The sequence below is a fragment of the Physcomitrium patens genome, chromosome 14 (assembly GCF_059467195.1).
Source record: "Physcomitrium patens ecotype Gransden chromosome 14, ASM5946719v1, whole genome shotgun sequence".
Lineage (NCBI taxonomy): Eukaryota > Viridiplantae > Streptophyta > Bryopsida > Funariales > Funariaceae > Physcomitrium > Physcomitrium patens.
In genome coordinates, this window is record NC_143423.1 from 12,593,316 (window position 1) to 12,665,404 (window position 72,089).

The window sequence follows — 72,089 nt, forward strand, 5'->3', positions numbered from 1 at the left end:
ATGTAGCCATACTCCTCATTCAATATGTATGTTGGCATTTCTCTGAATAATTATCAACCTTATGGCTAAGTTTTCCATAATATAAGTATAGATCAAGTTCCCTTTGATGTTTATTTTCTAGCTCAGAAAGAAGTTTGAAGCAAGCCGCATCAATCTACATATCTTTTGTTTCGAAATGCTCATTAGAATTGGATGGTAAAGAAGTTGCAGAATAATTAGTATATACATGTGATGTAATTGAAGAACATTTATCTTGTCATTGTTGAAATAAATGGTTATTACACTTCATGGCTTGACTAATGGCTTCATTAAGTGTTTGAGAATCTAGCATAAACAACAATAAGTTCTTGACATTGTCTCTTAATTTCCAATGAAATTGGCTCATCAACACATCTTCTACCCAATTTATATCACATGTTAATTGTCAAAAATCTGAAGCATATGTTGATGCAGAACACATTCTTTGTTAAAGAATTCAAATTTAGTTATTGAAGAACAAACCTTATCATGTTCAAAAAATGCTTCCGTAAATGCTACCAAAAATGCTTCAAAATTGTGCAATATAAGGAAATTCTTTTCAAATAATGGAACAAACCAAGATAAAGCTTGACTTGAGAACAAGATTCCAACCAAATCAATACAAGATGCTTTAGTAGAATATCATTGAAGTAGAAGCAAGGTGATTAGTCGTACTTGATTTACAAAGCTACAAAATTTTGAGCAAGTGCCATCAAACTTTTTTGAAAGGCTGATCCTTGATTCTTTTGCTATTATTGTTATTAAATCATTACCTTGAGTGGATGTACCTTCTATGTTTGTTGAAGCAAATATAGTCATTTGAGAATTTGGAACTTCTATTATTATTTGATGTGGTAGTTGAGGCACTTCTGCTCCTTGACCATTATATATGGTCATATATAGTTATCTATTCTACTTTGATAAAGTCTTTGTCTTGATCCTCAATGCTTCAAGAACATTAATAACAGAATCTAATTTGATCTCTTTGGAGTTTGTCATATTGAATTTTCCACCTTCTACCATAAAAAATCAAAAAGATATATGCATTCAAAGAAAAAAAAAAAAAATGATCTATAATATAAAGAAAAAAAAACAAAAGAATATTAAGAAAAGAATAATATTAATCTAAGAGAGGATAATCTGTACTCTTTAGAATGCTATAGTATTTATAAAAAAAGAAGTGATCCATTCTCTGTGAAGAAAGATCAAGCTTTTAATATTATTTTATGGCAATTTTGACAAACTATGAAAGATTGTATATAAGACAAGGATTTAAGACCAAAAAAAAGAATAAGCTTGACAATAGAACAATAATTGCATATAAGGTAAGAAGGTCTTGGCTAGACCACAAAAAGTGAGTTGTCAAGATTGAAAATCTCCTCAGCCTCAACTCTAATATATACTAGGTCCAAAGAGCTTCTTAAGAAGTTTCTATGAGGCTTGAAAACAAAGCAAACCTAAGATCCTTCTTCGACAACTTCTTAAATCATCTAAAGCATCCTAAAACCTTCCAAGATCTCTTATGACCTTTTAGAACTTTTTTAGAATCTTTTAGAATCTTTTGGAATCTTCTTAGCACCTACTGGAACCATTTAGAATATTTTAGGATCTACAAGAACCTTCTTACAATCTTCAAGTATCTCATAGAACCTTCTCGAACCTTCTTCAGTTATATGTTTGTAACACTTCATAGTTAACTTCTTGTTTAGGTGTAGGAATAGTACCTCCATCATTGATGTTAATAATACATAAAATTTCTACCTTAAAAATATTGACAAGCTAATAAAAAATTATAATAGTTACAAATCCATATGTAATTCTACAAAATATATATATATATATATATATTTATATATATATATTTATATATATATATATATTTATATATATATATTTATATATATATATATATTTATATATATATATATATTTATATATATATATATATTTATATATATATATATATTTATATATATATAACAAATAATATTAATAAATCTATAAATTAAATTAAATGATGGAAATTTATGACTCTAATACCAAATAAAATTTTTTTACAAAGAGAGATAATCCAATTTCTTTAAGATAAGATATAATTTTAGAAGACAAACCAATAATAGTTTAAAGATGGATAGACTACAACCTTTAAAGCACAATAAAATTAATGGAATAATTTACTTATTTTTAAAATAAAATAAGAACAATGAATTGGTAATCTTATCAAATTGTCAAGGACATGAATCACAAACAATAAAATCCTCAATATATTCTTATGTCACTAAAAAAGAGTAGATATTTATTAAAAATTAGTATAATATTAGAATTAGAATAATTATTGCCAAAGATAAAAAGACTAAAGGCTTTTGAAATAAGATTAGGTACAAAAACGGTATTCATAAGAGTGAAGAAGGATTCACTTTTACCTCCATATATATTATCTAATTAAGAGCTACATGGCAATGTTTTATAGAACCACCAACATATGACAAACTTTTAAGACATGTATCAAACTCGTAAGATAAGTTTTCTACTTGCGTGCCATACATCCAACTTCTATCATAAGTTGCCAACATATATGATCCATAATCAATTTGTTGGCTAAGTTTTGAATCTATCAATTAATTACAAATACGTGTAAAAATAAATTTTGTGACAATTTAGCTTCTAAGAAGTTTTTCCACAAGATATTACTAAATTTATCTTCATTTATCTACTACCTGATACTTCATATTTAAATAATTATGTATGTCTATGACAAAAGATACAATTAAAAAAAAACTCAAGAACAACAAATGGTGTCACGACCATAATCATGTAAGCTAGTAATTACATATAGAAATAGGTAGAAGTAAGTAAAAGTAGATAAAAGTAAGTTAATTCTATAATATTTAATATGGAAGCTTCCTAGAAACTTCTTAGATGCTACTTTGACTTCATAGGTGTCTTTAATTGACTTTTTGGATTAGAAACGTGGTCAACAAGTTGGCCATGTGCCACACATGTTGTTAGCTTGAAGATCAACCTAACTATGTGGCCCACACGTAGAAAAACTTGCCTTGTAAGTCAAGGCATGTGTCCTACAAAATCAATACATATTAGAGGTCCTATAGAACGTCGCCACGTAGCCCCTAGTTAGATAGTATATATAGAGACAAGAGTGAAGGCTTCTTCACTCTTGTCAACTCCTTTCTTGCTTCTAGTCTAGTTTCAAGGGTCTCTAGCTTTTTTGTCTTTTGGCAATAGCCATTCCAGTTCCTCTTTTAATATATATACTTGTTTATATATATTTTGTTACCTCTCTTTGAGTGAAGGCTCACTTGTCTGAATTGTTTTTTCATCAAGTTCTTGTCCTTGACAGATTGACAAGAGTACACCTACAATATCAGAGCTTTGTCTAATCTTGATTAAGAGTAGATTACCCCTTATTCTTGATAAGATATAAGCGTATTAGAAGTTGCGGATTACCCTCTTTTAAACTGATATTGTCCTTAGTATTTTCTTTGTCCGCAAGTCCTCTCTTCTATTTGTCTTGAGCGATATTAGACATCTCCTCTCTTCTAAGTATTATCATGGCAGAACTTTTTGAATTGAAGAGTGCAATGGTACAAATGCAAGAGCAATTGAGGGAGTTAATGCTTGCGATGCATCAACTCAATTTACCACCACAAGGAGCAACAAGATTGGCAGGAAGTGAAGATATAGAAATGGTTGGAGCTGCTTCAACATCTGTACCAAACCATGTCCTTTCTCCTATGGTGGAACGCCCTTCAAATGTTAGAGAACCAAGAATTGTCCTACCCGAGAAGTTTGATGGCACCAGATCCAAGTTTTGAGGATTTATCAATCAAGTGCAACTTGTGGTTGAACTACAACCCCAAAGCTATCTAACTCCAGGATCACAAGTTAGATTCATTGGTACGCTTCTTTCAAGTTCGGCACTATCGTGGTTATCATCTTTTCTTGAACGACGAGATCCAATATTCGATAATCTAGAGGCTTTTTTGGCGGAGTTCCGATCCATGTATAGAGAACATGATGCAATTCGTGTTGCAACCAATAAGATCCGTATTTTACGACAAGGCAATCGATCAGTAACGTTATATGCTTCACATTTTGGACAACTTGCAACGGATATCAAGTAGGATGATGCTGCACTTATTAGCCAATTTCTCTACGGATTACAATATGAGGTAAAAAAATTAATGCTCAACTTACCTGATCCTCAAACATTGAGTCAAGCAATTGAATTTGTTGTGAAGTGCGACAATCATCTTTTTGAATTCTGATCTGAGAACCGTACAAGTGGACCTCAACGTTACTATAATTCAATGGCAACACCAACACCTCTTCAACACATACATTCGGAAGTAGAGGATATGCAAATTGATGCAGTACATTTCAAACCTCTTACTGAGCAAGAAAAGACTCGTCGTCGTCAAGAAAGATTATGTTTATTTTGTGGACCATCAAAGCACACTGCACAACATTGTCCATAGCATGTCATCGACACAAAATACAAACTTTAAATCTAACAAGAAGTTCAAGAAGAAGTGGCAGAACTAGATTAAACAGATGAGTACAAGAACAACACCAGAAAGGTGAGCTAGAACTCCAAGAGATGTGTTGTCGAGACTGAAGAACCCTTCAGCCTCGACTCCTATATATACTACTGGCCTATGGTTCTAAGGAAGCGCATCAAGAAGCTTCCCAAGAACTATGAAGCTTCTCGAGCAACTACCCAAGAGCTAGGAAGCTTCTCAAGTAACTTCCTAGAATCTACTAGAATATTCTAAGAATCTTCTAGAGCCTTCTAAAGGAATCTTTAGGGAATCTTCAGAGAATCTTTAGAGAATCTTTGAAGAATATTCTAAGAGAATATTCAAAGAATCTTCTGGAAGTTTCTAGAGACTTCTTTCTAGAAGGTTCTAGAAACTTGTCTCTAGAAAGGTCTAAGGACTATGTCCCTAACATCACCTCCTCCTTTAGCTTCGAGGTCTCCGAGAAGCAATGTTATCGTCAGTCAATACCAACGCAAGAAAATGAAGATCTGTCGCATAACCTCTGCTATGAACTCCAATTGTTGTTCACGAAGCAAGTGATTCAATGGTCCTTGAAGCTAACGGTCGTGGCCCACGCCTTCAACTTCTGACCAAGCATGAACCTCCGTGTCTTCATTGTGAAATTGTCCTGCAAACATTCCTTCTGGTTGACCATTGTAGGCAGGCTCGACCTCAAATACAATCACCAGCGATCTGTTGCTCGGAATCCTTCGACGTCGTCGTGGTGCAGGCGGTTCTTCATCTCGCGGTCGTCTTCGTGAGCTAGTTGCTTGAGATGACATGACAAGTGTAGTATCTTGGCTATCCATATTCAAAGGCTAAAACAATAAGAACAAATTTGGGCTACTAACAAAGTTCTACGCTATCTTGGAGAGAATGACTACATCAACTATGGATTTTGGTGGTGCTCTCTCCTCTTTTCTGTTTTCTGGATGAGCAAGCTTCAGTAAGAAGCTATCATTGAACCGGCTTGGGTTTCTCAGGATATCATCGATGAAACTCCTGTACTTTTTGCGGCGCATTCGTGAGATTTTCGGCCGGCTCTCATGTTCGTTCATTAATATCGTAACCGCTCCAATGCACAAAGTATTCTAATTTACCCCGTCTTTGCTGTGAATCCAGGACCTTTTCCACCTCGTATTCTTCATGGTTCTCTATTTCTATGCTAGGTGGTAGACATTGTACTCTTCTAGGAAAAGACGATTCTCGATAAGGCTCCAACAAAGAAACATGAAAGACAGGATGTACCTTCATAGTAGCTGGTAACTCCAGACGATACGCTACAGGATTGATCTGCTTCTGGATAACAAATGGTCCCAATCTCCGATAGTCCAATTTGTCACATGGCCGCTTGGTCTTAATATTTCGTCGAAGCAGCCAAACTTTGTCTCCAATCGTGAATTTAGGTGCCTGATTCCGAAATTTATCCGCGGACGCCTTGTAAGATTCTTGGGCAGTTTGCAATTGAAGCTTCAATGTAGTTTGAAGCTGCGAAAGCTCCTTCACCAATCCTTCAGCTGCCGGATTGTTAATCGTTGACGAACTCCATAAGTCAAGCTTCGGATGGTGTCCATAATTGGAAAAGAATGGCGTTTGTTGAGTTGACGCATGAAGGGTGTTGTTATATGCGAACTCGGCTAGCGGTAGATATGCGGCCCAATCATCTTGTTGATAGTTGATGGTGCAATGTAAATATTGCTCTAAAACTTGATTCACCCGTTCTGTTTGGCCGTCCGTTTGAGGATGAAATGCCGAAGAAAGCGTGATATCCACCTTCAATATTTCAAAAAGAGATTTCCAAAACTTTGACACAAACTGGGTTCCTCGATCCGATACGATATCATCTGGTAGACCATGATATCGATACACATTATCAAGAAAGAGTCTTGCTGTGTCTTCGCTTGACGATGTCTTCTTGCAAGGGACAAAATGTGCCATCTTTGTAAGTCGATCTATGACAACAAAAATGCTGTCAAATGGATTCGATGGTGGTAGATCCGTAATAAAGTCCATGGAAACCGAAGACCATGGTCGGCGCGGAATAGGCAATGGCTGTAGAAGTCCATAAGGCCGATGTCGAGGGTTTTTGGATCTTGAACAAATGTCACAAGATACAACAAAATCTTTCACATCCTTCCACATTTGAGGCCACCAGAAATCGCGAGAAATAAGTTCCAAGGTCTTATTGAATCCAAAATGTCCCGCAGCTGGAAAGTCATGACGAGATTGAAGAACTCGGAGTCGTGTTGGCCCTTTTGGGATATACAACCGCTCTTCGAAATATACTAGATCTCCTTCCATCTTGAATTTATCATCACTAGCATGTTGCTTGATATCAAGGGCTAGAGAATCTTTAATGGTTGCGGCTCGTACCTGGTCGAGGAAGTCAGCATCAATTGGTACAATAGCTGCGTTGAGCCGAAATTTCTCTGGCTTCAACAATGTCGTGCACTGTTGATCAAATGCTGCATCTCCAGCCTTTGGCACGAGATATGATCTCCTTGATAATGCATCGGACAACCCTTGTTGCTTCCCAAGCCGATAAGTAATAACAAAGTCGAACCTGGATAGCGACATACTCCACCAAGCTTGACGCCGATTCAAAACCCGAGCCGACATAAAATACTCCAAATTCTTGTGATCTGTATATACGGTCATTGGATGTGTAGTTCCTTCGAGAAAGTGGTGCCACTCTTGGAAAGAATCTACTATAGCAAGGAGTTCCTTATCGTGGATCTCATAATTGATCTCAGCAGCAGAGAATTTTCGAGAATAGAACGCAACTGGATGGAGCTTCTCATCTACGCCCATTTGTGAAAGTACAGCTCCCAAAGCAAAATCCGAAGCATCTGTCTTCAAATAAAAGGCCTTTGTAAAGTCCGGATGTACCAAGATTGGAGCTATAGTAAATACCATCTTCAAATCTTGGAATGCTTTTTCTGCGATAGGTCCCCATTCGAGCTTGTCCTTGCACGTTAACCAAGTAAGGGAGGCAGCAAGTTTAGAATAATTCTTGATGAAGATCCGATAGTAGTTAGCAAATCCAAGAAGACATTGTACGTCCCTAACCGTCTTCGGAACTTCCCAAGACATGATTGCTTCCACCTTCTTTGGATCCATCTTCAAGCCTTCCGTAGTCGCGATAAATCCCAAAAACTCCATCTCAGTTTAGTGAAATAAGCACTTCTCCAATTTGGCATAGAGTCCTCGCTCCCGTAGTTTTTTGAGTACTAGACGAACGTGCTTCTCATGTTCTTCCTCGTTCTTAGAAAATATCAAAATATCATCTAGATAGATGACAACAAAATCGTCTAGATGCTCTCGAAAGATGTCATTCATCATGTGTTGAAAGACCGCTGGAGCATTAGTAAGACCAAATGGCATGACATTGTATTCAAAATGGCCATACCTTGTTCGAAAAGCTATCTTCCATTCATCTCCTTCCTTGATTCGCACAAGGTTGTAAGCTCCCCTTAGGTCAATCTTTATAAAAATCCTTGCACGCCCAAGTTGTTCTAGAAGACCAGAGATCAAAGGCAGTGGGTAGCGATTCTTTTTTGTCACCTTGTTGAGACCTCGATAGTCCACGCACATCCGTAGTGAGCCATCTTTCTTCTTCACAAATAAGATTGGTGCCCCAGCTGGCGACTTTGAATGACGGATGAAGTTCTTGGCTAGATTCTCGTCAATATACTTCCGCAACTCAGTCAACTCCGTCTGCGACAAATTGTAGATTGGTCCAAAAGGTGGTATTGCTCCTTCTTGCAATTCAATGGCACAGTCATAGGGTCGATGCTCTGGCAGCATATCAGCATTCTTCTTTTCAAAGACATCTTTGAATTCTTCATACTGCTTTGGAATAACCAAAGTCGGAGTTGCATCTTCTTGAGTCGGAGTTGCGAAGATGACAAGAGGTATATTTTGCTTGGCTTCCTTCATGAAAGCCCTTGCACCTATAAACAAGGATTTGTTTCTAGACATTGTCTTGGCAGATTCCACCTTCAAGGAGTTTGTTGGAAATGTCACTTTTCGCAACTTCCAATCTATCAATGGATTATATCTATCAAGCCAAGATAGTCCCAAAATGATAAGACATGAAGGGGTCTTGATAACATTAAACACAATATTGCTCTCATGGTTTTCAAGATGTACCTTCAATGGTTTAGTTTCATGGATAACATTGCCCGAAGACAATGGTCGTCCGTCTATGACTTCTACATGGACAGGCTTAAGTTTCTTTACAAGAGAAATATTGTGAAGCTTGGCAAACTCTTCATCTATAAAGCAAGTGGATGCATCCGAGTCTAATAAAGCATCAACTTGTAGTTCTTGAATACCCAGATGTAAAGGTACCATAAAACAATCTGAAGGTTGAGCTGAGAGAAAGGGACCTTGATTAATTTTGGAAGTAGAGATGTCCAGCCGCACGGTCCCTATTGTGGCTGGACGTCCTTGTTTTCCTGCATGTTTGTACTCCTGAGTCTTGTTGTTTGAGGCTTCTGTTTCTTCCGACAATCTACACCTTTATGGCCCGCTTCTCCGCAATATAAACACAAATTTTGTTCAAACCGTCGCTTCCTTTCCTCAACTGTGAGGGGTTTGAAACGTACCGCATCAATTTGCATGGGTTCAAGATCTGTGGAGTGATTCTCTGGACCTTTTGAAAATGTAGAAAATGCTCCATCATTTCTCCAGCCTGATCGTCTTTCTTGTCGTAATTCAAAGAGGCGGTTGTCACAAATAATTGCCTGAGATATAAGTTCTTCTAAAGTATCCGCCTTAGGCATGGTGATCAATAAGTTCTTGACATCATCTCTCAGTCCATATCGAAATCGTGTCATGAATGCCTTATCATTCCAATCAAGATCACATGTAAGCTGTTGAAATTCTGCAGCATAGATTGCAGCAGAACGTGATCCTTGTCGCAGATTTTGTATCTTTCTTTTAGCCACTCTTTCTCGATCGCTATCTCCAAACGCAGCAGTAAGTCTTTCTATGAAAGCCTCTAGGTCGTACAATATTGGAGAATCCTTCTCCAATAGTGGAGCAAACCAAGAGCGAGCATTTCCTGATAGAAGAGTACCTATGAAAGCAACCTGGGTAAATCCATTCGGATAACGAGAAGGGTATAGGCGTAGGTAAAGCCGTACTTGTTGCACAAAACCTCAGAAGTTGGCTCTTGTTCCGTCAAACTTGTCTGGCATACTCGCTTTTGGTTCTTTCGTACTAATCCTTGAAGTATCTATAGGGGTCGTATGTGACACATGTCTTGCTTCTCTCAGTCGAATAATCTCTTGTTGTAGGCTATGAATTTCACGTCTAGCTTCTTCGGTCACTAGATCAATTTGAGGTTCTTTACTTGGATTGCAAAGAAATACAATCTCCTTTCGTACACTATTCATAAGAGCTTGAAGATCTGCAAGAGTTGCCACTCTATTGTCTACTTGTGGAGATGCACTGTCTATGACCTGGCCTACTTCCATATTTAGAGAATAGATGGATTAAAATTTTGAGAGAAGAAGAAATTGCTAAGTCTCTTGGAAAAAATTGTAGCACTACCTGTCACTAAAATCTACTCGGAGAAGAGAAAAGAAAAAAAAACACTAAACGATTTCAGTTTTAGAGGAGGGTAATCCGCAACCTCTAAAAATGCCTCAATGCTTTCGAGAAGAGGGGTAATCCGCACTCTATCAAAAAGGCAAAGCTCTGAAATCGATGTTAACAGTCTTTTCTACTAGCTATGCTAAACAAAAAGAAGGAATTAATATCAGTTCAAGAGAGGATAATCTGCAACCCTTAGAACGCTCAAGTATCTTCAATGAAAGGGGTTGTCTACTCTCTGCCTCAAAGAACTAAGCTCTGATATTGTGATTGAGAAAATATCAGTTTAGAGGAAGGTAATCCGCAACCCCGAAAGCGCTAGAATACCTTCAAGAAGAGGAGTAATCCGCTCTCAAACAAGAAGGATTCAGCTCTGATATTAAGATAAAGGTAGTCTTGACAAACTGTCACGGACCAAAAATACAAACAAGAAATCTAAACAAGAAGTTCAAGAAGAAATCACAAGAACTAGATTATCAGATGAGTACAAGAGTAATGCTAGGAGAATTGAGCTAGAGCTTCAAGAGATGCATTGTCGAGACTGAAGAACTCTTCAGCCTCGACTCCTATATATACTACTGGCCTATGGTTCTAAGGAAGCGCATCAAGAAGCTTCCCAAGAACTATGAAGCATCTCGAGCAACTACCCAAGAGCTAAGAAGCTTCTCAAGTAACTTCCTAGAATCAACTAGAATATTCTAAAAATCTTCTAGAGCCTTCTAAGCGAATCTTAAGGGAATCTTCAAAGAATCTTTAGGGAATCTTTGAAGAATATTCTAAGAAAATATTCAAGGAATCTTCTAGAAGTTTTTACAGACTTCTTTGTAGAAGGTTCTAGAAACTTGTCTCTAGAAAGGTCTAAGGACTATGTCCCTACCACAAAAATGACGCAATCACAAAATGAGGAGTATGGCTGTCAAAGAAGATAATATGTCAGAAAACGAGTTTGTCCAGCTACAATAGGGACCGTGCGGCTGGAACCTTGCACAACATCTAGTAAAGGTCCTATTCTCTCTTCAGAGCCCTCTCCTTGTTTTACATTAAATGTTATTTTAGGACCTAAACATTACAAAGTCTCTGCCTTGTTAGATTCAGGAGCCTCAGCGTATTTTTTAGATGAAGAATTCACTAAAAGACATAGCATATCTTTAGTAAAGAAAACTAAACCTTTTCATATAGAAGTCATAGATAGTCGTCCATTGTCTTCTGGAGATATTACTCACGAAACCCCTTCTATAGAAGTAATAATCAATGGTCATAATAGTTTTGTAGTATTTAATATCATTAGATCTCCCTCTAATCCAATCATTTTAGGTTTATCGTGGTTATAAAAATACAACCCTCAAATAGACTGGATTTCCCGAACTCTCACTTTGTCTGAAAGTATAACTAATAGTGTAGTTAAGCAAGTAGAGAGTCATAAGTCCAATTCAATTAAACCCGTATTTATAGGTGCAAAAGCTTTCTTGCATGCTGCTATGAAAGAATCACCATACATTATTTATACTACACCCGTTTCTACTGGTGAAAAGACTTCAAGTCGCATTCCAAGCCAATATCAAGAATTTCAAGATGTATTCGAAAAAAAGAATGCGGATACACTCCCAGAACATCGTCCCTATGATTGCTCAATTGACCTTCAAGAAGGAGCACAACCGCCATTCGGACCAATCTATAGTTTATCACAAAATGAGTTGGCTGAACTCAAGGAGTATATTGAAGAAAATCTAGCCAAGAATTTCATACGACATTCTAAATCTCCGGCAGGAGCTCCAATTCTATTTGTGAAGAATAAAGATAGATCATTGCGAATGTGTGTTGATTATCGAGGACTCAACAAGATTACCATCAAAAACAGGTATCCACTACCTTTAATATCCGAACTTCTTGATCAGCTGAATCAAGCTAAGATCTATACAAAAATAGATCTTCGGGGAGCATACAATCTAGTACGCATCAAAGAAGATGATGAATGGAAGACTGCGTTTCGAACTAGGTATGGACATTTTGAATACAATGTCATGTCTTTTGGACTTACAAATGCACCAGCAGCTTTTCAACATCTAATGAATGATGTTTTTTGAGAGTTTTTGGACGATTTTGTGGTATGTTATCTAGACGACATCTTGATCTATTCTAAGAATCCAAAAAAATATGAACTTCATGTTCGTCGTGTGTTACAAAAATTAAGAGATGCAGGACTCTATGCCAAGATAGAAAAGTGTGTATTCCACACTACTCAAGTTGATTTCTTAGGTTACATCATTTCGAATGATGGACTTATGATGGATCCTAAGAAAGTTCAAACTATTATAGACTGGAAGATCCCAAAAACGGTAAGAGATGTCCAATGTTTTTTGGGATTTGCCAACTACTATCGGATCTTCATCAAAGACTTCTCTCGAGTTGCAGCTCCACTTACACGTTTGACTTGTAAAGACAAACTCCAATGGAATCAAGAAGCGGAAGTTGCTTTTGAATCTTTAAAGACAACGTTTGTTTCTGCACCAATCTTGTATCATGTTGATTTTTCCAAAGCATTCTTTATGGAAACAGATGCATCAGACTTTGCTCTAGGTGCAGTTTTATCACAAATGGGAACAGATGACAAACTTCATCCAGTAGCCTTTCATTCAAGAAAATTCTTAGCAGCAGAAATCAATTATGAGATCCACGACAAAGAACTTCTTGCAATTATGGATTCTTTTCAAAAATGGCGTCATTATCTAGAAGGCGCTTCTAGTCCAATCACCGTGTATACGGATCATAAGAACCTCAAATATTTTATGTCAGCCCGCGTATTAAATCGTCGCCAAGCTCGTTGGAGCATGTCTTTATCAAAATTTGAGTTCATCATCACTTATCGGCTAGGAAAACAACAAGGTTTATCCGATGCCTTGTTTAGACGTTCTTATCTTGCACCAAAAGAAGGAGATGTAGCTTTTGAGCAACAAAGAACGGTTCTCTTGAAGCTGAAATAATTTTATCTTCAGGCAATAAAATCAACATTGACTGTTGATTTAACTTTCTTTAAGCAAGTCCAGTTAAGTATGTCTTCACACCCTCTTGTTCATGATATCAAGAACAATTCTTCTAAATCTCATGATCCATCTAAATTTGAATTCAAGAACAACCTACTCTATTTCGAAGGATGCCTATATGTTCTAGAAGGAGAAGCACGTTTACGTATTCTTCAAGCTCGTCACGACTTCCCAGCAGCAGGACATTTTGGATATAATAAGACTTTGGAGCTAATATCTAGGGATTTTTGGTGGCCTCAAATGTGGAAGGCAGTTAAAGATTTTGTACAATCATGTGAAGTTTGCTCAAGATCGAAAATTCCTCGTAATCGACCTTTTGGACTTCTTCAGCCATTACCCATTCCACAACAACCATAGTCTTCTATTTCTATGGACTTCATCACGGATCTTCCAATCTCAGGTTCTTATGACTCTATATTCGTGATAGTAGATCGTTTTACCAAGATGGCACATTTTGTACCATGTACAAAATCTATCACAGGTGAAGAAACAGCTAAGCTCTTTCTTAATAATATCTATCGCTATCATGGATTACCCAAGGATATTATATCAGATAGGGGAACTCAATTTGTATTAAGATTTTGGCGAACTCTTTTCAAGATTCTTAAAGTAGATATAAAACTATCTTCGGCATTCCATCCTCAAACTGATGGACAAACGGAGCGTGTTAATCAAGTTTTGGAGTAATATTTAAGATGTACCATTAATTACCAACAAGATGATTGGACAACTCTTTTGCCATTGGCAGAGTTTGCTTACAATAACACGGTACACTCTTCTACAAAACAAACATCTTTCTTTACTAATTATGATTATCATCCATGACTTGATACTTTTGACTTTTCAAAAGTTGATAATCCTACTGCGAAAGATTTGGCAATTCATTTATCAGAGCTACATGCAACGATGAAGGTGAAGTTAAAAGAGGCTCAAGAACAACAAAAGGCCAATGCGGATGTCTATCGAAAGGAACAACCATCATTCATCTTGGGTGATAAGGTACGGCTACTTCGTCACAATATCAAGACCACTCGTCCTTGTAACAAGTTGGACTATCGAAGGCTAGGACCATTTTCTATTCCTGTACAAATCAATCCAGTTGCATATCGTTTACATCTACCAGAGTCAATGAAAATCCATCAAGTATTCCACGTGTCTCTTCTTGAACCATACAAGACAGTGGACATACCAAGAAGACGACAAGCTCCACCTCATCCTATAGAAGTGGACAATAATGAAGAGTTTGAAGTAGAAGAAATCTTAGATTCAAGGCGGCGCCGAAATAAATTAGAATATCTTATCCATTGGCACAGATATGATATTAGTGAACGCACATGGGAGCCAATAAAGAATCTTACAAATGCAGCAAAGGCGGTGGAGGCTTTTCATCGATGACATCCATCAAAATCAAGATGAAAACCTTCTTTATAAAAAGAAACAACATCTAGGCAAGATAACATTCTACTTTCAATTCTTGTTCGTAGCTTCGTTGTAGTAGTGGCGCTTAGGAGATGGAGAACCAACAACCAGCGGATTCAACTCAAGAGCCTTCATTTGCTGACCTACCGGACGAGACATTACGATTGTCACAACCTTCAAGACGACACAATCGAGATGAAGATCTTCAAGAATGACATGTTCTTCCTCGAATAGATGGTGAGATACAACGCGTTTGGTATCATGATTTGGAAAGGGACTCCCGATGTTTGGTGATTTTGCTAGAGGTAGGAACAACTCCTGATGGTGTTCCAAATATTCTATTCGAAGGAAGTTACGAAGGCCTCAACAATGATCAAAGAACTGGGTGGTCTTCCCGCCCTGGTATGGGACACTACCGATGATTGAGAGGCCCTATCAATCATCTTCGAAGAGAACAGAGATCAGAGTATGTGGCGAATACAATTCGTCGCATCATAGATTTCCTCAACATATGATGACCGCTCCTTGTGGAACTCGTCCCTAGAAGGGGGGGTAATGTCATGGCCATAATCATGTAAGCTAGTAATTACAGATAGAAATAGGTAGAAGTAAGTAAAAGTAGATAAAAGTAAGTTAATTCTATAATATTTAATATGGAAGCTTCCTAAAAACTTCCTAGACGCTGCTTTGATTTCATAGATGTCTTTAATTGAATTTTTGGATTAGGAACGTGGTCAACAAGTTGGCCATGTGCCACACATGTTGTTAGCTTGAAGATCAAGCTAACTATGTGGCCTACACGTAGAAAAACTTGCCTTGTAAGTCAAGGCATGTGTCCTACAAAGTCAACACATATTAGAGGTCCTATAGAACGTCGCCACGTAGCCCCTAGTTAGATAGTATATATAGAGACAAGAGTGAAGGCTTCTTCACTCTTGTCAACTCCTTTCTTGCTTCTAGTCTAGTTTCAAGGGTCTCTAGCTTTTTTGTCTTTTGGCAATAGCCATTCCAGTTCCTCTTTTAATATATATACTTGTTTATATATATTTTGTTACCTCTCTTTGAGTGAAGGCTCACTTGTCTGAATTGTTTTTTCATCGAGTTCTTGTCCTTGACAAATGGTCAATGTAGATGCCTATTGCAAAAATCAACATTAATTCATTTTGATAACAAGGTTTTGTTATTGTATTGTTTTCAAGACTAATAGCTCTTATGAAAAGTTAATTTATTATATATATAGACCATTTTTTTATGAATAAATTAATTTAGAGTTTTTTTTAATTATACATATTGGATTCTATGAATACAAAGGATATACCACAAAAAAAATAAAAGATGGATGTTTATAGAATCCAATATCTCAAAACCAAGGTATTTTGTACATTATTGAAGTTTTAAGACTATCATTATAAAGTTGAACTATATTTTTGTCATGAAACTAAAACCCTATTATTTTATTTTTAAATTTTAAATTTATTTATATTAAAATAATATATGTTATATAGTTCTAAAAATTATCTAAATAACCATGTTTAAGGTTTTTTCTATTTTTTTTGGATCATTATGTTTTATGCTAATGTGATGTAAAAAATTTAAATACATTTTCAAAAAATTCTAATTTTTTTACACTATATGTATATAAATATATATTATAATATATTTAATAAAAAATTCTAATACTACCTTAAACATTTATGAGCTGCAAGAGTTCTTCCTGGAAACAAAAGTATCATGTACATTGAGTGCTGTTGTGTATGACAGGAGAGAGAGAAAAAAAAAAGAAAAAAAAGAAAAAAAGAAAAGAAAAAAGGTTTAAAGCAAGAGTGATGGTTGCAAAGTGGGATTGTGAGGTAGCCCCTGAACAAAATTCAACACCCATGCCAACGGGAGGAATGGGTTCTGAGTTCCCACCCTACCGCCCTCCAACTGCCCGGCCTCCAACCTGCCCGCCCCCCTGGTTCCCCTACGTTCTCCCCTCCGTTCCCAAAAATCCGATCGGCGGTTGAGATTGCATCTGAGCAGCAGCTGCGATCCGACGGCCAACGACGGCGGAGCCAGTCGATTGAATAGAGAGTTACTGCGACACGAAGTGACGAGGGGATGCAACCAGGGTTTCTAATACAAGGAGTGACGTGACTTGCCGAATGCGCCGGGTTGGCTGGAAATCAGCCTGCTTCTCCGAGCTCAATATGCACTGTTCAGACGAAGCCTGACAGCCTTGGCAACTGGGGGAAGACAATTTGCTTTTACCAGTATGCGCCCGCCAAATGCTTCGGAACCTGCACTTGTTATAGTTAGATGGATGAACTATTCTACGAATACTGGCCAGAAATCGTAGGAGAAATCGCATCGTCCAGGAGAAATGCGGTGGTGGTATAAGTGCAGCGCCGAAGACGATAGTCCTTACATTCCCGCTGCATCTGATGTATTAGGCCGTGAGCTCCCTTCGATCCCTCCACTTGCAGGACCAAGTTCATGTACCATCTCATCCTGATGAGCGCACCACAGAAACCGAGTCTGTAGACTTCGTCCCCACTCAGACACAGCTTCGCATCTCGGCTAAGACCAGCTCTAACACGTCGTCATGAGGACCCCGGGCGCTGCATCCACCATGAAGGTCGCAGCTTGCATTGGCATGGCCGCCTTGATGGCGCTGAGCGTCCTGCCTTGCGTGGTGGGAGCGCCGTACGGGTGGAACGAGGCGCACATCACGTACTATGGAACAGCTAATGGCGGGGGCACGCAGGGAGGCGCCTGCGGGTATCCGAACACCTTTGCGATGGGATACGGGGCGATGACCGCAGCGTTGAGTTATCCTCTGTTCCAGGGGGGAAAGGCATGCGGCGGGTGCTATCAGTTGCGGTGCAAGTGGGTGACGCCAACCCGAACCGTGCACAACTGGTGCTGGAGCTACTCTCGCACCATCACCGTGACCGCAACAAACTCGTGCCCTCCAGGGTCGCACGGAGGTTGGTGCAACTGGAGACCTCACTTCGACTTGCCAATGCCTGCTTTCCTGACGCTGGCACGGCGTGAGGGAGGAGTGGCTCCGGTGTATTACAGGAAGGTCCGGTGTGCGAAGCGCGGCGGAATTCGGTTCACCATCGGAGGCAACCCGTACTTCTTGATGATCCTGATTCACAACGTGGGAGGGGCGGGCGATTTGAAGGCAGTGAAGGTCAGGGGAGGAAACGGATATTGGGTGCCCATGTGGCGCAACTGGGGCGCGCTGTGGACATGCAAAACGAGGATGAGCGGAGCACTGTCTTTCCAGATTACGACGGGCGACGGGCGCACTTTGACGACTTACAAAGCCGTGGGCGGGTACTGGAGGTTCGGACAGACCTGGGAAGGATCCCAGTTCAGGTAGGTAGATTGTAGCGGACCTCGAAGCCGAGCGCAGCGTCGGTAGCAACAGTCGCTGTGATTGGTGGGAACATGGCGGCGCTCCGCGGTCCGAGATGGGCGTGCGAAAACTGGCCGGCCATCCGTCCGTGTGAAGCGGATCTTGCAGTCCCCATCGACGAGACGACAACGTGTGGAGATGTAGAATTTAAGTGTATCGTGAGTGTTCATTCTTGGAAGCTCGAGCAGGTAGAACGTTTGAGGGGAATCCTTGGAAGTAGGGAGTTCTGCAGAGCGATTGTAAAAGGATTAAATGATTGGGTACTTGATCTCGTATTCAGGGACATGTATCTGGAATAAAACAGTCAAGCACCTTTATTTGAATACAGAAGTTTGGAAGAGTCGATTGAAGCTTTGTATTGTCGCGTATGGACGTGGATGCCGCAGCTAAGTTTGCCTTGCCGCGTGCTGAGGGGTAGTATGGTGATTAGCACACGGAGATGGCACTGGTCGATGCAAAGTTTTATACGCTGAGTGCCGTTGATGGCAGGCAAGTTGTGTGAGAGTCCTCCACATTGGAGCTCGTTTGATATGTGATCGCATTGGAATCGTGCGCTTGTCAAGTCCCATTTGCCGGTCATGCCACAGTGATTGAATTTCTGGACCGGAAGCTTTGCAGTGTCAGGAACTTCTGAGGAGGTATATTTTTGTCCAAACACACAGGTGTTGCATCATCCCACAAATCGTCTCTATTGAGGGAACCGAGAACTGGATCGCAGACGTCGGCAACGATCTGCACAGAGATTGCATGGGTATCGTGGTTGGGGAAATATGATAGGAAATTGAAGCCGCTATCCTCAGCGTCATGCACAACACGAGTACCATTGCATTGCAGATCCCACTTTTCTAGCCCCACAGGTGTCAAATCTCACAAACTGTGAAAGCCAGGGCTGTCAGTGGGACATGAGCATCAGATAGCAAAGGCTGCGGTGGCTTTATCCGTCGTGGCAAGATGGAAGACGCAATGCACGAGAGGACCCTGGTTAGCACCGGGAATGCAGTATTTCGTGCTTCAGACACGCCTTCGTAACGTGTGCAAACCTCTGTGCATCCGGCAAGGTGGGACAATCGGAGCAATTCAGATTGGCATGTGGCCAGCGTTGATTGAGCGGGAACTGGTCCAGCTTCGTTTCCACTCGCAAACCTTGTGTTTCTGCGCTGCCGTAGTCTTCCCAAAACGATGGAAGTGGGAAAGATCCCGGCAGCATGAGACTGAATTCTCGCTTGAATCCCTGGCATTGCAGGCAGTTCGGGGACGGAGGCCAACTGTCTCCAAAACCCAGAATCCTTCCTCCGACTGCAGAAGTAACATGGGTCTTCAAGGAAGCAAAGGGTGCCGAGCAATGTGTGAACTTGTTTTTTTGGGGGGATCAGAAAGGAGTATACCCCTGTGCTATTATTTGGTAAATCGAGGGGAAGCAACTGCAGGATTGCTTTGTGCTGCAGGGAGAAGAATTAGGGGTCTACAGCGAGGCGGATTACACGGCAGGCGGGTGAAAGTTCCAGTGAACCCTGGTATCGATTCTGGCAAGACAATTTGAGTGGTTGATATGCCATCAAATTGTAGAACTGATTGATCCGGTATGTTGGGATTTTATCAGTCGATTTTTATTTCAGATCTTGAACTAATGGCGTTTTGCCATGTTCTAGGAGACTATGCTTATATGTGTAGGGATTGTTTATAGTTGTTGTGAGTATGTTGTCGTAACTAAAGTGTCTATTTATTCTCGTAGTGTTCTCAGACCAGCTTTGATGATGAGAGATTTTGAAGAGATATTTATTTTATTTCTTTATTTTATTTAATTTTTGGAAATTTTGCTATGTGATACTAAGAATTCTAATTTTACTTACATATCTAAGGTAGTGGTCATGTAATTATTCTCCAAACCTGGAGATAATACGTGAAGGTGCATATGAGGTATTGTTTTTGGTAACAACCAGGCAAGATTAGCATGCTAAACATAAAAGTTTCAATATTTATGGGTACCAGAAAGTTTTTCACATTAACCTTTCTGGATGTTGCATATTTACATACTTAATTTGAATGCTTTGAATTGTGTGTATAATATTCACAAAGTAAATTCACACAAGTTTAATTCCTCTATATAGTTATGTATTATTGATAGTTTTGTTTCTTATGTGAAAAGATTTTATTTCTAAGGCTAATAGATGAAAATCAGATAGTTATGTTTTCTACAGTAACAAATTTTCTATTAACTATGTATGTTTCCTTTGATTTCATGATCTATATGTGATTAATGTTTTTAAATTTTTTTTTTAATTTTGTATTATAACAATAATTCTAACCATCTGTTTAATACTACATGATTTTACAAAGTTGAGCAAATCACGACAAAAAAAATCTACGTCAAGAAATTGTCATACCTTAAATTTTAGCTAATATAAATTTAATCATAATTTTTTTTTATAATGTTTCAGTTAATAAAGTAACATTACAACAACCATTTATTAAAAAGAAGCTAATTTATTTATGTTTATTAAATTCATGTGATGATATTTTATTTAGTTCTATTTGGCAATATCTTAGAAGCTATATTCCAACTCATTTATTTGGATTACAATATATTTTGGTAGATATCAAAAATAGCAACTAGCATTAAGTAAAGTATTAAACTGCATTATTAGATTTATTTCAGTCAATTAGTAAAATATAAATATAAATTTTATGAGAAAATTTACATGCATGATTTAATAAAAACATTAAGTATCTTTAATAAATTAACAATGGAACATATACCTTTCTAATGCTTCGTGAAAGTGCACATAATGCTTTTTGATCTGAGTAGTAGGATTAATTAACATTCTGATTATGATATAATGTCATTGGTAGAATCTACTTTGGTGGCGGCATAGTTGTGTCCATTTTTTTAAAAAATATTTAATATAGATGAACATTCATACATAAACAAAATTGCACAAAACTTAAATTAGAAATTGAAGTGACAAAGAATTAGCATGTTTTTTTTTTATCAACTATTTCATTCAAAAGAATAATCTACAATAAGAGAATACTACAAAGAATACAAAATTTGGATATAATTTAATTATTTGGATATTATAAATTTATTTTTTTTATTTTTTATCAATAGATTTTGAAATTATATTTTTAATAAAATATACTTAAAATATGGTATAATATAAGTTCATCTAAAACTTAATTATTATAATACTTTGTTTTGTAATATACTTTTGTAAATATTGGTACTTCTTAGATATTAAAAGTCATAATCTTTTTGATTTTGTGAAAGAGTTTTAATGTTTTATTACATGATAAACTAAAGAAAAAAAACACCTTGTTGGTAGTATAAAAGTTTTTATGTAATAAGTTTCTTTTGAAAGACCAAATATAATGAATTGTCTAGCAACAAAATGCATTGTTGAATTTTTACTATAGAAGAATTGATTGTCATGCAACCATATTTTTGGCATAAAGCCTTCTTAGATAAAAATTTAAAAATAAATAAATATAAGATAAGTAAATTTTTGTGAGATGCTTTTTACAAAAAGTCAATAATGGTATATTGTTTTAAAATTTAAGAATAATTTCCTTCTTACCTTGTTTTATATTTATAAAAAGTTGCTCATTACTCAAATTATATTATGAAAGATAAAACTGAACTTAGTTTTGAGAATAACTCAACAATGACTTGAGAATTATATTAAATCATGCTTGACTATATTCTTGGGTTGTGATAAAATATTATATATATATATATATATATAAAGAATATTTAGTTTTGAGAATAACTCAAAACTGAACTTAGTTTTGAGAATAACTCAACAATGACTTGAGAATTATATTAAATCATGCTTGACTATATTCTTGGGTTGTGAAAAAATATTATCTATATATATATATATATATATATACATATATATAATGAAATTCGTTGTGAAAGATGTTGAAGTCTTCTTTTCTTTATTTTATTTTATTTTATTTTTTTTCCTCTTAAAGTGGACTGTTTAGAATTCTATAACAATGATGGTAGAAGTTATTTAAAAATTATTAAAATTTTACCTATTTACAGAATTAGTATATGCTTGAATAAAACTTTGAAATTTTTAACTTGATCTTTGAGCTATTTATACATTAAATAAATAGTATCATGTGTGAATCAACAATAACAGTTAAAATTTATAACTCAATAACATTAAATTAAGTAAATTTAATCCAATGTACTCTTTAAAAAGTTGAATTAAGCATATAATAATATAAAATATTAATAGAAAATTTATAAAAAAAAGTAGTTTTAAAATAAAAACACATTAATAGAATCATAATTATGTTATTTTTAGAATAATACAATTATTATGTATAATTCATCAAATAAAAAACTATAACAATTGTTTTTAATATTCATGTGAAATAACAATGTCCTATCAAATCTATTGGAATTTTTTTTTTTTTTTTTAGAGTCTAAGAATAAGTAAATAAAGGATGTGTAAAACAAATTAACACATAAGATATAAGATTTTAGAGCCTATATTATAATCTTTATTTATTAAAGATAACACCCAACATGAATGTCATTTGGATTGCAATGTCTTGTAGAAATGGTCTTTATTGTTATTTCTTTTATTGGAGTATCTTATGATGTAATCTAATCTAAATTCAAAACCAATATTTTTCTTTTGACATATTTAAAAATAAAAATGCTGAAAATACTTATGAAATATTTAAAACACGTACTTTTATATGTTTTACTTGCTAATATATATAAAAAGTAATTTCTATAGCATTTAATTTGTAATATAATTACCAATACATTGAAAACATACTAATATAGATTTTCAATGGAAAGATTGCATTTTATTGATCCTAATGTAGGTGAGATATTCTATCTCAAGATTTTATTCATTTTTATTTGAGGACCTGAATCTTTTAAAAAATTGGAAAAAAAATAATAAAAAAAATTAAGAGTTTAATTCTTTATTTTAAACTTTATGTGTAGATTTGATATTATTAAAAGACAAAAAAATAAAAAAATAAAAAAAATAGATGCAATTTCTTGAAGAAGCAAAAAAAATAAAAGATTAAAAAAAATCACAAACATTATTAGCTATTATTTTGCTTTAATGCACACCATCATATCTTGCAAATTTATGTAATTAATTCTAGAAAAGTAACTGAGATGATTTATGCTACTAATTAATTTATAGACGTATGATAAAAATAAAAATAAAACCTCCAAAAGATGACATTTCATATATTTAAAATATATATATATATATATATATATATATTATTTCCTCATTTTTATTTTTATATAATTACTATTATATTAATTAGAGTTTTTTGACAAATTCTTCTTGTAGTTATGAAAGAGGGCAAAAGAATATTATAGGTGCTTCTATTCAATATTTTGGAAATACAATAAGGAATATGAATTTCAGTTTTATTTATTTATTTTCTCAAAAAAAGAAATACAAAAATACCTCAAAATGATTCTTTTAGAAACTATTTTAATTTTGATCATAAAAATAAATTTTTTCATATTATTATTATTTTTATTTGGTAAAACATTTCTTATGTATTGATGAAATTGTATGTGATAAAACATTAGAATTTGTTTATGCATAATTTATCTATGATAAAATATAATATCCTTGCTAATCACATGATTGTACATTCAAGTATAGAATCTTAAATCAAAGCATTTTATACAAGATTGAAGTTAAAGAGATGCACACAAATAATTATTTAATAAATTAGTCTATTTTTAAGCATAAAAAATGATGTTGATGGTATCAATAATTAAGTTTTTAAAACATTTCTTACAAATTTTTAATTTTTTAAATATATATATATATATATATATATATATATTCAATTATTAAAAAAGATAAAGTAAATAATAGAAATTTGTATCTAAATATAATATTTTAAATTGTTGGAGTCAAATAGAATATTTCAATTAAAGTTGGAACTCAAAATTTGTTGCCTTATTATGTCGTTATGGTCTGCTCATTAATTGTTGCTTAGTTGTTATAAGACTTATAGATCATTTAGATTAAAAAAAGACCACTAAATAGATATTATAAGGACCAATTTAATTTTCTTTCAAGAATAATAATATTATTTTTATTATAAAAAAATATTTTAAATTGCAACAATGGAAATTTCTCAAATAACTTACATAAGCAATAACCATCAATAATTTCCAAAGATAATCATTATAGTTTGTTGGTACAAATCTTTAAACTTTAATTTTTATTGATAGGCAATTGTGTGTAGCTCTATCTTGATGTACTTCTTTAGATGTATTAGAGTTATTTATTTAAATAATATTAAAAATAAAACTATTACTACTAGTATAATATATTAGAGTTATTTATTTAAATAATATTAAAAATAAAACTATTACTACTAGTATAGTGTATCTTGAAATACTAATAAAGTGACTAAATCATAAATGCAATTCGGACTCATAAGTAGACTTAGAATGTTATTTTCTTACAACTTTTTATATATAAGTATAAGTTATAACAAAAAAATACAATGAAATACAATAACATGTTTTTTTTTTTTTTTTTTTTTTTTTGTTTTTTGATATTTTTGTGGATAAGAATTTTCATTAAAAGTTAAAGTATAAATAATCCAAACACTATTTGTATAAGATGTATGTAATCTATTAGGATACATTATGTGCACTATGGCAATTGTTTTGACTAATGTGTGGATATATACTAAGACCAAGTATTAATAATTATTAAAATGAAAAACAAAACTATTTGTTGTAATTTTTAAGGATTTGAAAATTAAGAATTAATTATTTAAAATTTTAAAATAGTTGTAGATTATAGTTTTTTTTAGAATTAAGACTAACAATGTATACAAAGTATAGAATATACCATCTTTCTACCTCCATCTTGGCAATGATGATTGTTTTATTTTTATCAACATATTTTTTTGTATTATTGCAATGCTACAACATTACAATGCATATATTCTCTTGATATTGCACTTTTTGCAGTACCTCTAATTTTTATCACATGAATTTTGGATGTAGTTCTCAAAGTCACTTTTTTCTTTGTCACTTTTGACTTGCAATAGTGTTCAACTTCTAGAGACACTAGGCACTTGAAATCAAACAGTTGAGTGTTGAGCACATTTTAACTATGCACAAATCATGAAAACCATCTAGAAATTAGGTTATTTCTTTGATTTACTCAATCCATATTCATGTGATTGTATTGATAATGCACAAGAGGATGATTGTATTGAAATAAATTACATGCTTATATATGTATGAAACAATAAAATATATAGAAGCGATATTGCTCTATAAAGAAATATTACAATATATGAGATGACTAGAGTAGTTTGTACTAGGATGCTGATGTAATCATATTACACCGCTTATTAAGCCAATTGAGAGAGTTTTAATCTCAAAAGATGGATTAATTGGATGAATTCTATCCACTAAGGACAAGACATTCTAATATTCTTTGTTGAATTTTCAATTAAATAACAATAATTGAGTTTTTTGATGGACCATTGTGAGGTAAATAAACCTCCATTAGTTGGAAGTTTATTCTAGTTTACAACAAGTGAATTACTATGTAGTTTTTTTAGAAGTTGTAGCTATTATTCAAATCTTAATCAATGACTCTTTACACCTCTTAAATCAACCTAGCAATCAAGCAAAACCTTTACTACTTACTCACACTTAAAATAATAAATCACTAAGAAAAATTCATATCTTAAGGCTTTTTTCCTTTTATTTATTTGTTTATTGTTTATTTTTTATTTAGTTAAGATTCATTCGTTAACAAAAAATCATCCAAGTATAAGTTCACATCCATACTTAAAATTCATCCTTTATTTAATTCTCATTCTGTAGGAACACATCTAATTTTAACATAATTAAATCCTAACCTAAGTTCATTCAAATCTAACCTAACATCATTCACTTCTCTCATCCAAGTGGAGATTCGTCCAATCCTAATTTCAATCTGTACCAAGTTTCTCACCACATACGAGGTCTTTGAAGAGGGGTAGGTGCTGAATCCTAGTTCACCGCACAGAAGAAAAAACCAAAATTGAATGCAACGCAGAGGGCCGATGTCCACAGTTCCCCACCCAGTACTTTGCTCCAACTGTTGCCGTTCTGATCTTCCCAATCTCCCAATACACTCCTCTCGCAGAAGTGTACCTGGAGTCAAAACCAGCTACCGCAGCTTCTTGTTCGAGCAGGCCGCAGCAACGTCTTCAATCGCACCAGTTTACCAACCAAGTAACAAGTTCCTTCCTTTAGATAAATCTTCCACGACTAAATCACAATCTCCTTCGCTGCCCTGAGTGCATTGACAGTTCCCAGAGGTTACGCAAGGTCCGCTTTCAGGGCACTACAAGTTAGTTGCAACCTTTATCCACTGAGCACCAAGCCTTCAAGTGCTACACTAGAGAACCACAGCTGCTGTAAAAACCAACAACCCAACCATGTGGTGAAATGACTTAACTTTGCCTGCAATCCTCTGATGTAGCTTTCAAAAGCCTCTCTACAAAACATCAATTCCGAACCCGGCAACAGCACTGGACACATATGCTGCGGAAAACCATGTACAAAAGGGCGAGGCCGCACCTATTGCCATTGTTCAGAAACAATTCTCAACGAATCAATTTCTTCAGTATTGGCAATGAGCAGAATTTCCAGATGAAACTAGAACAATGTTATCAGACACTCACGCAAAGAGGAGGAGTCAATTGTGTGGTGCTCGGAAATCATGAAGCATAAATATAAACATTCTCTTCAAGTAGTACTTGATAGAGAAAGTGAACGAAACCACCTCCAAAGTTGTCGAATAGAGAACTCCGGCATACTTTATGAGAAAGTACATTGGTGCTACATCTGCCACACGCTAAAATTCCAGCTCCACCCCAAAAATGCGCCACACATTCTCGTCTTGAAAAGAAAGAGCAACGGAAGGAGAACAACAGACTCAATCTACGACCGCTTTGCTTGCATCCGCGGCAACAATGCAACAATAAGACGGCGAATCTCTCTTTAGATGAACATTCTTAATCCTTCCTAGCTTCCGTTCTATCTTCCGATCAGCAGTGGAGCAATGTCACGTAATGTCCACTAAAATTGCAATCCTGAGCTCGGCATTTTTACCACCAGCAACACTAAGAAACTTGCGCAAACAGTCCTACTTGGGATCTCCACACAGAGGAGGGAAGGTCTGGGCCGGAGTCCACTCAGCGCCTCAAAGAAGGGGATTCCGGTGTAGTACGTCCCGTCCCTCGCAAGCTGGAGTTGAAATTGAACGCCGCGGCCACGAGTCTACCGAAATCTAGACAGGAGAGTAGCAGCCATCGACAATAAGAGAATCACTCCCAACGCCAAGGCACCTTCCACCAGGCTCTTCAACTTCACGTTGTTAACAAAGCACGAGCAACTAGCAACAAGGAGCCACGCTCCACAGCATGATTGATGCTGCAGAATCGAATAGTAGCCCCGGCTAGCGTCTCCTTTCTTGAATCGCACCGCAGTAAGAAAATTCAATACAAGTTGCCGCTGCCGATGCACAGTGCAGAATTGCGAAAAAAACAGGACCTATGAGGCAATGTAACTGATAACGCACACCCCAACAGCAAGGGAGGCCTTGTAACACCGCTGCAACAACCGCCAAAGAGCATCCAGTGCCGTAGAAGAACATCAGCTCCAACTACGTCGACCTGTGGAGGGCACCGCCCACTCTTGAATGCCAACACCTCCTTGCCAAACAACACCAAATAGGAGCTCCACGCTGATCACTGGAACACAAGATGCTGCATTGTAGCACTTCAATGGAACAATGAGAAACACCGTGGCAATACGTGCAAGTGAGGGAGACACATTGAAATTCTCGGAGCTTTCTCACTGGATCACAAAACGAAAAAGAGAAAAGTGAGAGAGACGATAATGCGGCCGGCCGGGGTCCAAAACTACCCCGGATCCCAACAGCCTCCTCCAAGAGATCCGGCCGGCATCCATCTGGCCAACAATGTTTCTTTCTAGTTTTTCTTTCTATGTTTTTATTTAGTTATTTTTCTCTTTCCTCTCTCTCTTCTTTTCTATTTTTCTTTTCTGTTCCCCACTCTTTCTTTTTTGCTTTTCTTTTTTCTCCCTCCTCTTTCTTTCTGCTTTTCTTTTCTCTTCCTACTCTCAACATTTGTCTTTTCTATTCTATTATTTTCCTTACGTTTTATTTGTTTAAAACTACTACATTGTTTATTTTATTTTATTTTATTTTATTCTTTTTGGATTATATTGAATCAAGGATTCCATCTTAGCTCTCTATCTTAATTATAAAAATCAAAGACTACAAAATCTAATTCTACAACTATCATTTTAATCTCTATTTGTTTCAAAATTCCTACACTATTTCCCATCTATTGTGTTTTTAAGCATAATGATTATATTTGTTTTACATTAAATACACAAGTGAGTTAATTTGATGATTCACAATCATTTTGTTGGAGAGAAGGCGGATTAGTAGTAGAACATGCACTTCAATTGAAAGGAGATCACATTAGTTGTGAAAGAGGGAATATCATTCATAATGGATTAGAATTCTTCAATAATAAGTAATGTATTTATTTTATATAACTTATTGTCTATTTGTATTCTCTTACAAATTAATAATCTACTAAGTACTTGTTTGTAGATTGAGGCTATTTTGCTTTTGCTTTGGTACTTTGCACTATTATTGAAGTGATTATACAAGTGGTGCTTGGAGTTTCTAGAGTGATGAATTATTTGGAGATCTTTTGATAAGCTTTGCCTTTCTTTTGTCTTGATTGAATAATATTGTATTTGAGTCCGAGCCTGCTTACGATGGTCTGCCAGAAGGCGTGTTTGCAAGACAATTTCACAATGACGACACGAAAGTTCATGCTTGGTCAGAAGTTGAAGGAGTGGGCCACTACCGTTGGCTTCAAGGGCCGATGAACCACTTGCCTCGTGAACAACAGTTGGAATTCATAGCAGACGTTATGCGACAGATCTTCATTTTTTTGCATTGGTATTGATTAACAACATTGCTTCTTAGAGACCTCGAAGCTAAAGGAGGGGGTAATGTTAGAGACATAGTCCTTAGAACCTTCTAGAGACAAGTTTCTAGAACCTTCTAGAAGCAAGTCTCTGGAACCTTCTAGAAGCTTCGTAGTTGGTAGAAGTTGCTTGAGAAGCTTCTTAAATAGGAGTATATAATAGAATTGAGACTGAAGAGTTCTTCAGTCTGGACAACACATCTCTTGGAGCTCTAGCTCACCTCTCTGGTGTTGTTCTTGTATTCATCTGATTAATCTAGTTCTTGTCAGTTCTTGTTGAACTTCTTCTTAGATCTCGAGTCTGTATTTTTGTGTCCGTGACACAAGGCAGAGGCTTTGTAATATTTAGGTCCTAAAATAACATTTAATGTATAACAAGGAGAGGACTCTGAGGAGAGAATAGGACCTTTATTAGATGTTGTGCAAGGTTCCAGCCGCACAGTCCCTATTGTAGCTGGACAAACTCATTTTCCGACATATTTTCTTCTTTCACAGCCATACTCCTCATTTTGTGATTACGTTGTTTCTTTGGACAATGTTGAGTAGTGTGCTTTGGTTCTCTATAATATAAACATAATCCTTCTTGATAATGACGAGTCTTTTCTTACTCAGTAAGAGGTTTGAAATATACTGCATCAATTTGCATATCCTCTACTTTTGAATGTATGTGTTGAAGAGGTGTTGGTGTTGCCATTGAATTATAGTAACATTGAGGTCGGTTCTCAGATTGGAATTCAAAAAGGCGATTGTTGCACTCCACAGCAAAGTCAATTGCTTGACTCAATGTTTGAGGATCAAGTAAGTTGAGCATTAATTTTTTTACCTCATATTGTAATCCATAGAGAAATTGGCTAATAAGTGCAACATCATCCCACTTGATATCAGTTACAAGTTATCAAAATTGTGAAGCGTACAACGTTACTGATCGATTGCCTTGTCATAAAATATGGATCTTATTGGTTGTAATACGAATTGCATCATATTCTCCATACATGGATCGAAACTCCACCAGAAAAGTCTCTAGATTATCTAATATTGGATCTCGTCATTCAAGAAAAGATGAAAACCACGATAGTACTGAATCTGAAAGAAGCGTACTAATGAATCTAACTTACGATTCTGGAGTTGGATAGCTTTGGGATTGAAGTTCAATCACAAGTTGTACTTGATTGATAAATCCTCAAAACTTGGATCTGGTGCCATCAAACTTCTCGGGTAGGACAATTCTTGGTTCTCTAACACTGGAAGGACGTTCCACCATAGGAGAAAGGATATGATTTGGTGCAGATGTTGAAGCAGCTCCACCCATTTCTATATCTTCACTTCCTGCCAATCTTGTTGCTCCTTGTGATGGTAAATTGAGTTGATGCATCGCAAGTATTAATTCTCTCAATTGCTCTTGCATTTGTGCCATTGTCTTCTTCATTTCAATAAGTTCTGCCATGATAACACTTAGAAAAGAGAAGATGTCTAATATCGCTCAAGACAAATAGAAGAGAGGACTTAAGGAGAAAAAAAATACTAAAGACAATATCAGTTCAGAAGAGGGTAATCCGCAACTTCTAATATGCTTATATCTTATCAAGAAAAAGGGGTAATCCACTCTTAATCAAGATTAAACAAAGCTCTGATATTGTAGGTGTACTCTTGTCAATCTGTCAAGGACAATAACTCGATAAAAAAGAAATTCAGACAAGTGATCCTTTACTCAAAGAAAGGTAAAAAAATATAAATAAATAAATATGTATATTGAAAAAGAAACTAGAATGGCTATTGCCAAAAGACAGGAAAATTAAAGATCCTTGAAACTAGACTAGAAGCAAGAAAGGAGTTGACAAGAGTGAAGAAGGCTTTACTATTATCTCTATATATACTATCTAACTAAGGGCTACGTGGCGACATTCTATAGGACCTCCAATATGTGTTGACTTTGTAGGACACATGCCTTGACTTACAAGGCAAGTTTTTCTACATGTGCGCTACATAATTTGCTTAATCTTCAAGCTAACAAGATGTGTGACACATGGCCAACTTGTTGACCACGTTTCTAATCCAAAAAGTCAATTAAAGATACCTATGAAGTCAAATCAGCATCTATGAAGCTTTTAGGAAGCTACCATATTAAATACTATAGAATTAACTTACTTTTACTTACTTTTACTTACTTCCACCTATTTGTATATGTAATTACTAGCTTACATGAGTATGTTCGTGACAGATGGTTCAATTATTTTAAATGGCTACTATACCTGAAATAAGAAGTTATGTAAAATCTATTATAAGATAATCTGGAGGTTCATGGAAAAATTTATCTCAAGCATTAAAAAATGAGTATTTTTTAGAAGATAGTGACAGGATTACAAAAAAGCTATTTTTTGAGTGGATTGAAAGACTTAAGAAGGATCTCCAAGCAATAGAATTATTGAGAGAGTTTGAAAGGAAATATTTTTGTTTATCAAAAAATGAAAGATAATTATTATATTCAAACAAAGTAGAGTTATTTCTTCAAGCAACTAATAGAGAATTACAAGATAAGTTTAAAAAAAAAATAAAGATAAAGAAGAAGAAGAAGAAGAAGAAGAAGAAAGATTGACAATAAAATAGAAGAAAGTAGAAGAAGCAATAGGATTACTTGCAAAACAAGAAAGAAGAAAGGACAAGGTGGGTGTTCAAAAACCTTTGCAAGCATCTTATGCAAAAATAGCTTCTACTCATCTTACATCTATGATTCAACCTTCAATATCTATATCAAAGAAATAAGAAATAAGCATGGATGAAATCATACATGGAATGGGAGATTTACAAATTAAATTTGCAAAACTTGAGGAGAAGAGGCAAACATCAAGAATGTCAGCAAAACAAAAATTAAGAGCAATGGAAGGTATAGTGCATCAGTGCATGTGGTGTGATAGCACAGATCATTCAAAAAAAGAGTATGAAGATTTTTCAGAGGTGCTACGCAAAGGAGTTGTTTTTTTTAAAGATGGTATGATATACTTAAAAGAGAGTAGAAAAAAATTAGAGACAAATTTTGATAAAGGAAGAATGAAGGTATTTGTGGGAGATGCTTTTAAAGTGCATATAATTTCAAATAATAAAGCATCAACATTTTTGATGGAAGCAAATCCAAATAAATATTTAAGTATAAATCTTGAGTATCAAAGAAAATCTAATTCTTTGTGGTCAAGTACAATGAATTATGCTGAAAAGAAAAAATTTACTAGAGATGATTTAAAAAATATTGACAATAATATTTGGCAAATTATTAAGTGGGATGATTTAGTAGATAGATTATCAGCTCATACTCATATTGTAAAGAGTCAACATGAAGCATTAATAGAAGAAAAACAAAGGAGAGATGAAAATCATGAAGGGCCATCAAAAAGAATTTCAAGGGGAGAGAAAACATGACAATAGAAGAATCTTATGTATGAAGAGACAGTAGAGAATATTTCTATAAAGGAAAAAGAGATTGTGAAAGAAAAAGCAAAGGTTCTTGCTTATAAATTATAATCAGATATAGAAGCTCCTACAAATTTGAAGAAGGTATTTGAGGAGTGGATTTTAAGTGAAAAGGTTGAATTCACAATTGATGAAATTCTAAGAATTGCAAAATGAGAGTTTCATGAAGTTATTATTGATACAATAAAAAGAAAATAACAATCTATTAGTGATACTATGATATCAAATGTACAAAGTACAAAGACAATAGGAAGCAATGAAGATGAGAAAGTTGAATACAAATTATTAAAGATGTTTCACTAGTCAAATTTATAAAGAAAGAAGATATGATTCAAACTTCTAGTCATTATTTTCAAAGTCGTTGAATAAGGGCTACTATAGAAAATTTAGTAAAATTGGGAGAATTAGAAGAACGAATTGTAGCACTGATTGATCATGGTTCTAAAATCAATTTAATATCAACAAAATTATATAAAAGAGAAAATTGGCCTATTGATATTGAGCATGGGTGGATGATAAGAGCAACAAATAATTCAAAGGAAGATTTGTATGGAGCTTGTCCAAATATCAAGGTGACAATAGGAGATGTTATTCATAAACAAAATTTCTTTATGCAAGATATGTCTATATATCCTATTATATTGGAACAACCATATATTACTACCACACGAATGGAGACAAAGGTTATGGATGATAGATCAGGTTATGCAAGGATAAGAAGTCAAGATGGAAAGAATGTAGTGCAATTTTCAATAGTTTGTATAAATCATGGAAGAAATTGGGATAGTTTGAGAGAACATCGTTTGCCAAAGATACACAAAGAATTTGAAGATCTTAAAGACTCAAAGGATTTTTGTTAGATGCCATTGTAAAGCAAGATTGCAATGGTAAAAAGAGTGAAGGCTTCTCACTTAGTAAAAACAATGAGGATATTATATGATTATCACGAGATGGATATATCTTATTCAAAAATATAAATAATTTTAGAAAGATAGATAAGAAAAATGTCAAAAGTGTAGAACATGAGTTAAAAAAATGTAGAGTGATTGATAAAGATGAATACATATTAAGGATATTTAAAAAAACTTATTTTAGTGATACTATGGATGATTTATAAATATCATTGAACAAAGATTTTGAAGGAAGTGATAAGATAATAAATGTGCATTCTAAACAATTTTATGATGGAAAAAAAAGAATATATGGATAATTATAAAGTGAATATAAATACAAAATATAAGATCGTTGTAAGAAAGGTTAAATCAGTGGCATTGTCACTACCATCGGATTTTGAAGAAAGGATTAAAAGAGCTTTTATGCAACCAAACTTAACAAATCCAAAGAAAATAGGTCATGAATTCAAGGATGATTTGACATTAGATGGTTTGAAAATTGGATGTGATAAATTTTTAATAAGAGATGAGGAGAGATCTTTTAAAGAAATGCTTTCATAACATGATAAGGCATTTGCATTTGAATTACATGAAATAGGGTGCATTAATCCAAGTATTGTAGCACCTATGGTTATTTTTATAATTCTACATGAACCATGGAATTTGAAGCCAATTCCTGTTTCAAAGGCCCATTTGCCAAAGCTAGTTGAATTGCTCAATGAAAAGATTAAGATGGAAATTTTAGAACCATCTATTACACTATATTTCAATTGGTGATTCACAGTACCTAAAAAAAATGAGACATTGAGGTTTATTCAAGATATGCAATTGGTAAATAAGATAACTATTAGAAACATGGGCTTAAGTCCAATTATAGATGAGTTTGTAGAGGCATTTGTAAGAAGAGAAATTTATTCTATGGAAGATCTTTATTTGAGGTACGATCAATTTCAATTGGCAATGCAAAGTAGAGATTTAACAACTATGAAGATATCATTAGGATTGGTCAGAATGTGTACCTTACCACAAGGAGCTATAAATTTTGTGGCACACATGATGAATGGAATGCATAAGATATTAATAAATTTTATTCTAAGTATAATAATTTCTTGTTTAGATGATGTGCCAATTAAAGGATGTGAAGAAAAAAGAAAAGATGAGACTTTGAATTTAAAGAGGTATAAGAAGTTTGTAGCAGATCATAATGATGATTGTGAAAAGATTTTGACAAGATTACAAGAGGTTCATTTAACCTTATCAGAGGCAAAATCAATAATTGGAATTAAGAGAGTTTTTGTGGTTGAACATATATGTGGATCATGTCGACGCAAGCCCAATATAGAAAGAATTGATGTTATAAAAAAGATGAAAGAATATACAAATACAACGGAAGTTAGAAGGTTTTTGGGAGCATGTATTTTCTATCATATATATATACTACATTTTGCACATATAGCAGACCCATTATATGAGTTGGTAAGGAAGAATCAAAAATTTCAATAGAAAGAAGAATAAAGAAAAGCTATTGAAAAATTAAAAAATCTTCTTTCTTCACCTCCAACTTTGAAGAAAATAAATTTTGAGTGTGGAAGACCAGTGGTATTAACAATGGATGCAAGTCCAATTGGAATAGGCTAGGCAATTGGATAAGATGATGAACAAGATAATAGATATGTAGTAAGGTTTGGAGCAAGGGTTTTGAATGCTAGACAAAGGGGATATATACAAATTAAAAGAGAATTATGGAGTATAGTAATAGCTATGAAAAATAAAAGAAAGTATTTGATTAGTACATTGGTAGTTATAGAAACACATTGTCTACTTTTATTGGTCATGATTACGAGTTGTTTAACACCAGATAATGTAATGTTAAGGTAGATTGCATATATAAAATCTATGAATCTTGAATTCAAGTATATTTTGAAAAAAGACAATGCGGTTCCAAAAATATTGTCACGATGTCGTATTACATGTTGTCTTGTTTAAAAATGCACCAGGCACCTAGCTGTAGAAGATGAGGTTGTGTTTAATAAGTATCCAAGAAATCCTAATAGGTTTCACCTATACGAGAAGAATATAACCTGAATTTCAATTCAAAAGTGCTAAAAAATACTCTTTTTAGTAGCCTTAATCATACATAAATCCCAATTATCTTGTTACTTTCATATTTAAGCAATTTAGATTTTTCTTATAAGCCCAATCTTAATCAGTGAGCTTTAACAAGCTATAACATCTAATCCGATCATCCACTTGATGTAAAATTTTTCATACAATTGTCAATATAAGTCTTCTATGTGCTCAAGAGTTTTTAGCCCAATCCAACTTACAGATTGTGAGAAAACTTCCAAAAATTGCACTGATATCACTCAGCTACCAACTTGAAAAGTAAAGCAAAAACCCCAGCAATGATTTCTCCTTCTTTAACTATTAACTTTGACTCAAAATTAGTATACAGCTTGATCTATAATTCCTTCAATACCATGCCAAATTTCACCTTAATCCGACTAGTAGATCTCTAGATATCACAGAAATCCTATCTAACCTCAAACTACCAACTTTTGAAATCCTCTTATACTAAAAACTAGATATCTCTAAACCACGCCATTAGATTATCACAAAATTTTGTATACACTTAGCAAACTCAAAAATCCAAATAGTATCAAATTTTGAACTATAGATGCTATATCAATTGTACAAACTAGCCAAAATTGCTAGCCCTAATTATCTTATACAAAATCCAAGTCACCAATACAAACCCTAAATTTGAACAATGATTGTTAAGTCTTCAAAAACCTTCCAAAAACCACTCTTATGCATCTGGAAAGAGCTTCAAGCTAGCTCTCAAATCTTAACCTTTGATCTTCAAATGAAATCCTATTTTGCCCTAGGCCGTTGTTTTAGTGGCCAGAGGTCTAATTTTGACCCTATCTCACAAGTAGTCGACCCCCGGGTATCAATCTATCCTATCCTAAGGATTCTTTAGTCCAAACCTACTTTCAACTTAACCTTAGTATCAACTATACTAATTATTTACCTCTTCTAATCTGATTTTATTAATTTATGGTCTTTCTAAGATAGTAGAAGAGTCTCTATAACATAGAAGATAAAATTACTAAGTAACCTTCAACCTACTAACTATTAAGATAAGAAAATAACCTAAGAGGCTTTTATTAAAGCCATGTTTAGATACCTCAAATTATAATTAAACTAAGATAATTAGATATTAATTAGAAATTCAATTTTGATTATAATTTCACTATATAGTTGTATTATATCATGACAATAAGCACGACATAATGATGAAGATGATATGATTGATGATGAAGAAAATTTCCGCATCCACTTTTATTCATTTTTGTATGTAAGAAAGATTGGGTGGTCTTTGGCTATACTATTTAAATTATTCTCAGAAGAATTATATGATGGTAAATGGTTGTATATAGGAAAATAGTTAAATACATTAATATAGCAAGAAGGTTGGATGGACAAAGAATTTAAGAGGATTTGAAGAAAATATATGGATATTTTCTTCAAAATGGGTTTTTATGGAAGCATCCAAAAAGAAGGGTGGAATACGACAACAAGTTGTAAATAGGATTAAGATGCAACAAAAGATCATTAAAGAATTTCATGAGAGTCAATAAGTTGGGCATCAAGGTATTTGGGCAACATTTACTTAGTTGAAAGAAAAATATTGGTAGAAGAGCATGCACAAATATTTAGCAAATTTTATAAAATCTTATAAAAAATTTCAAGTATATTCAAATATTTGGCATCAAGATAGATTACACCAAATATATCCTTTAGCTTTACATTATAAATGGGTGATAGATTTGGAAGCAATCCTAATGGGACTTAGGCAAATGAAATATTTGGTACTTACACAAAAAGATTTATCAAATATATTTGAAAGATGAGTATTAAGAACAAAAGGTACTGAAGATATTATGTTTTGCTATGGTTGTATTGAAAGAATGACAACAAATAGGGGTGATATGGATGCAAGGGAAGCACAAGAATTCTTTAGTAGAATAAGAATTAAACTTTCATTAATACCAATATATAATCTAAAAGGTAATAGAAAGAGTAAGCATGGGCATTCACCTATTGTTAAGGCATTAGTAATCGCATGCAATGGCAAAACACATGAATGGCCTAAGCTATTATCATTTGTACTATAGACAGATCGTACAAGTCACAATTCAATAACTGATTACATACCTTCTAAATTAATCTATGGACAAAAACCAATAATGCGAATAGAAGAGGTAGTGCCTACATGGGACGTATTACTTTGGAAGAATGATCTCAATATGGAAGAACTTTTAGCATTACGAATTCAATAATTAGAAAGAAGACCTAATGATATTAAAGCAGCAATAATGAGGTTGAAAGAAGCAAGAGAAAGAAATTAAGAAAGATTTGATAAAAAAACATCAACTATAACCTAAAGCAATTGAAGATGGATATTGGATGTTAATTTATAATAGTAGCTTAGACAATCAACATAGCATGGCTAAAAAATTTGCAAAGAGGTGATTTGGGCCTTATATTGTAAAACAAGTATGTCACAATGGAATATATTTGTTACAAGAATTTGATGGTACAGAATTGAAGATACTTATAATAGGCAAGCAAATTAAATTCTTCAAATAAAGAGGTGAAGATATTTATTTTAATAAAGAAAAAAATCTATTAGGGGATATTGAGATAGAAGAAGAAGAACAAGTTGAAGATTAAGAATCTGATTAGGATGAAGGCCATTCTACATAAAAATAATATAGAAACTTGGTGCATTTTGAAGGATGCATGGGTTAGGAGGAATAGATGTTATGATGTAAAATGGCTAATAAGTGAAAAGATGAAGAAAATATCAAATTTTAGAAGATCTTATTTCAAATATATTGTAACAAATTATCTTGGAAAAATAGATAATAGTCAAGGGATAAAAAAATTAAAGGTCATAATACTGCCTTTTTGTAAAATAGGCTTCTATTTACTTTGTAGGACTACAAATAGAGCAAAATAAGGTAGATTAGAAAAATAAAAAATATAAGCACCTTTGGAAAGAAATTAAGAATAGTTTTTAGCAAATATTATGTAGAAAAACTAGATATTGATACTCGGAGAGGGCCAATTATGAACCAAGGTCGAAATCAGATCTTGAGGAACAAAATTGAGCTCTAATGACGATTTTGGGGTTCTTTTGGAAATCAAAGTATAGGATTTGGGAGTTGACTTGATAGATTTTCTTTGAGTGTTGATTTGATGTGATTTAAGTATAAATTGACTTTACAAGAGCTTTGCAAAGTTGGGATTTATTTTGGATGACTTTGGATTTGTGAAATAAAGTGGATGATAATTTTTTAAGAATTTCATAAGTTTGGCAATAGATTTGTAGGTAAAATTTTGAGGATTTGTGGGTATATATATATTCAATACATGTTGTGAGTTTTAACTTGATCAAAGGATTGAATCAAGGATTATTGAGGTTTAAGTGAGTCAAGATCTTAGAAAGTAGAATTTTAGGTCCAGTGAGGGTTTCTATGATTTCTTGCAATCTATTGATTGAATTGGAGTGAAAATTATAAGTGTGAATAATAGACTTATTTTTCTATGTATGTGAGAAATTTAAAATCAATAAAATAGTTTGATAAGGATATATTGATTAAAATATGTTTAAGATTTGATTAGAGTTCGGTTAAGGTTTGTTTAGATTTGTTTAGGGCTTAGTTAGGATTTGTTAGGATTTGACTAGGATTTTATTAGATTTTATTTAGGATTTGATTGAGATTTATTGATGATTGATTAGGATTTGGTTAGGATTTGACTAAGATTTGGTTAGGATTTAATTAAGATTTGATTAGAATTTGATTAGATTTTGATTAAGATTTGATTAAGGTTTGATTAGGATTTGACTAAGATTTGGTTAGAATTTTATTAGATTTTGTTTAAGATTTGATTAGAATTTGTTTACGGTTTGATTAGAAATTGGTTAAGATTTGATTAAGATTTGATTATGATTTATTTAAGATTAATTAGAATTTTATTAGAATTTAGTTAGGATTTGATTAGGATTTTATTAAGATTTGGTTAGAATTTGATTAAGATTTGATTAGGATTTTATTTGGATTTGGTTAAGATTTGACTATGATTTGGTTAGAATTTGGTTAGGATTTGATTAGAATTTGTTTAGGATTTGATTAAGGTTTGGTTAAGATTTGTTTAAGATTTTATTAAGATTTTATTAGGATTTGTTAGGATTTGACTAGGATTTATTTAGGATTGATTAAGATTTGGTTAGGATTTTATTAGGATTTAATCAAAGTTTCTATTTTAATATTTTATTAAGATTTATATTTTAGTATATTTTTGAATTCCTATGTTATTTCTTTATTATTTTTTTAAAAGATCTTTAGAAATACTTTATGTTTCTTACATAATTCTTTTGTAATTTTGATTGAATTTGATTGAAGTTTGATTATACTTGCTAATATTTAATTGTGATTTATTTAAGAATTTATTAGAGTTGTTAGGACTTGTTATTGCAATTTTCTTTTTATCTTCTACAACCAAGTGCCCAGTGCATTTTTTAGCCAAATGCCACATAATACGACACCGCATTGTCATTAGTTTCTAAATCCTTGATATTCATATTAACTATAAATTTTTGGATATCTTGGCCTTTTATAGTAATATTTTGAAAAGAATCTTTGTTCTTTCTTTCACCACCTTTGGTGTAAGATCCAATTTCTTTAATTTGTAAAAAATTGGTTCCTCCATTGAAGTCCCTTACTTACTCTTTTATTTCTTTTTTTTTTAAGATTAATCTCTTGGATTGATAAAGATGACATAAAAGCCAAAGTAGAAGATTTCTTGGGCCATATTCCAACTCTTTTAGCTTGTGCTTCTTGTTGCCTTGCTAAAACAATCACTACTTCTTTCAACTTCTCTCAATTATTAGTACTACCACTCTTTGTAGACTTATCTACAAGAAGCATGAATAGCTTGTCTCTTAAGGCATCATCAATACCATTTAAAAGCAATTATATTTTTACAACATCCAATGACCACCTCTTTAAGGATGAGAGTTGATAAAATTTTCTTTCAAATTCTTCCAAAAACTCATAAAGATCTATATGCTTGCTTGGTTGCAGCTCTATCCAATCTAAAAACTTTTGTTTAATAATCCTATCGTCATCGCTATCAATAAACTCTTCCTTCAAAAGTTCTTGAAATTTTGACCATGTCTCTACATCCTCTTCAAGTAATTTCTTTCCTTTTTTATGAATTCTAGGTTCAATAGCCAAATAGAAGCTTGAAATCATCTTTGCCTCAAGGATTTGATATGTCTCCATCTCACATATATAAACTTGTAAAAACTTAGTCATATTGCATCCTTCAAACCTCCCAAATTTGTTGATGACTCCTTACAATGCCTTTGTGATACCTTTTTCAATTGCTTGCATCATTTTTTGTTATTCCATGAATATACAAAAAGCCTTAAAAAACTCACTAAAATTTGGTCCATCCAAAATATTCAACCTATCCAAAAACCTTGATGACACATCTTCCATTTTGTTCAAAAATATCCCTTGAAATGCTCTAATAAGTACCTTATGATACTTCAAAATGCTCCAACATGTCTATAAAGCCTTATAGTACTCCATGATAATCCAAATATTACCATTGTGTTCTAAAGTAGTCTCTAAAGCTCTAAGAACTCAAAAAGCTCTGAAATCAATCTTTTTTCTGTGAAATGGACAATCAATCTCAATAACCACCAATAAAACTCAACACCTTCTATCTTAAGCTTTTCACGATGGATTCACCACTTATGTTGTATTACATGAAGTCTCGCTTGAAAGTATGCTTGGCACTTAGCTCTAAAAGATAAAAAGAATTTGCAATAACAAGTTCTAACCACTTTGTCAAAATTATATATAAATTTCTATAGAAGCTTAATAAATATAATCAAGCATCAATTAAGTCCAATTATTATTATTTTATTATTTTATAATTTATTTTTTGAAATAAATTATAAAAAAATATAAAAAAATCTAGAAGAAATCTTAAAGAAATCTTAAAGAATCCTAAAGAATCTTAAAGAAATCCTAAAGAAATTCTAAAGAAACTCTAAAGAAATTCAAACCAATTCTAAACCAAACCAAATTCTAACCCTAACCAAATCCTAATTCTTAACCAAATCCTAATCTTAATCAAATCCTAATCAATTTTTTAAATCTCAAATAAATTTCTAACAATCTTACAATAGATTTTGAAATTCAATAAATAATGTTTGAACTATTGATATGAACTCAAATTTTACAAATTCTTCATTAATTAAATTAACAATAAGCACAAAATAAATTGAAATAGATCAAAATTACCAAATCATCATTGGAAGTTGGTTTTGTACCTCGGGATCTATTTTCAACTCAGGTTTATAACCGGCCTTCTATGGATATCAATATTTAGTTTTTCTTAGGTAATTTTTGCTAAAATATACTCCTAATTCCTTCCTATATATGCCTATATATTTTATTTTTCTAATATACCTTATTTTACCTTATTTATGGCCCTATAAATTAAGTAGAAGTCGCTTTTCTCAAAAGACAGCATTACTACTAAAAGTTTTATTACCTTCCTATCTTTTATCCATATTTTTCTACTTTATCTTTTAACTTGGTTCTTCTATGATAAGATCCATATTATTATCTTTTACCATATAGTCATGTTACAATACAACAATGATGACTGGACTAAAAGCCCTTTCTAAATAATGACGCTATTCTTCAAAAGAATCCATAATTGTAAGAAGTTCTTTATCGTGGACCTCATAGTTAATCTCGGTTGTTGAGAATTTCTTGGAATAGAAAGCTACTAGGTGGAGCTTATCATCTTCTCCTATTTGTGACAAAATTGCACCCATAGAAAAATTTGATGCATTGGTTTCTATAAAAAAATACCTTCAAAAAGTTGACATGATATATGTCCTATGACATTAAATATAGTAGTTGGATTTTTATACCATTTTGGATTTTAGATCTACTTTTTATGTTAAAATATATTCATATTTTTGTATACTTTAAATTCTACAAATACATTAAATCTTTTTAAAATATTTTTAAAATCTTTTGAAGGACTAAGTCTTTTTTTAGTTATAATTATTCTTTATTAACAAATCTGAAGTTGTATCTACAAAAAACACTTTGGTGTATTTTTGGAATTTTGGTTTTTGTTATTAATTTATTTTTTATAAAATATTCCCATTCTACTAAGGATAAAATGTGTAACATTTATGTATATATATATATATATATATATATATATCTATATATATGTTAATTAAAAGATAAATTAGTAATAAAATAAAGAAAATAAAAATTTTCATGATAGTTATTTGTTATATAATATAAATAAATTCTATTAAAGACACCTTAATGATTATAAATTTTTTTTATCAATATCTATTTTTGTATTGGAGCAAATTATTGTTCGTACATTTTGATTATTTTGTGGCAAAAAAGCCATACAAATAATATATCGTGATGATTTTATATAAATTTTATCAAAATCGTTATAAATAATTTATAATTTGTATTTATTATATTATTTTTATGCATTTATCATGTTATTTTGTTGAATAAGACCTCTATTCTATTTAGAGTGTTGTCTTATATATATATATATATATATATATATATATATATGACTAAAAGACGTTTTTAAATAAAAATATATTAAGTTTTGAAAAGTAACATTTATTTTTAAGAAGATTAAGTATATTTTCTATAAATATATTTAAATATCTAATAAAAATTATAATAAATTCTAAAAAAACTATATTCTTAAAGATATTTTATTATCATTTTTTTGTGGTGTTATTGTATAGAAAGTAAAAATGTAATGTTAAAAGTAGTTATTGTAATCAATTATTTCAATATAAAAGAGAATTAAGGAGAAGCTACCATCTAGTATTAATTAAAAGTAATCAATGAGCCTTTTTCAAATTAAACATGAGTGTGGAAATAATCTTCCAATTTATCAAATTTTAGACCTACTAACATTCAAAATACTATATTTAGAACTTATATACACTTAATAATAAGATTTGTTTTCTTTTCTAGTAATATATATTATTAACTTAGATAGTTCTACTAATCAATTTTTTATTCAATCAATGTGATATCTAAAATTAACAACTATGAATAAACGTTGGTTTATATAAATTATTATATTCATATTAATCTAAAATGTATTTGACTATTTGATAGAGCTTGGAAAGACTTATAACAACAAGATGAAATAAAATAGAAGATCATAAAGAGCTTAATTATTATAATTATAATTTAAAGAATTTTACTTTTTTATTATAAAAATAAAATATTAAATAACTATAATTATAACTATAAATTCAATAATTAGCATTATATAGGAGAATCTTTGAATAAAGGAAATTGCTTGATTAATATCTTATATTAGATATATGAATTGACTAAAATATAAATATTAATATTTTTACCACCCTTAAGTTTTAATAGTTAAGTAGATGCCTTGGTATAATTTCGCAATGTATTCAAATCAATAAAATCTGATTTGAACTTTTTTTTATAGAAGTTAGAACTTAATAATATAATTTTCTAAGTCTTACAAATACTAATAGAATTGGTATATTCTAGCACAATCTTTAATTTTAGAGATTCTTTTCTTTGTTTTGATTTGTATAAAATTAAATATTACCTATATTATATAATTTTATATATAGTTTTAAATTAATATCAACTATTATTTTATTAGTAATAAATAACTTAACATATATTACAATTATTAGAAATAAATAAAAATTTAAGGTTTAAGATAATATTTAAAATAGCTATTGTTGTATTGATATATATATATATATATATATATATATATATATATATCTATAATATTTCAAAACATTGCAAAAGTTACTCATAGATGGTAACACATTTGAATTAACTTATTAAATATTATGAAAATATGATTAAAGAATAATACAAATATCTAATGAACATAAAAAAATTATAATATACTATAAAAAACAATAACTATTATATTTATTAAATCTAAAAATCTGAAATAGAATCATATTATTCTATGGCAATCTATTTGATGATCAAATTGTTTAAATAAACCAAAATCAAAGGCATTCACAATAATTAACCATTATCATTTTTATAAAAAGATCCCAATAATGATCCATTTTTTAAATTTTTTATTATACGGTTTTTGATACATTGTTCTATGTCTAGTTAAATTTAAATGTAACATCTTTTCAATAAGTTACAAGATTCATACATGAAGATTCCGATTCTTTCATTTGTACTCCTTAAAAAGGAATCAATATGAAGAACATAGCCATTGTTTGTAAAACTTTAAGATACATTATTTTCTGACTAAGGCATGTTATTTCAGAGGAAAACTCCACTAGCGCTATAAAATTCATTCAATTCCCCTATATTTCTATTTATAATGTTTCAGATTTTGATATACTTACATAGCTTTACCACCAATACATGTCTGTAAATACCATCTCATATACACAGATACACACATATTTATATATACGTATAAATACATGTAAGTCATGCTCCAACGCAAATTCAAAACTTTGAAAGCCATTCCTAACGAGACCGTATAAAATACGCGAGGGCTGACGTCATGAAGTATAGACAAGTCGTCTCTCTCCGAGAAAACCCTAATCGCAAAACTCCCTCATCTTTTTTGCGCTACAGCTTTGCCCTCGACCAGGTCTTTGCTTCTCAGCGGCATTGCTCTCGCTCTCTCGCTCTCCCCCTCTCTCCCGCTCTCTCTCTCCCTCTCTCTACCCCTCTGTCCACTACTCGGACTGTTGTTGATTCTTTTCCTTAGGGAGAGGTGCAGAGAAAGCCGACGCCGCGATGACGACTTTGTTGGAGACCTCGGAGGAGGAGCCGACGATGGCCGTGGCCCGCACCATTGCAGAGCTTGCGTGGTCTCAAGGCGGCCCCGATGTGAGATATTACTTGTCTTCCGCACTTACTCGGTTCTTCGCATTTTGAGACTTTTGCAGTAGTCAATGTTCAGGTCGAGACAGGCTGGGTGCAATCTTGAGTCACTTATGTGAAGTTTTCAGCTGTCAATTAAGGGAAAATTATCAGACTTGGCTTGGCGGGCACTCGACGCACTGAATGTTTCGTCGCCTGAATTTATGAGATGAAAATGACGGAGTGGCGATTTTTTGTAGTAGATTTCTGCTGCAATGGATTTGGGTGACAAGTCTATTGCTGTTGATCGAACTCTCGGTTTTCATGTCTTCTGTATAGATTGCGGGACCTGCAGTTGCTCAATATTGCAATGAAGCTCAAGTGTATCTGTTTGATAGGCGCTACCCAGATCTTGTAAACTTATTGCTCACATCTGCAGACCTCGTTCTTGCGAATGCTTCTGAGAAAGGTATTTATCACGTGTTCGATCTTCATACCTCTCATATTTCAGCGATCATGTTTAGGTTAATTGGAGTCATAATTGCTGTGCTTTTTCTCACTTAGAGGCGAAGATTTATTGGGCCTATTCTATTTTTCGTGGAATAATGGACCTTTGAGAGCCATCGAACCCTTTTCCTATTCTTGACGTGTATCAGTAATTTAGACGAGACTCCGTGAAAGGAATGAATTTTCCGATTCTTCATACATGTCACTCGAATTTATATTATTTAAGTTAATCTCAATGCTTGTGTGCTGTAGATATGGAGTGCATTTTTACAGTTATCTCCAATCTGGTATCGAAGGCACAAAGTCCGGATGACGCACTTGCCATGGCGGACCAAATCGCTAACAAGCTCACCGTTCAGCCCGTTGACAAGCCAGTCAGTCGACTGAAAATGTATCTCGTTTCGGCCATAACCCTCTTAGTTTTATTGAGATTTGGACGCGGATGTATTTGCTGCAGTGGCATGAGCAAGAGCACAAAGTTTATATTGCTTCGAGGTGGCTATCTGCGTCGAATGTGTATATATTTTAATGGTTTCATTTTATACAAGATTAGTGCAAGGTTGCTATGGAACGAAATCCATAGATATTTCCCTTATACTACATCATCCTCCAGTCTACTTATAATTCAGAAATCTTGTTTTTCTGACCTGAGGTTTGTTTTGTGGGTCTTGCAGCCTATTTCACTTGTACAATGTGCTAGAGAACCCCTATGGTCGGTTTTTAATATTCAAGAGAGTACTCAAGCTTGCCGTGGCCGGGAAAGTAACAGAACTTATTGTACCTACCTTCAAGCGTATGGATACATTCATTCACGAGTGGAATATTAGCAAGAGTGACAAGCGTGATGTTTTCCTGTCTGCAACGAATATTCTGAAGGAACAGAAAGGGTAGGTTTCGAATGAAGTTTCGCATCTCTAGTTTGGTCTTACCTAAGGTCAATTCGTTTTTATTGTAATCTATTACGTTACAATGGTTCATTATGGCATTATATCACGGCGATCGAAATTTAAATATAACCTGCTGGATACCAGTCTTCTCGAAGCAGTTGTTGAAGCTGATCTGTGAAACTATCGTTGGCATTCTTTATGTTAGTGAATCAGGTTTCATCTTAAAATTCGTCATTAAGTGTGATTCATTTTTTTCCCCATCGGTTTCTCCTTTCAAAAACATGGAAATCACGCAGGTATGTGAAGGATTCTTATACGTTTCTGTTCAAGTACCTCCAAACCTTTGCTGGGGAGGATAAGAGCACACTGAGTGAGGCGAAAGAGGAAGCTGTTAGAGCCATCATCGAATTTGTGAAGTCTCCAGATATGTTCCAGGTTCAAATCGATTATTTTGACTACAAATTTTCCGTGCTTGTACTGCTTGTAGAAGCATATATCCTGCCTTTTTCATTTCCCATCCCTTAAGTTGTTTCAGTGAAGTCATGTGCTCACTAAGGTTGTTGTCGCAGAAACATCGGTCTGGAGATCAGAGCGTTTACCTTGTAAGGAATTGGAACTTTGAACCCTTCAATAGAGTTGCTAGGATATGTACTGACATGTTCTGTCTGCACACGTACTTGACTCTTTGGGCAGCACATGCATGTGGAAGCACACCAAAACTCAACTTTCGCTTGTTGTTGGTGTGTTTTGTATGGGATCTACAGTGTGACCTACTGGATATGCCAGCTGTGAAACAGTTGGAAAAGGACACCAAATATGCGCCTGTGTATCGTTTGCTCGAAATATTTTTGACTGGACGTCTTTCGAACTATCTCGACTTTCACGGAGCAGATTCGAATACTTTGAAGACTTATGGTATGTGTGCCTCATTAGCTATTCTGCCTACGGTTCTATCTTCCAGTATATAAATCACTTTGTAGAACTTGAACTTTACTAACGACTTGTGGGCGCACGCAGGACTTGTGCACGAGGAGTGTGTGACTAAGATGCGGCTGATGTCACTAGTTGGTCTTGCTACTGCGGGTTCTGGGGAGGTTTCTTACGCCGTTATTCGAGATACCTTGAAGGTATATTGTAGAAGCCTAATAAAGGCGCTTATCTCTTTTTCGCACTCTACGAGATATTCTTGACGACCTTATCATTCCGTGATCAGGTTTCCCATTTACAAAATTTTCGTTTGACTTGGGCAGGTTGCCGATGATGAGGTTGAGTACTGGGTAGTGAGAGCTATTGCTGCAAAGCTTCTGGAGGCTAAGATGGATCAACTGAGACAAGTTGTTATTATAGGGTGCGTCTCGATCTAAATCAACGAAGCCAAAGAAATGAATGTTCTCATTATATCTCGTCCTCTCTTTACTGCATAGCTTATAATGTTGTACAAGTGTCACAGCTTCTGGGTGATACCGTTGAGTTCAGTTTTTAGCAGGTATGACAATTGTCTTGTTGTTGTAATTGCCTGTCTTCTCATTGTTAAACATAAGCTCTTGACACTCCATGTTGCAGTCGTTGCACTGAGCGAGTTTTTGGACCTGCACAATGGCAAGAGTTGCGGAGAGGGCTTGCTGGGTGGAAGGTTAGCATCTACGTTTTTATTTTTTAATTACTTCAGTTGTGTTAGTCCTGTTGTTAAGTCAAGGGTTACCGTATGTTGTCCTGCTAGCATTCGTGTGTTTGTTTGGTACAGGAATTTGTAAAACCAAAATTCGTCTCGGCCTCTACCTTTGAGGTTCAGATTTGAAGTAGCTGCTTCTGGAATGTAGTCTGTTGCCTGGTCTAGTCTCTTTCCGGCTCTAGGTAGTCTGTCTTGTAGGTGTCTTGATATGTGGAGTGCTACCGCATTAATATCCAAGTGGTTTCGGTACAGGAAAATATTAGCAACGTATCAAGGATAATTGCTCATGCGAAACTATCACAAGGCGGCATCCCGCAAGGACTTCAGGCGTAATTAACGAAACTAGCATCCTGTCATTTAGACTAAGGTCTGCAAGTTGTGCAAAAGGTCAGTAGTGAGCTAAGTTGTTCGAGACACTTAGGGTTGACTTTTGAAGTTCTCTCAGGACAATTTTCTCGGAAGCATTGTCGAACATGGTCGGTTTCGATCACGAGTGTCATCATTGTTGTCATCATTTCTATTTTCGTTATGGTAGTCAAGTCTCCTTCCGGACTTTCGGTCATTAGCTGAACTTGAAGAACCTTATACTGCATGCTGTGCTTCTGTAGTCGTAGCAATTTACAGAGCTTCCGGTAAATGTTCAATTTAATGTGGTCATATTGGTTTCTCTTTAGTGTTGCCCTCATGCTTCCTTTTTAGTACTTTCTTTGATGACATGTTGATGGACAATCATTCAGATTAAACTGCACACCATATAAATCAGTGTAAGTGATAGTCTGATTTATTTACACCTCCCTTACGTCGCTAACCTGAAAACTTGATCTTCGTTTCTCAAACCTTGGTTTTGGATGTTGAAATCAGAGAGATTTATGCTGGCTTGGCTTTAGATTTGGTCAGGCGAGATTTATCACTTTCTTGCATGCGGGGAATGCTGAAATTTTGTGCTTTGTAACATTTTGGTTAATGTTAGATTTTTTTTCTTTTAATCTATACATTGGTTTTTAAATTACTTGAATTATATTTTTGGGGGAGCGGGCTAACCGATATGATTTGTTGTCTTGAATAGAAGAACAGTATCAAACTTGTATTCATTAGGAAGCAGTTGGAACGTAGTGGATTGGTAGAGGTGAACTTAATTGCAACGGTGAAGGTGAAGAAACCTCCAGTCTTAGGAACGAATACAAGAAAGTGATCCTGAAACATGTTGAGCAATTACTCACTAATAAAAGCATAAAATCTTCTAGGGGTAGTGCCCTTGCAAAGGAGGGGATAGAAAGGTTGTCCTCTCTTCCCCCTTCAGAACCACCATAAAGATAGTCCTGAAGGATGGGCAAGTTTGCTGTGACTTTTACAACAATAAGACATAATACACAATACAACTACAACATAACAAACCATTACTATGCTTTTTGCGGTAAATTATTATTCCCAAAATATGTGTGGTAAAACATTATTGCCTAGTGTATATGTTTTGTTTGTGGAAGAAATTGACTACCTTCCTGCAATTAATCAAAAACTTTTGTTAATTAGACTACATAAAATACATCAGAAGAAGATATAAATAAAACACATAAACATATCATTTCTTTTACACCAATATATTTATATGTATTTTTCTATTTTTTATTGTTTATTTTTATAAAGAACATTTTTCTTTAGAAGATCTCCAAAACATCATGATTTATAGAGAAATATTACAATCTTTGAAATTTTTTATGCTTTCTCAACAGATTCAACAATAATAATAAGCTTGACAAAAAAAAAAAGAAAAAAAAAAGAAAAAAAAAAACTCAATCAAATACAGAAGTGATAAGCTCTTGTTAATTTATTCACTACTAATAATAATTATTGTGCCAGAATTTATTGTATAAATACATTTATGAATACACACACACATGCATGGCTTGTTTAACATTTTTTGTTCAAAGGTGCTTATATTTCTGGCCCATTCATGACTTGGTTAATTGTAATTGTAGACATCTTTTGTGCATGTCTTTTATGTTTAGTTACCACAAAATACTATACATTTGATTGAAATGGACATTGGCAACCTGAACAACAAACCATGAGACAGTCTGTACATGAACAGCTGTGAATGAGTCTTTATCAGCTCCAGTGATGATGTGAAAGGATACCAGTCACGAACAATTCATTGAATAAAAACATTTAAGCCTGTTTTACCTTCGATGCAAATTTATACCAACTACAAATAGAAGAGTCTACTGATCATTGTTCCTGTTACCCGTAGGTTTTGTGAGGAGACATTACGCAAAGCCTCTAGCATTTGGGACAAATTTATCCTATTTCGACATCCTAAACTAGACTTGACAACAATCTCATCACGGGAACAGGGAGGGTAATAGTATTTAAGGAAAAGGACACATTTGTGAGAGGCCTGTGATTCACATCTTGTCTCAATCATATAGATCATGGAGATGTGCAAGTCCAAAATTTCAAGTACCTTTCCTAGCATTGATCAATTTAGACATATATTTCAAATCACAGGATGTAAATGCCACAAGTTTAGAGAAAAAATTGAGCGGTTGAGTCTGGAAAAAGAACAGTGTAACTAACTTCACTAAATATGAAGATATACAGATTCAAGACTTGGAAAACTTTCTTGGTCTGGCAAATGTTGGAGACCTCAACCATACTCTACAAAATTACTTCAGTACACCAATTACACCAGATACTGTGGAGTACAGTGATAACAAGGGCTCCGCACACAATACCCATCACTCAATGCATGCCATCCACAAGGGATATATTCTATATGAACTATAAACCCCACCCCACCTGGTGTCTTCAGTGTAGTGGTTCACAACTGTGACCATCGATTGGTTTCCGCTCTACATAATCCTACTGACGAGTGGCGAATATAATCAAGTCAAGGACCTAATCCAGACTAAGATTCAACCTTTTGAAAAGCACAAGAAAATGACGCTCAGGAACAGAGTACACAAAGCCGAGTGCCGCTCCATTTGTATGACCTCCGCCCTGCAAACAAAGGTATGCACTGTTTTATCTCCATAAACTCATCTCTTAACATATCTGATGTGATAATATCCGATGTGCCAAAACTTGGGCAGTATACAGGGGAGATACCATAAAAAGTAGAATGAGAATCGACAGACTAACCTTTCCATCTAGAAGCACGAGTTCACCGTCTATCCATTGGGGGTTACGAAAGCCAGGCTCAGCCAACCTCCCTTGCCCTTTATACCTTGTTACCTGCGAAGGAGAAAAATAAATAAGCGTCTGTGAAGAAATAGCGCTTGTTTTGTGGAGATATTTCATTTAAATTAAATTACGTATTTCTTTTAAGAAAACAGAAAGAAGAAACTTATCCAACCGTTATTGCCATTAAGGAAATTACGAAGCAGGATCTCAAGTTTCACCGGTGGATCAAAAGTAAACCTCTAAAAGGACAAATATCCAAACTTAAAACTAGAAAAAAAGCCTATCCAGTGTAAGAACACACCACTCCAAGTTCCTCGGGATAAGCTCCACGGTGAGAGAGTCGGCTTTCTCGTCCTGTTCTGGCCCTGAAAGTCACCTGTTTGCAAGATACGCCCATTACTTAATTTTCCATTAGTAAAGAATCAAGACACAACGAACCCTCAATTTGATTGGAGAAATAGGGGTTAATTGAGAGTTACAGCATACACGCCAAATTGATAAAGCATGCTCTCTAAAAATCTAAGACATCACTGCAAACTGATCATTCACACCACAGTGCGTAAGCAGAATAGAGTGGAGAAGGAGTACCTGGCCAGCAGGAACGTTCAAGTCGCCCGTCAACTTCACAGCCTCTACATATTCAAAGAACTCCAGGTTCTGGCCACTCGAGCCAGAATCACCAGTTTCCCAATGACCATATTTTCGTTGCAATTGCACTACCTCCGAGGTATAAGGTCCAAAAGCGCCAATATATAGTCCTGCACATATTAAAATTCTAAGACCCGAAATACTTTGCAAGTCCCCTATCACAAAAACACTTAAGGTTTTGGCAGCAACCGAAGTTGCGAATCATCATTACTAAACAAGAACATAAAAAACCATAAACGAATATAACATGAAAAGAGCATACTAACCACAAAGTGGATCAGTGCTGCTGTCGGACACATTGATTCGACGGAAATTAGTGCTGGGAAACAAGCCACGTCGCCTTTGAGCTTGGCTAACAGCCAGTTTGATGATCTCTCCCATCTCCTTCGAGACCTAAAACATGAAAGCACAAATTACAATCAAACCTAGGCAGCCTAAATTTGTCCTAATTCTGCTATTTACTCATTTAATAAGAGGTGTGCGAAACACCAAGCACCAAGTTCCTTACACAGGAGCCATATCCCACACTGTACTTGACATCCGAAATAGCAGCTCAGAAGGAGACCCAGAATACTCCAAATACTTACCTTCACGGGCACCTTCTCAACGTTCCAAAGAACTTTCGCAACATCATCCGGCATCAGATCAGCTGAAGCTTGGGTTGCAATGGTCGCCACTTTCCATGATGGTGTCGACTCTTTAGTTGGAGCAGCTCCGGCTGGTGTACCACCTGAATCTTCAATGTGGAACGTAAAACTATTTCGCCCTTGACGTTCGATTCTAGCAGGGACCCGAACAGGAAGCTTGGGGGGTTCTGAATCCACGTTATTCTGTAAAATTCCCCCTACTACTAACCTAATGGGCGTTTCCTTCTCAACTTCCCCAATGCCTCCTACTGGAATCTTCCCATCAAGAGGAAATTTGCTACTTAATCCCTTCTTCTCAGAAGTGTTATTACTATTAGTATTGTTGGTGCTAGCCTCTGGAAGATCCTGTTGCTTACTGCTGATAGAATCCTCTTGCCCCATCAACTGCTCCACTATCTTGGGTATATCCTTCTCCGCACCTTCTGGTGCAATAACCTAGAGAGGCAACAAATTATTTAATTTAGAAATGATCGCCAATGGTGCTCAACATCCATTCATAAACTTTCCTGTCATCAACCCAAAACTATTGCAGAGTCCAGCATGCAAAGATGTGTCACCAGCCACAAACTGAAAAAGTACCTTAAACACCTTCAGCTTCACGTCTGGCATGCGATCCTTCAAAAAACTCACAATTCTACTCAAAGGCTCATCTGACATTGCGCTATCATCAGTCTTTCCCTTTCCAATCTCTGAAATGTCTTCTGACAATCCTTGCGTAGTATCACTAGCATCTTCATCTCTGGCTGCGTTCTCAACATCCACTACATTTCCATCCGCAGCTTTTGAAAAGCCGGATGAGGGTTCGGATGTCACTGCTGTATCTCGTTGCAAGTACACAGCCTGTCCAAGCCGACTGTACCACATTAAAGCCATGCTACAAGCCTAACTTGTAGTAGTCCAGACCACAAAAATTCATAATTTCATCTCAAGTTCATGCAAATGCCATAAGGATGCTGTTCGTGACATTCTTGAAGGAAGGAACCAAAATTATCTACAATCCCAAGCCTAAAATTGATTCAACAAATCACCTGCAGCCCGTAGTCTCTCTCTCCTTCCTTTGTAATAAAAATCTCAAACAACGGAACACCAGCTGCAGCAGTAGCCAATTGCCTGGAAGAAGTATGATAACCACATCTCTAATGAGGCTGGCCGCAAAAGACATTATACAGAGTACTCCATCGTGTCCTCATATCTTAATGAAGCTAAACCTTACAGGAAGTTCGGAAATTACGTGGAAATCATATGAACAAACCTAGCACTGTAGCCTTTAGCAACAAGTCTTCCATGAGCAGCATAAATGTTAATAATACGACCATAGGGGTCGTTTCCTCCTTCCGCAAGACCGACCCACCATCCCACCTGATCATGCCAGACACACGTAAGATGGCAGCCAAATTTGAAGTAAAATATGCAGAATAATATGTCACTGCAAATTAGCTAACTCAACCAATTGTGGTGCGCAAATTCGCAGGGTTCTTATTCGAAAAGAAAGTTCCAAGGCAGCGAATGTCTTCTGTCTAAGCATCAAAACCCTAGCGTATCCTAAACAACACACATTCTGGAACTACATCACTTACCAGGCCAGCACCCGCTTTGTCCCTAAATAATGTAGCATTGTCGTAGCGTTCCTCAGCCAAAGCTTTCTGATATAAAAAGAACGATTCGAATTAGCAACTCCAACACGTAATATAGAAGAACGATACCCAAGAATGTTGCAACTAAACCTTCCGTGGAAGACCTGCGCCAGACAGTAAACAACTCCAGATTTCAAATAGAAACTGAATTAAATACAAATAAGGTAAGTTTACCTTCAAGCCGTTCATAACCTCTGCTACAACATCTTTCTGTGTCACAGCGTCGAGTGCAACCTTACATTTTGCGGCAGCTTGGAAATTCTCTTGCTCAACAGCCTTCTCCAATTGGGACTGAAAAGACAACCATACGTATCAAAATTCTGATCGAAAGTCTTCTTCCAACCAGACCAAAAACTGAAGAAATTATCAAATGTATACTTTGACAACAAAAGACAATGTTCATGAAGTGGTCACTAACCTTGAGAGTAGTGGCCAGACTTTCAGAAGTTTCAACCTCAGCAAAAACTTTCTGCCATCTCTCCCAATCACTCTCGTGCTCTGACTCCTGCTCAGGCATGAACTCATCATCAATTTCCTACTTAGACTTGACAAATTATATTTTCCAAGTAACCTTGCAACTTCTGGCTACGAACGCCTAGCATATGACGCAATGGATTTCCTAATTTGGCGCCCGTGCCGAACTGACACAATTCACAATGTTCTCTCTGAAAACTCAAAAATCCAACACCCTGTTCATCGTTGAACTCTACCAGAACTCTTTCCAAACAGTTCTTTTTCTTACACCAATCTACTAGATCATGAGTTACTGACTTTTTTTTTTTTGAAAATCAGAACCCCATCGTGCTCAGTCGCACACTGTCTCCGTCAAGTTCTTCAATTCTGTGATTCTTAAAATGCTTCGTTGCCGTTGTTTCCTGTGCTATAGTAAATTCCAATAGCAATAGACCAATAGAGCGCACCCAACCATCCACTACCCGAGTCTATCTGATCTTATCTTGTGTTGTGCGAAACGACAAGTTCACTTAGTTCACATTCCACAAGTGAAGGAAGTCCCACCCGAAGCTAGCTCGGTACAGCTGATGGAACAGTTCCAATTAACGCTCTTTCAAGCGACAGAAGCTCAAAGTAACGAAGCGAATGAAGTCTTCCACTAACTCATGTAACCCTAGTATAAAATTTGCAAGATGCACAATTAAGACGCTCATAATTGATAGCCTAAACAGAATCGACATTTCTGTCCGATCAATCGCTGAATCCAAGACAGCCGCGAGCAGAATTAACCATTCGTCTAATTTCGATAAATTCACACGTCATGCGCACATACAATTTGAGTTAAGATCGCCAGACAACACACCTGCATGTGCTTGTGTTGAGAAGGGATATCCCACACTGACGAAGGTGCAGCGACTCCGCCGTTTGCATGGTCATTCTCCCGTAGCGAGTTGCTCGTGTCCTCTAAACCCCCTGAGGCAGAACACCGGCAAGCAAAGGAGCTGGAATTGTTCAATCTCTGCTTGTTCTGACGCCCTGTATCCAAGGCTTTCACAATCCTGTGGAAAGTGCTGCATCCGCGTGGCTGCTGCGCCACAGCCTGGGTGGTGAGGCATCGTGAGGCATTATGAGAGTTGATTCCACATACCACTTGCGCAGGCGAGGAAGAAGGGAGAGTGCACACACGAAGTGGTGCAGCCACTGCGGCTCCAACCGCCCACATACTAGCAATCCACTGTAATTCCCACCTTCTTGAAAAACCTCAGCATTCACTGTGCGTCACAAGCATCAGAATTCCGCAGTACCGTCAATTGCTGGTGGCGGAAGTAGAGATACACATAGAGAAACTCTTTAAAAGACAAAGCTCCAACACAGAATATAAACATCAATTTACCCTAACCGCATAAACCATCAGAATCCCACAAACTCTGCAAGCGGCCACAAAGACCGCCGAACTCAGAGCAACCGAGAAATCAACAGTACTGAACAAAGGGAAACCAGCGCAAGACGTAAAATACTCCGAACCCCCCCTCCCCCCCCCCCCCCCCCCCCCCCCTAAAACGACTTCTTTAAATCATACGAGTGAGACGCACCTCAATCCAAACCCACGGAGCGTTAATTGCCAATCTTCGAAATCTCAAAAGCTGCTCTAGAACCTCAAAGCCCACAGAATCTACAAGACAGAAGGTGCCCGAATTTGGCCTGGGAATGAAAATTCTCAGAAAAATCAATGCAAAGCCACAGTGCCTCTAGAATCCGCAACCTCCACAACCTCCCAAAATTGCCTTGAATTCTCCCGAACCCGAATGAATGAGTACGCGGTGCGACAGAAAGAAAACGCTCCAGCAAGATAGTGCGGCTCCGGGAAGATTGGGTGCCAGCCCAACAGCAACCATGTAGTGGAAAGAGAAGTTCCTCAGGAAACTCAGCTAACCTTCCAACGACGATGGCCAAATCCTCGTCGTAACCCACAAGCCCTCAAGCCAAACAATCAAAGCAGACCCTTCTCAAACTGTCCCGGAGAAAGAAGATATTGACGAATGTCTTCCATCCGCACTCATCCAGGCGGGGTTTGATTGATGCCTACCACAAACAATGGGTCCCACGGGGGCCTCACTTGAAGCTTTCTTTTTCTATCCATGGGATACAGCTGACGCTCGCCGATTTCCGAATGGATCTTTTAAGATCTCGTCGTGGGCGTTCATTAGCCCAGATTTTCGTAGCCATCCTCATCATTCAACTGGTCACCGCTCTCGGAAGCAAGAAGATACAAGTAAATAGCGATTGAATTCGTCGAGACTTTTTTGTGTAATTGAAAAGCACTATCTGAAGTTCTTTGAGCACTGTATTAGGGATGTTGCTGCGTCGGATGTGTCAGACGAGACGCAACTGCGACCGGTGAAGATTGTCAGCGCATTCATGCGTGCACTTTGTATAGTGTGCATGGGTCGCAGCGCTGTCCTTACCGCGATAGGTAACGCAAAGTACAAATTCTTGAAGAATTGATCCTCTTCGAATGGCTTCGGGACGCGACATTCGAGTCTCCCGAGGTACTGTGATATTCAACAAGTAGCACCGATCGATGTGAGATTCTTATTAGAAATTTGCGCGAGGACATTGTGACGCACACCGGTGTGGGTTGCACACATGTGCTGTATTGTACAATGCTCTGACGGCTGTTACTGTAGTGTACAATCAAATGTTTCGGTCTTAAGGTCTGATGTGAAAAACTAGACCCCGGTCGCGGATCATACAGTTGAGGGTATTTGGGGGGCTCCGTATGTGTGTATGTATGTCCGCTCGCACCTACGATTTTCCTTTCATCGAAAAGTGCGGTCGTCCACCGTAGACTCAGTAAGCAAACGATTTGAGCTTCGAGTTACTCTGGAAGAAATTAAAGTGAGTGTAGCAAAGCGCTGTACTGCTGGTTCGTTTGGGGTTCTCTGCGGTTGGAATAACCTCAACCAGTAGTCCTTGTCGTGGAACGGGTGGTCGAGTCGTTAACGTAGGTATCAGATGGTCATCAACTTCTGCGCAGCCATGTGAGCGTGTGCGCCATCCGCAGTTGGCGAGTCCTGAGCCATCTTTTTATTCTAGGGTATGTGACTTGCACAGCGACCGAGGGGACTTGATGTGAAATACATTTGCAGTAGCAGTCATCAATGAATAAATGTTGAGGGACCACCGTGCGCTACTTGAGAATTGTTGCTTACTGCTTACACTCAATGAATTTATCGCTTGGCTCTCATTCGCACGTGCGTACATAGGAAGACAGTGATTTGCAAGTTGGTAGGTATTGATTATAATCAAAAGATAGCGAAAGAGGGCATAGACGGCAGCTGTAACAATCTGTCTTTTTACATTATGAAGCGGGAACCAGTGGATAGTACATCCACATTTTTAATCAAAGAATGTTTCTTGAAGTATATAAGCCATCCGCAACCTCTTTCTTCTGCTTCACAAGCTAATCAGCAAAACTATTCGTGAGCTCTTCACATATAGCAAAGGAGAGATTGCACTTCAATTATAACAATGGACTCCATGCTGAAGTTATAATTGAATCTACAATTGACTCCTATAGTGGTAGTTGGAGAACTGACCATTATACTAAGAAAATTGTAAGGCTGTGGTCGTAGGTGCCGCCGTAACAACTGCTGTGACGCGCGTGCAGCCAAACGGCGAGTCCAACTACCGGCAACGCGGCCTCCAAATGCGCAAGTCTTTGGGCTCGACAGCACCTGCACCCACAACAGAAATAGACATCCGGAATAGTATCTTCTGTTCATTACTAAGTGTATGAAGCATGGTAATGCTTTGAAGTATGTACCAAAATAAGTCTCTGACATGAGCTATGGCAAGCGAAGTGAGCATCGTAAGAAGTGAAGAGACAACTGGAAGGAAGAGCTTGTCAAAGACACATCTCCACAGAGGGTTGAAGCATCGGAGGGTCAAACTCTCTAAGCAGTTGGTCACGCAAAGCGAGCATGCCTGTTTGATCCTGAACACTGGCTCTAACTGGTGGAAAGAACGCGCGTAGAAGTGCAGGAACTTGCCTAAAGTTTTCAATTGCAGTGCCTAATATCAAAGCTTCAGTCAATCACACAACTTCACTTTCTACATGCAGCTGTAGTTCATCTCCCTCTTCCCCTAACAGTAGCTCAACTAAGGGCTGCACAACATCGTTTGCCTTGAAATCCGAGTCCTTGCGTTTTCTTGTTAACAAGTGTTGCCACCAGCACAATATGTGTCTTAGTTCAAAAGCCTACAATTCTCTCAAAACGTCGTCAAAAGCATTCTAATATGACGTGTTCCAGCTCCATTGTTCATTTCTGATTGTGTCCTAAAATGAAAACAAAAAAAAGCATGTAGAAAATGCAGCAAAGAGCAGCCTTGATAAATCCTCCTCGAACTAGTAACAGAGATGCAAACATTGTGGAACTTGAGCAATCGTAAATTTCGACAGCAAATGGCTTAGGGTTGAGAATACCTGAAGACTCCGTCCTGAAAAAGAAGTTCGACCAGAGCATTTCACAAGCAACGATTCTGATTGGTGAGCAATCGCTTAACAAAATATGGATAAGAGGCCGCTGGAAATTTAAAACTTGGGTAGGTGTCAGTGCGAGTCTCTCCAACACCGTTAACGACCTTGAGATGAGAGCGTAATAAGCAGGTACTGATCAGCAAGATTAGAATTTGTTAGCAAAAAGGCACAAATGGACACACTTACACTCACGCTCCGTTTGAAGAGATTATTTCGATGATTAATCATACCAACATCTACTAGTGATCAAATTGCTGTCATCAATGCTAATAAGGATGTAACCAATTCTATTCCATCAGGGAAGTGGAGCACAAACAGGGTGAGCAACAGCTACGATTGAAAGGATATTGATATAAAAACAGATCCCAATTCATCAATAGTAGTCTAGAAATTTAGTTAGCTAACTGTAGCACCCAAAACATCGTCAAAGAATGACTGAAGCACGGACACAATTGAAGGGAATTCCACATCTCGTGAGAGGAAGTCCAAGTCGTTGTAGTCTCTAGCCATGGAATGACAAATACGATTAACGAGGTGTATAATGTGACCTTTAATGGCATATTCAGCACTCTCCGGAGCCTCACTCATCATGCCAAAGTCCAGAAAGGCCAGGAGTCCATCAGGAGTGGCAAGAAGGTTGCCAGGATGGGGATCGGCGTGGATATAATCATATTCTAGCAACTGGCAAAGGCTGAACTGAATGCCTGTATCCACAAGCTGGAGTATGTTTAAACCCTGAACACCGAAGTATTAAACGATAAGGGAGTAGTGTGGAACTAAGTTTTTGATAAAGTTCCTCGACACGAATATATACAGGCAGCATCCCGTTATTTAAGGGATTGAAGTAAAAGTAGTAGTTAAATCTAGGATGAGGCTATTGTACCGTAAGCTCTCTACACTTCCTCTTACACATCCTGGAGAGTACTATGCTAAATATCTCTCATTTCTACTCGGGTGGCAAGGTCGGGTGCCTGTAAATTGAGTTCCATCGTTAATCACCTCGCCATGAGATTTACGATGGAGAGAATAAGGTTGATTGTTCTTGCTCTGATGTTTACCTTATTGTTGCAGTTCCACTGTCGGAGTTGATGTTGTTCATCATCTTATATGCTATTGTTCTCTTGATAGCTGGATATTTTGTGTTGCCTGTTGAAGTGGGAAGCAAATCTTCAGAAGGAATCAATACTGCAAGTAGGTTGGCCACATGAGTTGTTCAAGTTGATACGCGAGTGACAACACAACTAGTGTCGAGTTCAGGCTCTGCTCAAGATCAGAGGTCTCACAGAGCTGTTTCCAATGTTGCGGAGGTGCCTGCTTTACAACATTCTTACTACACTTCTACACCTCACAAATTTTAAACTATTCAGCGTGGTTTTCAGCCCTGTGTTTATACAAGTTGGGCTGATTGCAAAAAATAGGTTAACAAGTTCAAAGAAGCATACTACAAGGGTTTTAAAGCACTAGAAGAAGCTGAGAAGTTCATACGAAGTGGATTGGATAGAAATATATAATAGCTAGTTCGAGCTTAAGTAGTTACTTCATCAACTGCTTTGAAACAAAGCCTTGATCTGCAGGCTGCAAACTTATTCTTGCTTAAGACTTTAGTCAGAATATCTGCTGACTGTTGCAATGTTTGAACAAAGTTCACCTTAATCGTATCATTTTCTACCTTTTGTCTAGAGAAATGCCAATCTCTTTCAAAGTGCGTCTTCTTCTCATTTAACATGGGACTTTTTGTCAACTTTATGTTTGATAATGTTGTGAGCTGTTTATTTTCAAAGGCTAGTTCTTCAATCAGCCTTATAAGTCATACAACTTTGCATGTTCATTTTGTTAAAGCTCAATATTCAAATTCACAAGAAGATCTTGAGATGGAGTTTTGTTTTTGAGAGCACTAAGATATTTATGTTGGTCAAAGATAGAAAAAATATGCACTTGTCGAAATGCAATCATCTAAGTCATCATTGTAATTGGCATTTATAAATCCCTAAAATTGGTTTTTTCTCTATGGATACCACATGCCAAGTGAAAGATTACAAAAGACATAATTAACAACTCCTTAAGTTGTTTGTTGATGGAAATCTTGAGGTCTATGCATATACCAATTTAAAAAAAAAGTTGGAAAGCCAATATTTTTACAAATTTTTATCAAATAGTTATTTTTTAAAAGTAAACTTTGATATTCTTTCTCATTAATGAATGGAATTCCACTATCTTTTTAAAAAAGTTGCCATATTGTGGTTTGGCTACCAAGTGAAAAAATGCACATATATACCTAATATATAATTTATCATACAATGTAATAAAAGCTATGTTATTAGATTTTGATTGATTACAAAATGTGATTAAATTACTACTTTGAAGGGCTATTATTGAAGTTGATTTTATGTCGATAATAATTTTTATATATTTAGAGCCACCTTTATTAGACATTGGTGACTCTTGAAATCTTATTTGTTTCTTTTATTTAATGTTTAAAATGCATACTATGCAAAATTTATTAGAAAAAGGATTAGAGAAGGGTTTTTGTATAAAAAAGAGTAGCTAAGTCAACCATATGAATGAATAGAGATGGATGATAAAAATCTCCATTCTTAATGGCCAAGATTCATGCCTAATGGACTTCAAGGAGGCTATCGAGGCCTTATTAGGAATTAATGTTACTCTTTTGAAGGTATTCGAACTTAAGAAGCTAGGATCAAGAAGTTTAGGTTTATGGCTATAGTTTTAGTGCAAATTTTGTATGATTTAGAGTTTTTATGAAAGAGATATAGGCACTCAAAATTAAGATGTTGGTTTTGTATATACTGTCACTTTTTTAGACAAAAGATACACATACAAAAAAAAAAAAAAAATTGACAAATACTGTTAGAAAGAACACTTTCTTAGCTATACTTTTCACATTGTGCATGATGAATTTTAAGCTAGAATGAAGGAGATATAGGAAGTTGAAGTCAATGCTTGCAATCTAAGAGCAATAAGTGACCCAATTTACTAGTGGTTGTATTTTGAGCTATATTTTGAGCAATTTGACAAGATTTTGACTAAAAATTTCTAAAAATGTATATTATTATGTTACTAAATTTTATACATAAATTTTGTAGTATTTAAATCTTGGATTTTTGAGATATAGAAAAAATAGTACTGATGTGTTTGTAAATTAAAGTTTAAAGTACTTGCCAAGGTTTTTAAGATATCAAATGATCTATAGTAGATTAAGTCTATATTATCTAAAAATTTAAAAAAATTAAAAAATTAGATCTATTGAAGAAACACAACAAAAATGACACAAGTAAGTAGAAAACAATAAGGTTAGACAGAAGAGAAGTGTGGAATGACATGCCTTTCATTTCCAACACCCTTTACTTATACGTAGAGTTTACATCCATTTTGGCTAACGTTCATCTTACCTTCATCCAACTAAACTCTAGATTCTTCTTAATTTAGCTGTCACTTTAAACCCTAGCCACCACCCATAACCGTAGCTACCACCTTGGTAACTTTCTTTCATTTTCTTGGTGCCTTTTGACTATTAGCAACTTATCTAAGATAATATCTTTTACCTTCTAACTTATCTTTTATTTACTTTAACATAACACTCTCACTTTGCTATTGATCAAAGGTTAGTAAATCTAATCTCTTTGTCAATTTGTAATGTCTATCCTTCACCAATGTTTTTGTGAACAAATCAGCAAGTATGTCTTCCGTTGCACAATACTCCATCTCAATCACTCTCATCTCAATCTTCTCATATATGAAGTGATGTTGAATGTCAATGTGCTTTGTCTTTGAATGATGCTTTGGATTCTTGGCAAAAGCAAAGCATCCTTGATTGTCACACTTCATTGGAATTGCTTCCAATTGCACAAGTCCAATGTCTTCTAAAACTTATCTTAGCCATATTGTCTCCATTGCACCATGACTTGCTTCCATGTATTCCTCTTCCATTGTAGACCTTGCAATTGTTGGTTGTCTCTTGCAATTCCATGAAATTACTCCTACTCCAACAAAGAATATATATCCCATTGTTGATCTTCTATCATTTGTATCTCCAATTCAATCCGCATCACAATATCCATGCAATATAATACTATCACCTCTAAGGCACAATTTGAAGTTCAAAGTACCTTTTAAGTACGTCAAGATCCTCTTAATGGTTGTCCAATGAATTGGTCCAGCCTTTGACATGTGTTGACTCACAACACTCATCGCATATACAAGATCTATACTTGTACCAACCATTGCCTACATAAGTGAGCCTATTGCTACCTTGTATGGAACATCTTTCATTTCTTCTTCAACTTCAGTAAATTCTTCATCCGTAACCTTCATTAACTTCAAATTTGCCTCCAAAGGTGTTCCAATGGACTTGCATTCCTCCATGTTGAACCGTTTCAATACTTCTTCAATGTACTTCTTTTGGCTCAATGTAATGATCTTCTTAGCTTGATCTCTCACAAACTCCACTCCTAAGCAATAGTCGAACTCTCTCAAAACACTCATTTCAAATTCTTTTGCTAGCTTTGCGTTCAATTAATCCATCTTTTTCAAAGTATTGGTCAAGATGATTAAATCATCAACATAAAGAATAACAATCTGCAAGAAGGCTTTTGATTGCATGACATACATGGAATGATTAGCCTCACTCCTCACAAATCCCTCATTCACAAATAAGGTGTCGATACGTTGGTACCATGCCCTTGATGATTGTTTGAGTCCATACAAGGATTTCTTCAACTTATACACAAGGTGTTGTTTGCCTTCTTCAACAAATCTTTGAGGTTGATCCATGTAAATATCTTCTTCCAATTCTCCATTCAAGAAAGCCGTCTTCACATTCATTTGGTGCATCTCCAAGTCCATTGCTGCTCCAATTGCCACAATGGTTCTAATAGTGGTGAATTTGGCCATGGGAGCAAATGTCTCATTGAAATCAATATCAGCAACTTGTGAGTAGCCTTTGGCTACCAATCTTGTCTTATATCTCATAATATTATCCATTACATCTCTCTTTATTTTAAACACCTACTTACAACCAATTGAAGCTCGATTTGGTGGAAGTTGAGTCAATTTCTATGTTCCATTGTCCATGAGTGATTTGTATTCTTCTTCCATAGCATTCTCCCACTTCATATCATTCGTGGATTTTATTGCATCACATAAATTCAACAGATTAGCAAGAAGTGCAACATCGACATGTTCTTCACTTACTTAAAGAAAAATGTGGTCCTTCCACCATTCACGATGTTGTTTTCTATCTCTCAAAGGATATCTCCTTTCATTTGAAGAAGACTCAACTTGTTGCACTCCATGGTCACCTCTAACCTTCTTTTCTTTTGAAGATAGTCTTTTCTCACTCAAAGATTTATAATCCTCATCACCATCATCATCAACATCTTCATACTCTTCATTACTAGTCTTAGCAATTATAGAAGCCTTCTTCTCCACCTTCTTTGCCTCTTCATCTTCATTTCCACCTTTACAACCATCATTGTCTTTGTCTTCTTCCTTCTTGGCTGAATTTGAAGATGTGTCCACAAATACACCATTACTTTTACGTGGACACATCTCCAAGTGCTCACAAGCACTCTTGTGCTCCAAAAACTCAACATCACAAATTTTGATGATCTTTTTAGTCTCCAAATACATGAGCCTATAAGCCTTTGTACCTTCTCAATATCCAACAAACACACATTTTGTACATTTTGCATCAAATTTTGATCTCATATAATTTGGTATCTTTGCATATGCTATGCATCTAAAGGTCCTCATGTGAGAAACACAAGGTTTTCTCCCATTCCAAGCTTCTTCCGGCATCATTGATGTAAGTGCATTTGTAGGACACTTATTTCTTATGTACACTCCATTCACCACTGCTTCTGTCCAAAACTCATATCCAAGGTGTTGTGCATGAAGCATACTCCTTGCTATCTCCACAATGGTCCGATTTGTTCTTTCAGCAACTCCATTTTGTTGTGGACTATAAAGAGTAGAAGTTTGTCTTGCAATACCATGCATCTTTAAGCAATCATTAAATTGTTTTGATATATACTCACCTCTATTGTCCATATGCAATACCTTGATTTTTCATTCACATTGTTTCTCCCCAAGTGCCTTAAACTCCTTAAACCTTGTGAAACTCTCACTCTTTTTTTTGAGGATGAAAATCCACACCTTCTTTGAAAAGTCATCAATGAATATGATAAAATACCTTACACCTCCTATTGATGGCATCTTCATAGGTCCACAAATATAAGAATGGACAATCTCCAATAACTTGGTTGTACGTGTTACAACTCTACTTGGAAATGAGGCCCTTTTGTTGTTTGCCTTGAATACAACCTTTACAAACAAGTCTCATAGTATTGTGGCTTATATGACCAAGATCTAAGCCACTTACTATGGATTGGAGCTCTTTCATGCTCTTGGCATTCAAATGACCAAGGCGTTGATGCCAAATATCAAACTTGTCTTGAACTTGAGGAAATTTAGCAAATGCTGCCACTTCAATTCCATTCACCTTCTTACACTTAATGAAGTAGAGGTTGCCATTTCTAAAGCCCTTTGGAATATGATCTCCTTCTAATGTCTTCACAAAACACCCATTCTTATCAAATTACACTTTACAACCATGTGAAACAAGTTTACTCACTGTGAGGAGGTTTTTCTTCATCTTTGGCATATGTAAGATATCCTTCAATCTGATCTTCTTGATTTGGCCTTTCACAACAATCTCTATAATAATGGAACCCATTCCAATAGCTTGTACTATGCCATTATCTGTCATGAAGATATTTGCTGTTGAAATCTCTTCATAAGTGTCAAATGAACACTTGTATGGAGTCATGTGCTTGGTGGCACCAGAATCAATGATCCACTTTGACATAGCAGCCATGGAAGTGCCTTTACTTACCAAATGCATAATCATCACCTCTATATTCATCACGAGTATTGTTTATACTTTCTCTATCTCTTTTCTTAGCCTTATAGCAATTTCGAGCAAAGTGACCTAGTTTTCCACAAATGAAGCAAGTTCTCACATTGCCACGTTGGTTAGAATGACTTCTCTTGCCTCATCTTGAAAAGAAAGCCGAATCTTCACTTTGAGGCTCTTTTTCTTTCCTCTTGGTTACTTCAAGGATAAGTCTTGCCGTCACATAATCCATTGTGAATTCTTTTAGCTTGATGGACTCTAATGCCACAATGAGATAGTTGTAGGACTCAGAAAGGCTCATAAGCAAGGTCATGACAATATCACTTTCTTCTAAAGGCTTGTCAATAATTGCAAGTTGATTAGAAATGGCCTTTATCTTATTGATATGAGCCATGAGGACTTCACCTTCTTCCATCTTGTAAGTGAAGAATTTCCTCCTTGTTAAGATGATATTGGACAAGTTCTTCCTCTCATATATGTTACAAAGAGTCTTCCATGCTTCTGCTCATCCTTTACAAGAGATGATGTGAGAAAAGTTGGCTTCATCCAAATTAGTGGCAATCATGCCAAAAGCCTTCTTTTCATGTCTTGTGAAGTCCTTCCTCTCTTTAGCATTAGCATGCGTGCTTGGAGGCTCTTCACTTTCATCTATAATGTCTCAAAGGTCCAAAGTCACCAACAAAAGCTCGATTTTGACCTTCTAATGGTAGAAATTGTCACCTCTAAACTTCTCAATCACTTTCAAATCTTCACCCTCACTTGAAGCTATGTCTTAGAAGAGATCTATCAAAAAATATCAAGAAAAGGAGTCTTTATAAGCTTAAAATCACCAAAACAATTTTATACTAGCAAAATCTCAGAATGCCCTCTTGTGAACAAATGAATTTTTCTTCACTCCAAACACTTCCAAATCAACTTTTGAAGCTTCTAACAAGTATGTGAACTCCAATCAACCTCACTATCAAATTCTTCCACTCATAAAACTCACTTTCTCACCACAACACCAAAGATACTATCAAGGTCTTTGTATAAGGTCTTAATCACTCAATCCTATGAGTTAAGAACCTTCAAACTGATGTTAGAGGTCTATAAGGCCCAAATCAAAACCTCCACAAGTCAAAACACAAGATTAAATCATGTAATCCCTAACATCAACAAACACCATAAGATCTATTTCACACAAGAACAATAACCAGTAAATGACTTCAACTTACTTGAATAGCACAACAAAGTGTGTGTGGGCCCATAACCTATTAAAGAAACACAACAAGCAAGACACAAGTAAGTAAAAAATAGCAAGATTAGACATAAGAGAAGTGTAGAATGGGATGCCTCTCACTTCCAACATCTTTTACTTATAGGTAGAGTTTACATCCATTTTTGCTAGCATTCATCTTACCTTCATCCAACTAAACCCTAGATTCCCCTTAACTTAGTTGCCACTTTAAACCCTAGTTGCCACCTATAATCCTAGCTGCCACCTTGGTAACTTTCTTTCATCCTCTTATTGCATTTTGACCATTAGCAACTTATCTAAGATAATATCTTTTACCTTCTAACTTATCCTCCATTTTCTTTAACATAACAAGATCAAAAGATATGAATTTCTAAAATTTAAGAAAAAAAAAGTTTTTATGGGAGAAAAATATTTTGTAAAGGTTTGGCTACAAATTTTATATTTTATGCAAAATAAAGAGGGTTATGGGGGCCAAGAATTTATATACATGTTAAAGATGGAGATATGAAACTATAAAAAAATTATGGTATAAAAATAGATTATTATAAGGAAATTATGGATTTTCTTTGAACTTATTAGAAATCAAGCTTACTGATAAATGTTTTAGTTATGACTTGGTATAACAAAGGATGTTAGGATATGTTTAAATGCTTTAGAAAGCCTTATATATAATATAAAGCTTATTTATAAATAATTTATAATTATAAATATATAAGTTATAAAAATTTCTTTCATAAAAATATATTTATAAAAATAAAAGAAATCCTAAAGAAGTAATAATTTTCTATAAAATACATGAAGACAATATTACATAAGTCTTCAAATTAAATATAATATTTTTTTTATAAAATAATTAATTTTAAAAAATCATTTAAATTTTTTTTAAAGGATAATATTTTATTATTTAAAAGAAATAACATAATTTTTTATATTTTTTAATAACATGTATTTTTATCATAGACATACATATTTACCCTGGTAATTATTTAAATAATAAGAATATGTAGAAATAAGTCAAAGTAGATAAATATGATAATATCTTGTGGAAAGCTTTCTAAAAGCTTCATAGACACTGTTTTGGCTTTATATATGTCTATAGGTGATTGGTAGGTTGAAAACTTGGCCAATAAAGAAACCATGTGTCAACATGTTGACCACTTGTAGTACAAGTTGGACATATGGCGCACATCTAGGAAACTTGCCTTGCAAATTAGACATGTTTCCTACAAGTTGGACATGTATTAGAGGTCCTATAGCATGTTGCCACATAGTTCTTAGTTAAGTAGTTTATATAGAGGTAAGAATGAGGCCTTCCTCACTCTTGTCAACTCCTTTCTTGCTTTTACTTTAGTTTCAAGAATCTTATGTTTTTTAATCTTTGATAATAGCCATTCCAATTTTTTTTGAATGTACATACTTTCTTTTGTTTTGTCACTTTTCTTTTGACTTAGATTCTACAAATTTATGTATCTTCTTCTAATTTGTATTCTTAATAGATTGACAAGAATACATATATAATATTAGAGTTTTTTCTTTTCTTGATTAAGAGTGGATTATTCCATTCTCTTGATAAGACATAAGCGTATTAGAAGTTGTAGATTACTCTCTTCTAAATTGATATTGTTTTTAGAATTTTTTTTTCTTGATTCTTGAGTATTTTATTTTGTGTGAATAGAAACCTTTCTTTTTATTGTGCTAGCATGGCAAAGCTTGCTGAAATGAAGAGTGCAATGGCTCAAATGCAAGAGCAAATGAGAGAGATAATGCTTGCAATGCATCAACTCAATCTACCACCACTAGAAGCAACAAGATTATTAGGCAATGAAGATATAGAGATGATTAGAGTTGCTTTAATGTATATATGAAGCCATACTATTACTCCTACAATGGAACATTGTTCAAGTTTCAAAGAACCAAAAATTAGATTGCTTGAGAAGTTTGATGGCACAAGATCTAAATTTCAAGGATTCATCAATCAGGTACAATTAGTGATTGAAGTATAACCTCAAAGTTATCCAACTCAAGGATCACAAGTCAGGTTTATTAGAACACAAATTTCAAAGTTCTACTTTATCATAGTTTTCATCATTTCTTAAACAACGTGATCTAATATTGGGTAATTTGGAAGCATTCTTAGCAGAGGTTTGATCTATGTATGGAGAATATGATGCAATGTGTATTGCAACTAACAAGATTTGTATCTTGCGATAAGGCAATTGATCAATGATATTATACGCTTCACAATTTTGATAGTTATTGATAGATATCAAGTGAGATGATGCAACACTCATCAGCCAATTTTTCTATGGATTACAATATGAAGTAAAGAAATTGATGCTCAATTTACTTAATCCTCAGATATTGACTCAAGCAATTATCTTTGTTGTGAAATGTGATAATTGGCTTTTTGAGTTTTGATTTGAAAATCCCACAAGAAAAACTTAACGTTATTATAATTCAATGACAATATCAACAACTTCTCAATCTAAACATTTAAAAGTAGAAGACATGTAAATTGATGCAATATTTTTTAAACTTCTTACGGTGTCGTATTACGTACTATCTTATTTGAGAATGCACCGGGCGTCTGGCTGTAGAAGTTAAAACAATGTTTTGGAAGTATCCGGGTAGGCTAGTGGGTTTCAACCATCTAAATACAAACTATTTCGGATTTCAATGTAAAAGCTTAATTCCATTATAAAATACTTAAAAATACTATTTTTAATAACTTCAAGATATTATAAGCACAAATCTTTTGTTATTTATTAGTTTTATTTTTTTATTTTTTTATTTTTTATTTTTTAAATCCTAATCCTAGACAGTGAGCTTTGGCAAGCTATAATTCTCAATATGATCGTCTAATTGTTATAAACTTCTACCACTAGTATCTTTTCAAGCCTTCTAAATACTTAAGAAGTTTCAATCCAATCTAACTTACAGATTGCAAGAAAATGTCATAAATCCACACTGATGCATCTTGACTATCGCCTAGAAGTCCTCGACTTATCATGCCAAAAGTCACCTTATTCCATTTTGTAGATCTCCAGATATTACACAAACCTTAAACAATCCCAATCTTCTAATTTCTGATACTTCTTTACACTAATGGTCAAATAAGCTCTATCTGTTCCGTCAGATTAACACAAACTTTTGCATGCACTCGGCATACTCAACCCTCTAGACACCTATAAATTTCAACTGTAGAAGTTTCTCCAATTTCACAAAACAGTCAAGAGTATCAACCTTAATTTTATTGCAAAAAAAACCCAAATCACCAATACAAACACTGACTTTCAGCAACGATTGTCAAAGTTCTCCAAAATCCTATAAATCCAATTCTACACCTTTCAAAGGAGCTTGAAGCTAGCTCTCCAACCCCAAAATCCTGATCTCCGAATGTCCCTTTCCTTATCATCTCCTCCCTTTTAACTCCATGTGGTCCCATTTTTTCCCACCCTGGACTCCAAATTAGAACAACCGACGGCGCTTCCTCGAAATTCTTGTCTTTAAGAAGATCTTTCTACAGAAAGGATGTTTCCCCTAAAACGGCATAGAGAATGAAACAGCTTGAAATGGAACCAAAGCCTCCGTATTTGGGACCTCATTGGATTGTCCAACCAAGTCAGGTCTCATACTGGGTAAGAAGCCCATACCAGGACTTGGATTGGATGTCCCCATAATTTGGTCAAATTGACCCTTCACATCAGACTCACCTGAATATTCAATTAGTCCTTTCTCCTTTTGTCGATTCCTGGTAAGAACGGCTCGGACTCATTCCACCCAATTTATTAGAGAATCTTGAGGACCTTGATTTATCTCTTCAATTTTTCCTTGGCTTTGGATGTGCTAATCTCATTTATTGAAATTGGATGGAGCATTATATTACTAATAACTATGCCTTGTCTGCTTGCAATTCCTATACACTGGCGCATAATCATCATTGGCTTTGGGATTGGAACATTCACTAGCATAATGACCAACCTGTTTCCAACAAAAACAACGAAGTGGTCTTTTTGTACCCCCATCATGCATATTGGGTGTCTCCACCTGTATATATCTACTAGGCTTCTTCCATGTAGGATTAGAAAATGATCATGGTTGTCCCATTGGTATGGAGGGTACTTGGTTCGATGACGTCAGTGGGGTGACATTAACTGACCCTGAATATTGGCACTGGAATTGGCCACTGTTTCTAACATCCAAGATGACTAAATATTAATAATATCTTTTTCATTTATATTTTCACCATATAGTCATGTTAGAACACGACAACAGAACAAGAAAAGATTCATTGTCATCA

General features: G+C 35.1%; 3 protein-coding genes and 2 long non-coding RNA genes across 5 annotated transcripts; 3 read left to right on the forward strand and 2 right to left on the reverse strand.

The window, feature by feature from the left end:
• Positions 1-15,771: 15,771 nt before the first annotated feature.
• On the forward strand, positions 15,772-18,367 carry LOC149987861 (expansin-A4-like). Its single transcript, XM_090255898.1, has one exon. The coding sequence runs from the start codon at positions 17,223-17,225 to the stop codon at positions 18,006-18,008; it is 786 nt and encodes a 261-aa protein (XP_090112024.1). The 5' UTR covers positions 15,772-17,222; the 3' UTR covers positions 18,009-18,367.
• A 7,504-nt stretch (positions 18,368-25,871) lies between these two features.
• On the reverse strand, positions 25,872-27,837 carry LOC149987862 (uncharacterized). Its single transcript, XR_016506382.1, has 3 exons — positions 26,855-27,837; positions 26,528-26,649; positions 25,872-26,362 (listed from the first exon to the last, which is right to left on the reverse strand). It is a non-coding gene; the product is annotated as an uncharacterized LOC149987862 (long non-coding RNA).
• A 17,409-nt stretch (positions 27,838-45,246) lies between these two features.
• Positions 45,247-49,189, forward strand: LOC112291821 (uncharacterized). The gene is made up of 11 exons (XM_024539731.3): positions 45,247-45,477; positions 45,790-45,919; positions 46,210-46,348; positions 46,632-46,844; positions 47,141-47,279; positions 47,414-47,446; positions 47,609-47,759; positions 47,862-47,971; positions 48,095-48,192; positions 48,408-48,477; positions 48,769-49,189. Exons 1-11 carry the CDS (start codon positions 45,385-45,387, stop codon positions 48,847-48,849), a joined length of 1,257 nt encoding a protein of 418 aa, XP_024395499.1. The 5' UTR covers positions 45,247-45,384; the 3' UTR covers positions 48,850-49,189.
• Positions 49,190-51,064: 1,875 nt separating this feature from the next.
• Positions 51,065-57,045, reverse strand: LOC112291411 (protein EXECUTER 2, chloroplastic). Its single transcript, XM_024538762.3, has 14 exons — positions 56,671-57,045; positions 55,941-56,349; positions 55,044-55,130; positions 54,800-54,916; positions 54,569-54,634; positions 54,244-54,350; positions 54,020-54,101; positions 53,571-53,831; positions 52,932-53,426; positions 52,611-52,737; positions 52,285-52,454; positions 51,998-52,072; positions 51,655-51,747; positions 51,065-51,513 (listed from the first exon to the last, which is right to left on the reverse strand). Exons 2-14 carry the CDS (start codon positions 56,298-56,300, stop codon positions 51,412-51,414), a joined length of 2,142 nt encoding a protein of 713 aa, XP_024394530.1. The 5' UTR covers positions 56,301-56,349; positions 56,671-57,045; the 3' UTR covers positions 51,065-51,411.
• Positions 57,046-57,385: 340 nt separating this feature from the next.
• On the forward strand, positions 57,386-59,404 carry LOC149987863 (uncharacterized). Its single transcript, XR_016506383.1, has 2 exons — positions 57,386-57,627; positions 58,714-59,404. It is a non-coding gene; the product is annotated as an uncharacterized LOC149987863 (long non-coding RNA).
• The last annotated feature ends 12,685 nt before the right edge of the window (positions 59,405-72,089 follow it).

Bases quoted from the DNA above. Each gene is read 5' to 3' on its own strand.
- LOC112291821 (XM_024539731.3), top strand. From the start codon at position 45,385: ATGACGACTTTGTTGGAGACCTCGGAGGAGGAGCCGACGATGGCCGTG. The intron at 45,478-45,789 runs GTGAGATATTAC...TCTTCTGTATAG, and splicing joins GGTCTCAAGGCGGCCCCGAT to ATTGCGGGACCTGCAGTTGC. The intron at 47,760-47,861 runs GTATGTGTGCCT...GGGCGCACGCAG, and splicing joins GAATACTTTGAAGACTTATG to GACTTGTGCACGAGGAGTGT.
- LOC112291411 (XM_024538762.3), bottom strand. From the start codon at position 56,300: ATGTGGGCGGTTGGAGCCGCAGTGGCTGCACCACTTCGTGTGTGCACT. The intron at 52,073-52,284 runs GTACTCCTTCTC...TCTTGCAAACAG, and splicing joins TGAACGTTCCTGCTGGCCAG to GTGACTTTCAGGGCCAGAAC. The intron at 51,514-51,654 runs GTTAGTCTGTCG...CTTTGTTTGCAG, and splicing joins TCGTGCTTCTAGATGGAAAG to GGCGGAGGTCATACAAATGG.
- LOC149987861 (XM_090255898.1), top strand. From the start codon at position 17,223: ATGAGGACCCCGGGCGCTGCATCCACCATGAAGGTCGCAGCTTGCATT.